Below are 57,642 nucleotides of genomic sequence, written 5' to 3'. Positions count from 1 at the left end.
ACGGGGCTTGGAGCAGCCCGGTCTGTGGCAAGGTGTCCCCGCTGCCCGGGGCACGGAGTGGGATGAGATGAGCGTTAAGGGCCCTTCCAACCCAAACCCGTTCTGTGACAGGGACCGGCACCTTAACCAAGCATTCCACACAGGGGATAGGGAACCTCGCCCAGCATCCCACACTGGGACCTCAGAACTGGCACACCAGAACCTCAGCCCCAGCTATCCAGATCAAGAGGAGCAGAGGCCAAGAGAATGTGGATGCTCAGCTCTGGGGACAGGGACTGAGACGATGGACATAACCCCAGGATAGGCGTCCCAGCACCTCCACCAAGCCCCCGTGGCAGAACCCTGGCTCGGGGGCCAGAACTGGGAGCCCAGACTAGGATGGGACAGACCCAGGACAGGCACCAGGTCGGGTCCCTGCTGCCCAAGGCCCGGCTCTGCCCCATGGCACAGAGTCCAAGGGGATGCAGGCAGTGAGGAGCAGCCTTCCAGCCCTGTTTGCCTGGCACTGGTGCATTTGTGCAGCACAGGCTGTGGTGACAGGGAGCCAAGGCACAGGCGCTCTCTGTTTTTTCCCACCTTGCTAATTAAACCAACCAGAAATAGGTCAGTCTGTTTCCATCCGCAGGCTATAGAGAGTGCTCAACAGATTGAAGACTTTATTGCATGAAGATTTCTTTTTCCTTTGTCCACACTGACTCCCCACGTGCGTTTCATCTACAGAGCACTTCAGCTTCAAATGCTGCAGCCACAAACCCCTCACATTTCACAGGAAAAAAAACTTCCAGTCTCAACAGAAGAAACTTATCAAGTACTACCCACTGACCTCCTGCTTATCATTGTGGTTTCTTCCATTTCCTGCCCACTTCGGCCTTTCCAATTGCCAGTCTTTTCCATTTTAAATTTTATTTATATCATGATGTCATCCATAATGGGCTGGGAAGAAGAAAGTCTTGGTGTAACGGCAGCAACCTCTTGAGCAAGAACCATTGCAAAAGAGGATATCACACCACATTAATACTCTACAGTAATAAGCCAAAGAGAGACATCCATGACAGACTTTTTATGATCACAAGTAACTGTCTCGCTTCTGGGATTGAGCAGGTAATGACACAATCTGCTTATCTAATGAGCTCAATGAAATGTCTTGGAAAAAATGCTTTTGTTTGGGATTTATTGCTCTTGTGATGGTGCAATCCTCATACCGAGGTCAGCACAGATGAACTCGTGATATCAGAGCACAAATAACACAAGGAAAGTGCCACCAGGATTTATGGTATTAAACAACAATAAAATTGAATACAAATAGAAACTAGATAAGGAATACAAATAGTGAACAGGAAGGAAGAGCAGGACGTCTCCTTTTGTTTGCCCATGGACAGAACAGGGATGTATTGAAAGGGATGTGTTTGTGTGAAGAGGAAGAGAAGAACTAAATGGTGAAAGAGAGAGAAAGGAAGAGCAGTCCAAACTGGAATACACACAGGGCAAGTAAAGCCAGGAGGGGCAGGAACACCATTGGCAAAGGCCAGCTGGACTGTCCTTTCCACTGTAATTCCTTTCTAATTCCCAGGGTTTGCAATGCTCCACAATTATTTCTTACTACTGGTGCACTGATCCTTTCCATGAAGTCTGGGGGTATCCTCAGCCCGTGCCACTCTGCACACATGGATCTTTTATTGCACTTAAAAAATGTTCTTCATTAAACTCTGCTTCCCTCCTCTCCCCACAAGCCTGATCATCAGGTCCTGAAATACACAACACCAAGGGACATTCAAGCTACAAAAAGAGCAAGCCCACTCCTTTCCAAGAGAGGCACATGTGGCAAGTCCATGAGCAGGAATGAGATTACTCTGCCTGCTCCAAATCAGCTGTAAAAATCTCCTGATTCAAGGGAAAGCCACTGTGGCCTATGAATTACAGGAAAAGGCAGAGCTAGCGTGGTTAAAAGGCACTAAAAAGGAGAAAGGTTGGGGCTGGGGCTGAGGAGCTGTCAGTTGGCTTCTTCCCACAAAGAAAAGAAGTTAGTCATCAGAGCTGAGAACTCTGTGCCACTTCAGCACACATGGAAATGATGAAGCAGAGCAGCACATTCCCCTGATGGATCTCCTCAGCCCAGAGCTCTCCTGGGCACGTTCCCACCTTGCTGCACCTCCAGAGCAATTGTGGTCCTGGAGCTCACCACGTGCAGGGGTGGCCAGAGGATGCTTGGGAAGGGGCAGGAGAAGGAAGGGGAGCTTTCCTGGTGCCAGATTTGACCTGCAGAGCAGGCACAGATTTCACACCCCAGCTCTAAGGCTGAGATGTCCAGCTGTGATGAGGGGGTGCCACCTGGGAATGCTGCAATGCTCACACAACTCCCACAGCACATCCACATGCCTCCCTTTGTGCCATTTATTGTGCCAAACTCACATTTCAAAGTGCTAGGCAGGCACATGCCCCTTTTACTGCTTCTGCCCCTGTTCTTGCATAGAGCAGCTGCTGGAAAAAAAGGGGGAAAAGCAGATTTAGGGAAAACTTGAAAAGCATGGCTTATTTCTTCCCGTGGAATTATAATACTGTTACCTGCCTAGAGTGTATTTTTAATCTGGATGGCAGCAAAAGGTCATACTGCATAATCACATTTAAGTGCCATTCCCTATTAATACAGCTCTTGGTCTCAATAGCTGTCACTATGTATCATGGTTACTATATATTCAAAGACATGATATTTTTCTGTGGTAACACAGTCTACAAGCATACAGCATTTTTATGCAGCATGTTTCCAGTTCCTTGTGGGATGGCTGGAGGAGGTATTCTGAGGGCTCTCCAAAATCTGCAGAGGATGCACATGGTGTGTGCTCATCCCCATGCTCCCATCCCACTCCCTCCAGCAAGATTAGCACCCAGCCCAGCCACTGAGAGCCCACTTGACAGGCCCACATGGTTTAGATTCATAATCAGATTAACAAAACAGTAATCCTATTTTTAAACAATGAAAAAGCCAAGTCCTTGAGCTGCCTCTGTGTACGTGTGTGCATACAGAATAAATGTCATCCTTTCGGAATAAAGAACCTGAATACCAAATGAAAAAAGTTTCTTCCACATAGGAGACTTTGTCCTGTAGAGGAAAGGAATATCTTGCATTATTACCACTTCTTTTTCCCACTGATTTTGATCTCCAGCAAGCCCACTCCAATACTTGCAGGATTTACCTTCTACAAGACACATTCTTTACCACATTTTAAAATAATAGTTACAGAAGTGAACTACTCCCCAAATGCTCCAGAAACTTTAATTATGAATGTTCCAGTACTCAAACTTATACTTTAAAAACTGCCCAGGCACTGGAAAATGAGCATACTTCATATATTCAATGTAACAGACTCACGGTGGAAAAAATCTCACTGGGCAACCAGTAGCATTTGTCTCTGTCACAATGTTTCCAGCACCACCGCATTTTCCCAAATGATGCGGAAACTCCTTCCTCAGCTCCAGCAGCCACTTTTTTCTTTCTTTTTTCCCCTCCCCATCCTATTCTGGTGCTGGCAGGCCCAGTCCCAAGCTGTGCTCGGGCAGGTGACTCAGAAGTGCCCGTTCTGCAGGGGCTGTGCCCGTCCTGCTGTGCCCGTTCTGCCGAAGCCGTGCCCCTTCTGCCGGAGCTGTGCCCGTTCTGCCGTGCCCGTTCTGCCGTGCCCGTCCTGCCGGAGCCGTGCCCGTTCTCGCTCCCAGCCCGGCCCGACATTGCCATCGCCCGGCCCAGCCCCGCAGTGCAGCGCGCTCGCCTTCCCGGCCGGGAAATGCGGGAATGCCGTGCAGAAGAACCCTCCTGCTCCCCAGGCAGCTCCTCCGGTGCCTGCTGAGCCTCCAGGTGTCACCCGGCTGGTGACAGGAGCGGCGCTGTCAGGGGTGTGACATGGGGACTGATGCATTTTTAACGTGGTGCTGCCTGACCCGAGTCAAGAACGCACTGGAACAGCCCAGTTTTAAATGTGAGCATCAAGATGTCAGAGCCTAAAAAGCAGAACTCCTAAAGAAGTGGCAATTACATTACCTAAGAAATGGAATTCACAGGCAGTGTTGCCCCTTCCCAGTATGTGACAAAGCTGTTCAATCTGATTTTTTTTGTTTTTTTCAAAGTGCATCTTTTAGGCCAAGCTGACAGTAACTCCCCATTTTAATGCAGGGTACTAGAACTAGATTTAAATGCCAGGTATTTCAGGGTATCCATTTCCCCTCCATTCTCTTTAAATAAAATTTTAAGTTTTAAATTTAAAAATTTTAAGGAAGTTCTTTTCCCTGCCTCCCTCCACGACTGCTCCCACAGATCCAGCTCAGAATCTCAGCTCAGTAACCACCACACAGAAAGAATCTACAGTAGAGGGAGGAGTGAAATTGTAAATTTACCAGTGGAGATGTTGCTCTGTGCTGAAAGTGCTTTTTAGCAGGTGTGCACTTCAAAATAAAATCACAGCAATCAATACATGAGAACAGCACCTGCCTCCCTGCCAGTGCCTTGCCACTGAAACCTTCAACACAAAATTTGTATTTTCCCCACCAAAGCTGAGCTGAAGGCACCTATTCCACTGAAGACATTGGTTTCTCATTAAAAAAAAAACAACAGAAGGTTTTGAAGTTGCTGGCTCTGGAGCTGGGAGTATGGGCAGGGTGTGTGTCAGGCTGCCTTGGAAGCTCTCACAAAAATCAGCTTCAGCAGTGCAGCTGGGCCAGGACACCACCCAGCCAGCAGCCTGTGCCTTTCCTTTGTGGTTGCAGAGCTGTTCCCAAAGCCAAGCTTTCATTCCACACAGGAGGGAGAGGAAAAAAAAAAACCCAAAGCTTCAGCCCATCCAAGTCTAGACCAGCTTTTTTTACAGCTGGAAATTGCATAGTTCCAGTGTTCAGCTATAGCACGGACAGAAATACTCTGAGCCCCACTTGTGGCTAAAATGATCCCTGAAAAGGTGCCACTTTTTAGCCTGTATAAGAGCAGAATTCATCCAGAAGGTGGATCTGATGCTGAGATGTGTGCTGATGTGCAGCCAGGCTTGCAAGGACCCAACTGCACAGAAGGGAGCTGCCTGCTCCTTGAGCAGGAGGCAGAAAGAAGAGCATTAGAGGGGTTTAAATGCAGCCAGGAACAACAGGGCTGCTGGTAAAACGTGCAGGAGACTCTCAGGCTGGATGCCATCCCCCTTCACAGAACTCTGGAATGCAAAATCATCTTCTAGGGAGGGGAATAAGACACAACCCCCCCCAAAAAGGCAATCTAAACACCTGAGCTGAGCATCAGCAGTCTGAGCACAGAGCCACTGCAGAACAGCTCCTTGAGTTTTGAGTCTGAATAGTACAGAGCTGCATAAAACAGAGCAGATGAGATTTGTTAGTACTGGCATTTCACACCTGCACTCAGATTTTGCAAGGACAGCAGTTCCTTGCAGATATAGGTGCAATTATAATTTTCATTCACATTGATCTCTGATTGAGGCACAGATAACTCTGGAACACCTGGGAACAGCTCTGCTGACAGATTCCCCCATTGCCCTCACTCCCCCAACTCCCTCTTCTCTTTGTTATTAAAAATTTCCAGCATAAGAAACATATTTTTTAAACACCCAAGTATGCAATATCACTCTTAAAATCTTTCCCTCGTTTCACAATTTTTTTTAAAGGCACAAATAAAGCCAAATAATTTTTATGAGTCTGACATCGTGGGTTGTTTTGTTCAGTTTTAACTCCAGTGCTCAAGAACTCCTGATGAATAGTTAAGAGAACTATGCACAAACCAGATCTCATCTGCAATTTAAAGAAAACAGAAAACTCTGCTCCTCCAGCATATAAATCATCTAAAAGCAACAAAAAATACTTAGCTGCACTTTTCAAGCAAGTAACATCCTCAGAAATTTTTTGTCCCTCTGAACACTTGCTTGATTTTTGGATTTTTTAATACCCAAACCAGATTGTTCTTCAGTGGTTAAATGCCATTATACAGCAGTTAAATAGTTTATTACCCAGCTTCTTCCAGAGAGAGGTATTTCCAGAACATCTGCATGAGTAAAGCAAGAGGCTTCTTGCATAACTGCTCTAGTGGGGGGAAAAAAAAAAATCTCCTGAAGGCTTTTTAATATGAACTTTCATAATTCAAGTTCTTGGGAATTCATACCAAACCAGGAACAATGGATTCATTAAATAGTTCACTTTCACCTAATGCTTTCTGCATGCTTCACTCCTGAGCTATAAAGCAGCAAGCAACCACCTTTCCATAATGCTTGTGGTCAGGGGAGAGCTTTCCATTTGAAGTCAGAGGAAAAACCCTTCCCTCTAGTGCAAGTTGTGAGCCAAAAGAAGTTTTATGAACTGAGGTTTGTCCTCCCACCCTGTTCAATAGCTTAGAAGTGTCTGACTAAGAAAAATTCAGGAACTTGGGGATTAAAATAAAAAAAAATAAATAAAGGAGAAAAAAGGGTTGAAGCTTCCAGAAATACATACTTCATTTCATTTTCACTTGACATGTCTTATTAAACCTTAGAATTGGGCAAAAAGCCATATCCCTAGTCATAGCCAGAAGCAAGTCTTGAGACACAGAGAAAGATTAGCATATGCTCAGTTAAGACCTGCTTATTTATTTTGCAAATGTTTTTACTGAATTAAATAAACCCATCCCTGACCATTTTATCACACAGGGATTTCTGCTTCTTTAAGACAACAGCCTCCCCCATTCATTTTTCTGTTGCCTGTTTCCCCAACTCAAGGGAGAAGATGTTCCCTGAGGCATTACATCTCAGTCCTCTTTCCTGAGGAAGACTCTTCAGATCTCGAAAATATCCCTCCCCACCTCTGTTTCTTTTTGCCTTCTGAAGGATTAAAACCTGAAGCTACACACACACTGGCCTCTGAATTAATTTCCACAGGAACATCAACACCCTCACTTCGCCTTCCACACATGTGACCAAACACTTGTTGTGTCTAAAACAAAAGGCTCTTGGCCTTTCAATTTCATTACCAACTTTAAAACTCTGTACTAACATGATCCTGCTGCATTTCTAATCAAGAGAAATATCAACATGCACATAAACAGTGTACTCAAAGTTGACACTGGTATCTATTGATAAGCACAAATATTCCAAGAGGAAATACTCAGAAACAAGTGCTCAAAAAGCCCTAAGCTCTAAGGAACCACTGCTCCCTACCCCAATGCCCACTGAGCAGCTCAGGAACAGCAACTGGACACAGGGACACTTGTCCTATGCCAACAGAATTATTTCACCCCTCTCCAAAGACAACCTGGATTTTGTCTGTTGCATTTTAGAGAGAAAACCAAGGGGATGGGATGCTTGGAAAGTTTGGTTACGATGATCAGTTGTTCTCTGTCCTCAGGGCTGGACATACACCAAAGGATGAACACCCCACACTCCTTGCACCCCTCACCTGCCATTGTGACACTTTCACTGGCCAGAGCCCTCCTCAGCACACACCAGCCTCAGCTTTGGTGCTGCACAAGCTGCAGCAGGGTCACTTCATCTCCCACCTTGCTTTATACACATTTATTGCACTAGAACAAATGCTTTCTATAAAAAAGACGCTGTAGAAAACCACAAGATTGTAAATACTAGATTTATGACATTTGCAATTATATTTAATAGTGTATTGTTTTTACAAAGCAGTTGAAATAAAAAAAAAAGAAAAAAAAAAAAGGGATAGCAAGAACCCCCTGTCTGCTGTCTATCATCAGTAATCCTCAGTGGTTTGTTTACCATTTATAAGGAAAACATCATTCAAGCTGGCTTGTCACAGAGACTCTTTTGCAGTAACTGACCTTTGGTGCAAATCCGTGGCATTTGTCAGATCACCTGTGCTTTTTCTGAAAGTCCCTCTGCAATTCAAGGTGTCTGCCAATGATAATATCCTTCCTCTCTAAATGACTGTGTTTAGCTGGAAGGTAAATCTGGTAACATGTCTGAGGATGGTAAATATCCTCATCTTACAGAGGTAACGTGAGCACAGATAACTAAATTTGCCAGAAACCCCAGATCTCACAATCCCAGGTGATTCACCTTGGCTGGAGACTACAATCCCTCTCTACAGATGAGTGAAAATTTACTGATTATGCTGAAATTGCTTCTCTCCTTACCCTCTCTAAGAGGATCAGCCATTTTTCTGGTTTAGGATCAGCCAATGTGTTACAATTTGAAAACTGTGTAGATCAAACAAACAAAAACCTGTTTTAAGTTAGCAAGTGCACTAAGGCAGCCCCAGAGGAGTGTGTGTGACAGGCCAGCTGCAGGCAGTGGGACAGGGGGTGGGATCAAGCCTGCTAGTGCCAGGGGTGGACACCAGGGATGTTTTAGCCTCATCCACCTGCGGACGGGCCCCGCCGGCCGGGCCTCCAGGAGCACGTCCCTCCTCCTTCTCCAGACAGGGGGTTATAGCCTGGAACACACAGCAGAAACCCACTCTTAATATCCATCCTCCACAGCCCTTCAACAACACACAAGGAACACCAAAAACCGACCTCCTAATATTTACACCTTGCTCATACTTCACACACGCAGCATTTTAGGGAAAACGAAAGCACAGAAAACACCCAGACTTGAGAGGGTTTCTTTCTTTAAAAGCCATTGCTAAACACTTGTGGTTTAATTTGATCAATTTGGATTAAATGCAATTGAAATGAATTACCATTTAATTTTTCTAAGTCTGCACTAAAGCTGCAGTGCTGCTCTGCAGGATAAACAGAGCAGCAACAGCAGCTCTTGGAGTAAACTCTGCAGAGTGTATCTGTTCTGCAAGAGCCCAACAGCCAGGGACTTAAAACAATCCTTTATTCCAGTCCTGCAAGGAATGCTCTGAAGGTCAAATGTAAATCCACTCATTAACACTGCAAAGTAATTTTTTAGAGCATTTGAAAGGGAAGCATAGGCAGTAAGGCAAATACACTTTAGCTGAACATCCTAATGCTGTAACCATGGGAAACTCCATGTCAGGAGAACATCAAAGTTACAACTTGGCAAACATCTTCAATTTGTTCTGCACAAACCTAAGAACCCAAATCCTAGCAGCACTGCTAACCAGGGAGGTTCCAAAGCAACCTGCTCCACTGAAACTCCCAGCATCACCTTCATCTTTGAAATTTGTTTTTCTCATACCAAAGCCAAGTTTTGCTTTCTAGCTTAATGGAGCAGCTGAGCAGCACAGATGGTTCTTTCACTTCATGCTGATCTACCTCAGGAGAAGATCTGAGACCTCTAATTCTGTAATGGGTTACTTAAGCAAGGACTTTGCTGAGGATTAAACTAGGACAGGTAGCAGCTGGAAGGGTGCCCAGACCCAGCTGCCCTGACCCTGCCTCTCAGCACAGCTGACCCCTGCACTCCTCATCCCCCAGGGAGGTAAATATCCCATGACAGAGACACCAAAGATAGCTGACAGCATCAGACACCACATCCTCCTATTAAATTACCTAAGATGAATCAATCTATTTGATTCCTTCAAATGCCAGGAAAAATACTCAAAGCAGAAATCCCAGCACTGCACTGCAACTGAGGTTTAGTATATTTAATCAAGAATCCACAGGTTTCATACATTTAATCAAGTCACTCAGCACTGCACTTTTCAGCCTGATTGAGGCTGTCTGGATGATCCACTCCACCACAGAAAATTGTCACTAAAATACACCCAAATTAACACCTGCAGGTATGGCAAGGGCTCTTGGGCTGAGAGGAGAGGAAGCAGACTGCCTGCATGGCCAGTGAGCCTGGCATGGGCAATGTGGGGCCACAGAAAGCACTTCATCCATCAAGATGGTTCCAGCAGGTGACTGAATTTAACATGAGACCTTCTGGTGCTTTGTGAGAGTTGGCAAGACATATACATCTACAGGATTTATATATTCAATAGGTCAGCACTGTGGTATATGAAAAATAAGGTCACATTTTACATAATAATTTCTTTCATCATCTGAATCTGCATAATACAAAGTAAAGTACCCTCTTCCTGCATTTAGTCAGTGCTACAGGTGCTTTAAAGGCAGACCATATTGGAATTCATTAACAAGACCAGATACTAAATTACTGAACTTACAGAATAATGGGGGAAGGATTCCAGAACTACTGTAAGAATCTGTAATTCTGAGTAACAAAAATCTCAGTAAATGATACCAAAGCATATTTACAAAAAAAAATTGACACATTCTTTTCCCAAGGAAAAGCACTCCCAAAACTTCCTGCCAGCTTTTGCACAAAGGACAGAGCAGACCAGCTGATCAGAGATAAAGAGCTTGTTTGTAAGGAATGTTTTGTTTCTTCCTTGAAAAAGACAAAAAGTATGTACAGAGTCCATAGATACAGCTGGATAAATGCCCTGTTCCAAGCTCAGAGTGTCTGAAGGATTCCATACTCACCACCTCCTCTCAAAGGCTTTTTGTTTGGTTTAGATTTCGGGACTGCTGAGGCAGAGGCACCAGATTCTACTTCTTGCTGTTCAGAAAAGCAAAAATTTACTCAGTAGGAATTTCAGCTCCCTGAATCACAGGAACACAAGCATGACCTGATTACCAGGGCTGTTACCTGATTCAGTTTCAGGTTTCCTTTGTAGCTCTTTCCCTCTTGCATGCTCTCCCACATCGCGATCTTCTGCCGTCGCCGCTCCTCCTCCAGCTACAGAACAAACCCAGGATACAGTTTTAATCTTAGCTTTAATCTTAAAACTAAGATTTCAGAGCTAACAGAATCCCCCGAAACAGGTACAACAGGCTCATCAAACTGTATTTATCTGATGCAGTATCTCTGAGATTATGGAAGAATTTACTCTTTTTATGCAGCCACATCTCTCCCCCTCCTCAGGATGTACTGACTGAGCCTGCAGCTTCTTCTGGCCACCTGATGCTTTAAAAGATTTTGAAGGTAAAACAGAACCAAGTGGCAAGTTTAAACCCTGAGTCTATGGAAAGTACTAAATAAAGAATATTGCAGTAATTAAATGCACAACATGGGGTTCTACAGAAGAAAGAAAGGGCTTTTCCTTTGTTTTTAATGCCAACATTACTTGAAGCATCAGCTACCAATGGGGGTCTGAGTGTCTGACTGCAAAAGCAAAACCAGAAGAGGTGGGATGATGATCAGAGTTATTACTGTGCTGATCACACCCATTTTCTGCACTGCCCCACTCAGCAATTTGCTGTTCCTCGTGATCTCAAGCTGTAATTCAGACCCTTGAACTGCACCAATGCTAAGCTACATTTCTAGCACTTATATTTGCCTTTAAGAGCAGAAAACACACATGTGCCATGGGACAGTTAATTTAAATGGCAGCAAAACTCCTCCAGCCATTCACTGCACCCACAACAAAGCTCCTGCAGGTACAGATTTACCTGTGAAAAAATGAACACCAGGCCCACAGTGACCCTGCCCACAATCACAATTTGCTGCTGTCTTTTACAGCAGCAAAGTGCTTGATGAGAAATTTATGGGTTAAAGGAAGAAATGCACTCTGGTTACCTGTCTTTGCTTTTCTTTGTATTTTTCTGCTTGTGCATTCAATTCCTCTTGCATCCTGAGGCGAGCTGCTGCTAAAGCTTCCTGCCTTCTTACCACCACATCAGGCTCTAGGAAACCAGGAAAGAGTTTGCAAAGCTACTCAAAATAAATCCTAAATGGTCTCCTCAAGGAATTGTAATAAGGAAAGGCTCACATCTCTCCCTGCAGCTGTTTTGCAGAAAATCACAGCTCAAGTTCAGTTTCCAGCTAATCTTTTCTAATAATTTATAATGCTGAATTAAACTTCATCATGTTTTACTGTTTTAAATTAATTATTTCAACAGGATTTTAATAAAGACACAAGTGTACCTAACCATAAAATCTAAACCTCACACTTCAAGGACACTTCCTTCTATTTCTGAAGGATTTGTTAGATACAAATTAATTCAGAAATATCACTCAGGCTTTGCAGGGACCATTTTTACCCAGAGAACTTCTTTTACGCAGAAGGATGAGGCAACCAGCCCACATTCACTCCTACTCCTTCTGGCAAGGGGTCCTGCTGGTGTCAGTGCAGCAGTGGATTTAACAGCCTCCATCAGCAGAGAAATCACTTACAAACATGACACACATCTCAAGAGACACCTGCAGGTCTCAGAAAATCCACACTGAGTCACCACTGCTCTTCATGAGTGACCTGTGAAGGTCAAAAGGAAAATTACACCCCCCAAAAAAGGCAAATGTTGCTCTGTTTTCTTGCAGCAGCTGAAGCATCTCCACATTTGTTTGCCTCATTTTTTGCTATGATCCACTGATGAATATGAAAAAGAAATGTCAGTACTTTCAAGAATTTCACTTTACAGGCAGTTTGGGCAATTAAATAGCCATTTAATTATCATCACAAAAGAACAGCAGGAGGTTAAGAGCACGCAAATAAGATTTTACTGTGGGGCCAATGTGCCCAGGGGATCAGTGCCAAGCACTCATAGATTTGGCAGGTCCAGGAGCACAGCCTGTGCTTTTCAGCAGGATCCTGACTGTGTGAGATTTACAACCTGTGCCACACTCCCAAGGATAACACAGACTGTCACACCCCAAACGTACACAGTCCTGCCACAGCAGGAACTGGGAAAGAGTAACTGGAAGGAGTGATGAATATCAACAAAAAGTGAATATTTATAGAAGTATTTTCACCAGGATTTAGATTTGGGCGTTTTGGCTTTGTTTGGTAAGTCTAAAAGTTATTTGGTAGCTGGCCACAGGTGCTGCTGTCCCCCATCCACTGAGCTGCTGCCCACCGAGGAGCAGATACCCATCCCAGAGCGATGTCCCACTCCTTTATTCCCAAACACGTTGCTTTAGGACACAGCTTCTCCTTCAGAGCCTTTACAAACACTCCCCCGGCCCAGCCTTTCCCGGTGATCTCCTCACCCAGGATCTGCGGGCTCAAAGGTTACCCGAGCACCGCTCTCCATCCAACCCCTCACACCGGCTCCCTCCGGGCTGTCACCACCTCCCACCCGGCACGGATCCGAGCGGCCTCAGCCCCGGGCCGGGCTCGCAGGCACCGACACCGCTCCGCACTCACCCTCCGCCGCCTCCGCCGCTCCGGGCCGGCCGCCCGGCCGCGCCGCCAGCCCGCGGGACACCTTCTGCACGAGCAGGTACACGGCGACGGCGGCCAGCAGCAGGTACCAGCCATAGCCGGACAGCACCGAGCCCACTGCCGGGGGACAGGCCGGGGCTGAGCGCGGCCCGCGGCACGGGGCCCGCCTCGGCCCCGCCGCGCCCCGCGCTCCCCCCCGGCCCGCGGCCCCTCACCCGTGTGCTGCAGCGCCTCCAGCCCGCCCCGGCCCAGCGCCGGCCCGGGCCCCGCCGCGGCCCCGCCGTCCCCGAGATCCATCGCCCCCCGCCGCCGCCTCACGTCCGGGCCCGCCCCGCTCCGCCAATCACCGCCCCGTCCGCCGCCGCCTCACGTCCGGGCCCGCCCCGCTCCACCAATCACCGCCCCGTCCGCCGCCGCCTCATATCCGGGCCCGCCCCGCTCCGCCAATCACCGCCCCGTCCGCCGCCGCCCGGAAGCGCCGCCAGGAAGCGCCGCGCCGCCACTGGCGGAGTGCCCGGAGCGACGTTTAGCTGCGCCGGCCAATGAGAGAAGGGGGCAGGCGGCAGGCAGCCAATCACAGTGCGCCGAAACGCCTTCCGTCCCGCCCTGTCCCGCCCTGCCCGGGAAGCGGATGCGGCACCCGCGGGAGAAAAAGGGACCGTTCGTTTATTGAACAGCGAAATGCGCGAGGACGGGGGTGGCGGGCCCCGCCGGGGATACCGGCACGGCCCGGCACGGGAAAGGGCTCCTGGGGGGGACCGGAGCGCGGCACAGCCCCAGCTACGATCCGTTTGGCACTGTGTCCTCTTCCATTTCTTCTTCGCCGTCCTCCGATGGGCCTGAAAGGACACGTCAGAGTTTTAGGGCATCTGCTGCAGACGTTGCTGTTCCTTTTCCCACCCCTCTGCAGAAGAGTAGTAACGGGAACGTTTAAAAACTCTACAGAGAGGAAAATCAGGTAGCCCTGATGTACAGGAAACCGGTGCTATGGCCAGCCTGCAGCTGAGATCCATCTCTGCAGAGCTCCCAGACTCATTGCTGACACATTGAGTCTTATCTGCACCTCAGCAGAGGTCCAGAGAGACTCTGTAATTCATCTCATTTTGTTAAATTGATGCCTCAGGTTTTAGATTTTATATTTTTCACATTCTGTGCTGCTTTAGTCTGAGCTTCATACTGGGGGATAGTAATCTTCACAGATTAGGCAGACAAAACAGTTCCTGCTCTAGCTGGGGACCAAGGACAAATGACCAAATCTCAGCCCAAGAGCACAAACACCGTGGGCTGGAGAGAGAAAAACAAGCAGGGTGGGACTGCATGGGCTAAAGCTGGAATGGGACAATGAACTGCAAGATGCAAATGGAGCAGAACTGATCCCAGGGACAGAGCCCGTGCCCAGCCGTGCATTTTGGGGCCATTTTGGTTCATCTTGGGTGCAGCCTTGGCTGGGCTCTTGTGCTGCCCAAGGTGGATCCATGGAGGCCTCCTAATAAATTCCTACATTATTCTTTAACTCTGTCTATTATCTGTTCTAGGTCAGCCTTCACAAGGCATCAAAATAAGTGGGATGAGTTTTGAAGTCATCCAGTGCAGCAAAGCCCCTTGTTGGGCACCTGGCTCTGCAGGGAGTTCAGGGGACAGCCCAGAGCTGCAGCCAAGGCCAGGCTATCACAGAGCCAGGGATGTGCTGCACAGATGACAGACTCACACTGTGCCTACCCAGCTCCCCACAGAGCTCACAAGCAGCATCAGGGAGCGAGGAAGGGGTGGGCTGTGTTGAAGGAGGAGCAGCAGAAGCAGACAGTGACCTGGTTTGCGCTCCCTGCCGGGGATCTGGCCCGCCTGCAGCAGCCCCTTCAGCCGCTCCACCTCCGCCAGGGTCGAGGCGTTGGCGATGGCAGTCTGGAACAGAGAGCTCAGTCAGTGCTCACAGCCAGCACACAAACCAGGCTGCTACCAGATAAGGGACACTGAACACCCAGGAAAGTTCTAAATTCTGCTTCTAGAAAATTCTACAAATGACAAATCATTACCGCCCCCCTCCCTTGGAAGAACTCTAAGCTCAGGTTAGTATTTCATTGAAGTCTTCAAAATACAGACAGCTCAGAAGAAAACTTACAGGAAAAGAACCTAAACCAGAGCCAGGACACGCTGATCTATTTGTCTGAACAGCACAAAGGAAACTTTTGTTCCATTTGGATCCATGACAGCTTTTCTCCTGACATATTTACCTTAATTGCCTCCACGTCCCCTGGGGAGGGCCCAGTTTTCTTTTTGTCTGTTGGCAGACCAGCCCCTGGATTGAAGCTTCAAAAGGAAGAGAAAAGACCTATTACACTTTTTGAAGAGTAGCTGCTTCTCTTGAATTGAAATGCTTCCAAACTAGGTTTGAAAGCATTTCATTCCATCAAGTGTAGTATCTTATCTTTGTTAACAAACTGATACAGTGAAGAATTGCCTCCTTCAGAAACACCAGCATCTTGTCTTCACTGTCCCATCCCCCCCCCTTTCATCTGCTCAGAGGCAGAACTTAACTTTACTCATCAGGCAGTTGGCAAAAGCTCTTCAATTTGGATGCTGTTGAACACTCAGCTGCTCTGCTGCCATGACAAAAGCAGGGTGGATAAATAAAGAGTAACTGAAAATGGGGTTTCTGTTCCCATGTGTCAAATGTGCTATTACAGCAGCCTAAAGTAAAGCCTACATTAAAGTGGAATTAATCTTAACAGCCAAAAGAAAAAAGTTATCTGCTGCTGCTGCTGCTTTAAGGAGATCACCTGACCTGAATCCCTTTCCATTCACAAACTCGAGCTCAAATCCATCTGTTACAGGTTTAAATGCTAAATAAGTTCAAGATATTTTTCTATTTAACCATGAATTTGGAAATGCTGTGATCTGAATTCTTATTACCAAATACGTTGATCAAAATATATGATGCACCACTTAACAATTAAACTAAATAAACATATACTGTAACAGCTTAATTAAAGATTTTCTTTTGTATTTAATCTCCTAACTACAGCAGATTTTGCAGTTTTTTCCCCAAATAAACACATAATTATTTATTTTGGGAAAGAAAAGAATTTAGCAAATCAAAACCAATAATCTAGGAAAAAAACCCCACCAACCACAAATTAAATAATGGCCACCTCTCTGCAGTTAAACAACAAAAATAACGTTAAGTTTTCCTGCTTGTTGACATCAGTGAATCCACCTTGACCAAGTTAACTCTTTCAGAAATACTTCTGAGATGTATTCATCACCATCCAAAACTCGGGGTGCTTGGACAAGACACTTGTGGCTCCCCAAGCTTTTGAGGCATCCTGCCAGCAGCTGATATTTCAGTTTTCTGCCTGATACTGCACACAAAGAAAGTGGTGTTTCTGAAGGAGGACGCCAGTGGAAATTTGTTTGTTTTATCTTACGTTTTTGCTCTCCTGGCAATATCCTTTGCAAGCTGTGCACCCCGTTTGCCCTTGAACATTTTCTCTGCCTCCTGTCGCTCCTACAGCGATACCACACACACACACACAAAGTTAATTTGAGAACATCACAGTTTGCAAAGCTGTCTTGGCCAAGAAAGACACTTTGGCTCATCCTCATCAGTGAAACTGGTACATGGAGACCAGATGTAAGAACAAGCAGATAAACATTGCCCAAATATTCAGAGAATTATCAACTTTGTGCTCTTAAAATTAAGAGCTCTTTCCCACACTCATCCCCCACCCAGTGGTGTTTGCTCATTTCTTTCTCTAGAGCTGTCTCCTACCAACACCAGAGGGACAGGAAAGAATAACACTCAACATAATTAGACACAATTAAACAGATTATATCCTTAACAGAATGAAACCATGAAAGAAAACAATGAGAGTGTTGTAGAGCCACTTACAGAGTTTCAATAAAATTTACAACCATGGCAACAAGGTCACTGTTAGTGGTGAATTTTCAAGAATGCAAAAAAACCCCAAAAAAACCAAAACCGCAAACACAAAACAAAAACAAAACACCCCAAAACAAACAAACAAAAACCAAACAAAACCCAAAACTAACCAAACAAATAAAAAACCTAAACGCCCCCCCCCCCAAAAAAACCCACAAAAAAAGCCCAATTAAAAAAAAAAAAAAAAAACCCAAACCCCAAACAATTAAAAAACCCCAAACACCTAAATCAAAAGCAAGCAGACTTACTTTGAGCTTCACTTTTTGAAAATCCAGCACTCTGACCTGGGGAACTTTATGAATTAGATATAATCTGTAATGTTTCTTATTTGTTACAGGATTTCTTAGAACACTGTGAAGTAAATAAAGGTTACAAAATATTTTAAAATGCACTTGTATTGCAATATATTAATATACTTCAAATGCATCATGTACTTCCTGCTGTAACAGGCAACAAATAATACCATGAAATAAGCCTAGTGACAGTGCTTAGATATTATGGAAACTATAATACAAACTTGCACTTTAGCAATTCAGTAGATTTTACTGAAGGATGACATAAAGCACAACCTCAAAATAATCATAATACTCCCCCAAAAATAACTGAAACATCACTTTTCTCTCTGGACACTGATCAACTGAAAAATCACAGGACAAACTGTGTTTCTTTCTGTCCCTCACATCAAATGTAACATTACTGAAAAGTCCTTGTTTACATGTATTTTAAACTATTTTTTTATCAACAGATTAAACCTTTTGGTTTTAGGTTTTTGAAGGTTAAGTTCACTTCAGCACTTGTGTACTGGCTTATAGAGCTGTTAGATCTCATTATCCCAACAGCCTGTCAGTGATATAAAACCTCAGACATTAATTACCAGATGCTCATGAAGAGTAGAGCAAACACTGTTTATCAATTCAATTTTTAGACATAAAGGATCTGTCACAGCTCATAAAAAGCAGAGCATTCCAGACCAAAGCAAAGGGCCAGGTCAGCAGCAGAGCTCAAACACCAGAGAAAGAGCAGCTTTTCTTTTTGGTGTTACATACCTCAGGTAAGTCAAGGATTTAATAGTTGATAATGGATCCAGTTCACCCTGGGTAAAGGGAGCACAGCAAGAAATTTTAAGCCCCTTTAGCAAAAAAATCAAATATTTGAAAACAAAGTTCCTGAACTCATATCTATTTTAGACATTAATTAAATTACTGCAATTATTTTAATAGGAAAACCACTAAGCTTTGTGACTGCTGTTCCACTGCAAGATGCAAATCATGTTCATTAAAGGATGTACACAGTTAACTACTGCCAAAACTGTAGGATATTACTCTAAAGGGAAAGAACCAACTATTACCAAAAGGATATGGCACTACTCTCAGGAAAATGGTTAATTAGAGGGATGAAAACCACAAATTTTCAGCTTGTTTAGCTTTATCCTGCATGACAGCTTACCAGTTCAGCAATGTTGTTGTTGGTGAGAATGAGCTCTGTGAGGCTGGGCAGTGCCTGCTCCAGGTTCTCACCAATCCGACTGAAGAACAACAAAAACAAAGGTTTCATTTAGGGCAGGAATTAGCAACGCTGGAAATACACAGAGAAACAAAGTAACACAGATGCTTTCCCTGTGAACAACCCAGTGTGACACTGGCAGAATCTGGGTGAGCATCCAAAACACTTTTCTAATAAAGCTGGCAATAAATCACTGCAAATATTAGGTGCCATATGAGATTTAAATCTTATAATCTATTCCCTTGCAGGTATTCATTTTTTCATGTCTTTATGGAGATGATTACTGAAATCCAAAGATGTGGCCAGATCCCAAACTCTGCATCTCACTGTCCTGGCTGAGAAACAAACCCTGCCTTTTGCACTGAATCAGGAAGGAAACTGAAAGAGAGCCCACACACTGCTCAGTGCTGATTTTACTGCCTGAAACAAACACTCCTGCCCCTGCCCAGCACTGAAAGACACACACCCCTCTCTCCCAAGAGCATTTTCCTCTGCCCAGGGTCCACGAGGCCAAGCAGAGCCCCTTACCAAATCCTGTTGTTGTTCATCAGGAGCGTTTTCAGCCTCCGCAGCAGCGGGAACCCGTCCAGCTTGCGGATCTCGTTGTCAGAGAAATCGATGGCATCAAACTGGTCCAGGGTGGCCCCCAGGTTCTCAATAACTGGGATTTTATAGCCTGGAGAGAGAGGGCAGGGCAGGGCAGGGATTAGGTGGTGCCCACAGCAGAGCACAATAGGGTGTGGGAGCAAATCAGGATGGACTGGGGATGCTGATAAGGTTCAGACAAAACACCTCAGGATCCACTCTGCTCCACACAGCTCCCAGACCAAACTCTCCCCCTCACACCCGACAGCCCTCATGGCTTTTGGAATCTTTCTTCCTCCCCCTCAGCAAAACACCAGCTCCCTGCCTGGACGTGTTCTCCAAACCAAACCCACCTTTCTGGCACGTCCCTCGTGCTGAGGCACATCCCACCCCCACGCCACAGCACATTCCTCCCACATTTCCCCCAGTTTCCCCTTCTTGGTGGTTGGGACGAGATGATCTTTAGGTTCCTTCCATCCTAAACTGTTCTACCACTCTGTGATTCACCCCTCACATCTCCCGCAGGTTCCGAAGCCACTGGAGCCTCTTTAATCGCTCTTCATCCCAACCCCCGGCCGCTGCAGCCCCTCCACCAACCTCCCCGTCCTGCTTCGGCACCTTCGGCCAGGGCAGGCGCCAGGCCCCACTGGGAGATCCATCACGGACCCTCCAAACCCCAAGGCAGCCTCTCCTCCGGGACCCAACACAGTCCCACCGCCAGGCTCCATCACTGACCAACCCCCCACACACACTCCCACAGCCCCGGGCCTCAGCCCTCAGCCCCCGCCCGCCCCTTCCCGGCACAGCCCCTCTCGCCCCGCGGGGCCCGCGCACCGCGCAGGTCGAGCTCCCGGTCTCGGACGGCGTTGGTGTACTGTGCCGCCTGCTCGATCAGCTCCGCCGTGAGCTTCACCATCGCGACACACGGCGACAATCGGCGACACAGCGGGACAGCCGGCCCTACACGCCACACACCGCGCCAGGCCGCGCCGCGCCGCCGCAGGCCACCGCGCCGAGCGCCGAGCACGCGCAGGCCGCGCAGCCGAGCGCCGAGACAGCGAGCGGCAGAGACCGCCCCTCCCCGCCCCGTCCTGCGTTCCCCCCTCAGGGTCGATACAGTCCCAACACCCCATCCCTGCGTTCCCCTTCACCTCAGGGACTGATATAGCCCCCAACACCCCATCCCTGCATCCCCTTCTCCTCAGAGACTGATATAGCCCCCAGCACCCCATCCCTGCGTTCCCCCCTCAGGGACTGATACAGCCCCAACACCCCATCCCTGCATTTCCCTCTTCCCGGGCCAGCTCCCAGCCCCAGCCTGAGCCATGGCTCACAAGCCCAGGGGAGAATTGGCCTTGCTGTCAGCACAGGTGCCCCCAGATGTTCCCTCCCACCTTGTGGTGCTTCCAGGCACAGATTTATCTGCAGAAATGCGGGCAGAGCAGGAACAGGCTTCATGCCATGGCTGGTGCTTCCCTTCAGACAGAGCCGTGCTCGAGCATTTGCTGCTCCCCAGGGCACCTTCAGCTCTCGGTGCTTTCTGTCCATCCATCTATCCATCCACCCCAGCAGCAGCTCAGCCTTTGCTCCTGGACACTGTGTTGCCCATAAGCACCTTCCCCCTGCAGCTTTTTTCTCCATCACTTCCGTGTGCATTCCTGAGCTGAGGTGCTGTGATGGGCTGGGAGCACCCCACAGGCTGCAGCACCACACACCCCCTTTATCTGTGAGATAAAACATGCTTGCAAATGTCACAACGTCCGTCCCCCTAACCAGCTTTGGGAATTTGGGGAACAGCAAGGAAGGGCTGGGAGGAGTGATGGGGGAGCTGAGGTGGCTCTGGCTGCTGTGTCTGGCCAGGAGCTCCCTGGTCTGAGGCTGGGGCACTGCCTGGCACCACTGGGAGGGCTCAGCTGGAGGGTGAGCCACACTGCAGGTGACAGGACTGAAAGTGACGTGTAAAGGGACACCCCCAAACCCCTAAAATCTGCTGAATGCCACCATTGCTTCTAGGGAAATCCTTCCCAGGCCTTCAAGGCCCTCAGAGCAGGAGGAGGAAGGATGATTTCTGTCTGCGCTGCTATCGAGGGAAGGATGTTTTTTGTGAGCCATGACATTTCTGTGAACCCAGAGGATGTGATAACAGGCTAAACACTGCTGCCACGCTTGGCACTGCTCAGGGATGGCTCGTGCTTCTCTTTTGGGAGCTTCTCAGGGCATCACCCTGGGCAAAACGCGCGCCTGTACCCACAGCTGCAGCGTCAGAGCTCGCCCTGCCAGGGATCAGCTGGGCTCAGGCAGCTCCTGTGCTCCCTGCTGGGAAAACTCCCTCACCAAAGCCGTATGGGAAGGCACAGTCGGGTTTTTATAACAGCTGCATTTGTTTTATAACATAGGAGGGAGCAAGAACAAGAGGGAGCTGTCACAAGGAAAAACCTGAGAATTAGCAGCGCTGTTGTACATGACTCAGGCATCATGCAGCCTTAAAGACAACAGAGACTTTAGTCATTTCAGGCAGTTCTTACAAGGAGACTCTTCCCAGCCTCCTGGAAAGCAGGTCCTGCCTCTGACAAGGCCAAATAAAGCATGGACCTGTCTCCCTTAGCACAATACATCTGTTTGCCTCAGCTCTGCAGCCACAATAGAATTGTAATTGCGAGCAGATGGATTCTGGGTCTCAGACGCTGCACACAAGCTCTCCACAGTCCTTTCTTTGCAATGGAAACTCAAAGCAATGATTTTTAAGATCTGTGCTCCCCACCTGCCAACTGCACAATGGCAGATGGCCGTGGCTGCAGCCCCACGGCCAAACTGCAAACGAGGAGTCAGGCTGTGCTAAGATTTTCCAGAAAACAGCTATTATAAATTTGGCTTTGGTGCCAAGAGACAACAGAGAAATGAGCTTTAATAAATTGCCTAAATATGCATTTATCTGGAAGACACAGCCACTTTGATCCTCTGAGCATACCAGTCAGACTTTAATAGCTCCAAGCAAGTATTGCAACAGCTTGGAGAAATAATCTGAATTTTATTACTTTACAAGAATGATTTCTGAGGGAAACGCTGGAAGCTGATGTTGTTGCATGAATTCAATGTGCAGAATTTGTTTTTCTTTCCCTGGCAGGCTGGAAGGCAGCAGAAAGCAGGATAGAACTGGGACTGCTGGGGACTGGTCATCTTAAACTGCCTTCCCCAGTGTGTATTTTAAGTTGGGTCAAGATGTAAGAGTAAGCATTTTCCTTTCTTTGTAGCATTTCAGTACATCTAAATATACCAGGGAGCAGTATTTAGGGGCAGGCTGCTGTGGGCCAGAGAACTGGAAGGCTGGCACAGTACTCCTGATCCACAGCTCCTGTTTTCTCACTAACACAGCAGGAGAACTGAAGTTTGGTATTTTCCAAGCAAAGGGGCAGAAGCCAGGAGTGTGTCACCCCAGTTCTGACCTCTGGTTTGGCCTGAGACTGAAAGGGAAATCCTGCAGCCAAAGAAATTGCTATAAGGGATTAATTCACATTTATCATCTGATAAATGTGAAGACCAAGAAAATGCAGGAGCCCAGAGCTGCACATTTCTGAGAAAGCAGCTTCCCTTGTGGGAGGGCTCCATTCTTTTCTTTTTCCCTCCACTTAAAAAAGCTCAGTTCCAGATATCCAGGCACTACCCTAGGCATTTGGCCCATGGTTGTTGCAAAACCAACACAACAAACAAAGGATTCCACAGCTCCCTCCATGCCCAGCCACATCAGCAGCTCCTCTCCTTTCCAGACAGCCAACAGGGAACAGTGGCCCCGTGCTGGGAGCTGCAGTGGGGAACTGCTCAGGATGCTCCTTGTATGAGTGGGAAAGGAGAACAAGCCCTTCTGCCAGCTCATCCAGGATCCCCCATACTGGAGAATTCACCCACCTGTGCCCCAGCACAGCCCCAAGCCCAGTGAGATGGCCCTGGGTGCACCAGCCCAGCCTGGCACAGGGCAGGTATTCGGGATTTGAGCTTCTTCTGAAGGTTAAAGACCTTTACAATAATAATAGTGAGGTTTTTGCAGATGTAGCTCATCTGTTCCTGAGCATTTCTCCCACAGGTGCTCTGAGCCGAGCAGGAGCTCCAGTCACGGGAGCTGCTTTGTCCAGCAAAGTAAGGACGTGCAGTGCCTCCAGTCAGGGCTGCATGAATTTGGAAAAAGCACAGATTCACTTGTCAGGGGAGATCAATAGTTTATTAACTTAAAGATCAGTTTACCAAAGCTCCATCTTTCCTTGGATTTGGTCCAGGCAGGTGAGGGCTGGAGACAGTGTGGCTTTCCCCTCCTCACCTGGCTGAGGTGAGCTCTTGTGGGCAAGCCCAGGCAGGGCAGGTGTCATTGCAGCCGAAACCAAGCAGGGATTATCCCAGCTCCGTGTGGAACTGCTGACAATTCGTACTGGGAATTTCACTGGAGAAAGGTTTATCTCATTAAAACTATTAACAATGAAAATCAGAACATGCAGCGTAGGAAAGAGTGTTTACATTTGTCTGGTGCAAAGAGTGGCTTTGCAGGGTCAGAGAGAAGGAGAAGGAATAAGACACAAAAAGATACCCCACTCCCATATAAAAAATAGTCCACAGAGAAAAAAAACAAGGATTGTATAAGTTATTTTTTAAAAATCTGTAAAACAACATAGCCAAGGATATTTTAAACACAATTATATAAACACCACGACTTACTATTAAGAGAGAGCATGAAAAGGTTTGTTTCAGGGAAGGGTTTTGTAGAATTAAGTTTCCTGGCTGGATCCCTGGAATGTCTCATTTGGGAAATAGATGCCCAAGAAAAATCACTGCCATGAACAGGAGGATTTTGTGAGAGAGAGAGAGGGGTGTACCCAGCAAAACAGGGGGAGGATCATAACACAAAATGCCAAGAAAGATTAACTGGGACAACATCTCGTTTAGAGGAAGGATTTAGCTTGTTCCAGAACTGACTTGATCAGCAATGTACAAGCAGTTCCAGGAGGGAAATACATTTCGTGGTAAGGCTGGTCCGTGTGGACAACCCCCCCCAAAACCCTACGACTCCTTGTAGGCACACACACGGGTTTTGCCTGGCTGCAGTTACCTGCAGGGCAAAGCCCTGCTGGGCTGACACACCTGCAGAGCCACGTGGGGCAGCTCTGGCTTTGGTCCTCAAACATCCAGTTATTGCCACGGCCAGAGGGAAGCGGTGACCGACGGAATCCGAACAGGAGTGCCGGAGTGGGCTGTGGCCTCTCTCCAGAGCCGCCTGGTTCATCGTTTACCTATGTACAGAGCACGGCGCTGGCAGTGCAGGGTTACAGCAGCTGCACCTGGCACAAGAGGGCACCAAAAATGAGCCAGAAGCGGCTCTGTCCTCGCAGGTGTGTGAAGTCCTGCCTCCCTCGTGGCGAGGGCTCCCACCGGCCGCTCGGAGCGGGCGGATCAGTAGGATTCCTGCGAAGAACCAAGTGTGTGTACATGGATCATGCATTGGTCCCTGCTCACCAGGAGTGTTTGAGAGTGTTAATATCACCACTTGTCTGCTGCTTCCAGGCCTTGATCACTCAGGGTATGCTCCAACCTCTGCTTAACATATTGCTATAGAAACGCGCCGACAGTGATATTAAAGCTATCAAACTTATGAGCAAATGCTTGACAGCACCATGTAAACTCTCCCAAAGCTGAAAAAATAAACTTTTGTCCTAAACATTTGGCAAAACTGGGCTGGCAGTCAGTGGAAGTCCTGGATGGATGCAGCCGCTGAACTTTACCCGGCCATAAGACACGTCTGACAGCAGAACTGCACAAACAGCTTCTTTTCACAGAGCTTGTTTGATTTCACCATCTCACAGAAAGTCTTGTCAGCTGGGAGGCCAGGGTGAGGAACAAGAGAAAATGAGAGCAGATTAACATTTTAAATAAACAAACATTGGACGTAACAGTCACAGCAACTGTGCCAGTGTTGGGGGAGACAGAATTGAAAAGAAGTCGCTTTTTAAGGGCATCTTTCACATGGTTTTAATGAAGGAATAAAGGAGCTTTGCAGTGAGTGGGAGAATTAGCCCCAAGACTAAACTATAACGAAACACAAGTGCTTGGATGTGTTTGAGCAACAGGCAGATATCCAGAAGCAATGCCATGTGAGCCACCTGCCCCCCACAGCCGGAGCCCAGCCCGTTGCAGCCATGCCCTAGCAAGCCCAGGAGCTCCAGCACTTTTAGCTTTAAATGGTGAAGGGAATCCCCCAAAACCTCCCATTTTTGCTACCAGGAGAGCACTACAGTGTCAGCAGCTCTGCCACTTACCATTGGTACAGGTTTCATTTGTCACACAGGAGCCACCAAGGAGGCTGTAACCTTCCTTACACCTGAGGCAGTTTCCACTGGAGCCCTCGCAGGCTGAGCAGTGGTCATCACACCTGGGGACAGAGACTTTGCTGTGGCCTGAGCCAGCACCAACACCCTGGTGAGGCCACCATAAGTGGGCTGTCAACCAAAAGGCATCTGCTGGCACTGTGACAGCCAGACCAAACCAGAGGATGTAGAAAATGGCAAATTTGAAGGTTGAGATGTTATTGAAGCCCTGAGTTTGGTGAGGCCAGCTCAATGCCCAGTGACAGCTAGTGACATCCCAAAAGCTCTTGCCTTCTGGGAAGATTCAGTGGGACATGCACCTCATGTCCCAGCCATCCCAGCTAGAAAAAGAGGTGCAAAGGGAACCTGTGCTGCTCCCATCCATTTGCTGAGTAAAGAGCTCAGCACTGTGCTTCCTGCCTGGGGACAGTGGTTTGTGGAGACTGTGCCTGAAATCTCTGGGAAGGGATGCTGGTCCCTTGTTCCTCCTGGATGAAGAAACAGTGCAGGTGAGTGAAACCCCAGGGGGCAGGGATGGCGTTGTGTGTTCCCAAGTCACCTTTAATCCTTGCCTTTCATGTTTGCTTTCATGAGGCTGAATCCACTCCCACTCCCCACTTAAAGCTCAGAGCTCCGGAGAGAGTGGGAGCAAATTGTTGCCTCCCGGCATCTCCCGGTCTCCCGCACACAGCCCCGTGCCGGGCCAAGGAGTGGGGAACACTCCTCCAACCTGGCCACGGGGCGAACGGAGAAGGTTTAATTGAAAGCTGGAATATTTATCTAAACATTGCAGTTCCTCCCACACCTCCTCCAGAGAGCCTGGGGCTGAGGCTGAGCCCCTTCCACCGTAGCCCCAAGACACCTTGGCTGGCTCTGGCAGGGAGCGCGCGGCTCCACCGCTCTGAAATCCACAGGGCAGGGGCGTGTGGGGTCCAGCCCCACAGCTGCCCTGGCTCCCTCATCCCTGTTTTAATTTCCATCAAGCTGTGAGCTGTTTCCAGCATGATCCTGTCATAGCTGGCAGTGCTCCCCATCAGCTCTGGCTTTGCTCTGGTGGTTCTGTACCTCTTGCAGACTTTGTTGGGCAGCCCGTGGCTGTCAGCGGGGTAGAAGCCCTCACGGCAGGTGGGGACACAGCGCCAGTGGGGTGCAGGGCCCTCGGGGGTGCAGGGGGTGCAGTCCTCCTCGCCTGGCCCTGTGGGGACAGGGAAAAGGGAAAAATGGCACCTGGGTGGGTTTGGAGACAGTGCAAGCATAGCCACAGACCCACATGTGATGGGGGCACCAGCTTGGCTTTGTCTTGCTCATGAACGAGACGCTTGTTGTGCCACAGGGTCCCATGCACGTGCTTGGCTCCCACCCCAAACAGCTCAGGTTCCATCCCAAAAAACCAAGACAGGACCCAGTGTCTGTCCCTCTGCAGAGCCAAGAGCTGCCTACCAGGGCTTGGTGGCGAAAAGCACATCAAAATCCCCTCTGGGCCATCCCAAGCATGCACCGATTTGGATTTCCCCAGGGTGGAAAAGAAGATGCTGAACTGGGCCAAGGAGGAGCTGGGGGGGGAAAGTGCTCCAGAGAAGAGCTGGGAAAGCAGAGGGCCCCACTCTGATGCCTGTGTGTTGTGGCTGGACAGCAAAGCTCAGTGATGGAGATGGTATCATTAAAGGGCTTCCACGCACCAAGCTTGAGAAATGGTTATGCAGGAAAAGGAGGAAAGAAAAGGCTGGAAAAATAATTGTGGTGGAGTACCTTCACACTGACTGGAATAAGAATTAGAAGGGAAATAATTTTCTTCAGGGATTAAGAGCCCATTCCCTTCTAGCCTTGCCAACAAGATCAATAAATATTTTGGATTTAGACTAAGGCAATTGCCCATGTATGATAGAAGAGGTTCATGCCACTGAACATGGATTGTCTAGAGATCATATTATCATCAGATCTATGATGATTTCGAGGGCAGACGCAAACATTAACAACGGAAAGTAATTGCACTTGCAGGAAGCAAGAAAGGCAGGATTTAAAGGGAATGCTGAGCAATTTGAGGCAGCTGGGGGAAGCCAGGAGCAGCCAGCCCAGCACTGTGGGGCAGCTGGGATAACATGGGATAACACAGGATAACACACCTCAGCTGCCTGACATTTTTATCTGCTGCAAAGCTACCTTCCATCACTCCAAGAGGGTTTTACAGCCTCCCCCGCAACCTTATTAAACTGAAGCACCTGGCTTCGGGGAGATCGAGAAATAAAAAATGGCTCCAATAAAAATGTAAAAACTCCCCTAAAAACCTTTCCAGCATGAACATATACCTCACAGGACATGCTGGAGACTTGGGATTGCTTTCCCTCAAGCACGCTCTGCCTTGGCTCAGGGTGGTACAGTGGGGATTGGCACCTGATGCAGAGGGGTTTGGGGTTTTGACTGGGATGCTGTGGGGCCAAGGACGTACCTGTGCTGGCAGGGCAGGTCTCGCACCGCCGGGGCTCCCGGCTGAGGTACATGGCAGGCTGGCACTCTGGCACACAGCTCTCCCCTGCCAGGCTGCCAGGAAAGCAGAGAACATTTGCACCCAAAGCTACAGGATATGGGGACTCAACACAGCCCATTCTCATCCCTCATGCCCCAGTGTCCTGAGGCATCCTCAGCCTGCAGCGCAGGAGGTGTTGGAAACCCGGCCAGCATTTTAGGAGAAATTAAAATCCTGCCTGGACCAAAGGGACAGCTGCCGGTTCCTTAATTAAGTATCCAGGAGGAAATAAAATTATTTTTTTCCCATGGGCAGCCAGCCAGGCTCTCCTGAAGGCCTTTTGCACCAGTGAGGCTCCTTGGAATAAAAGGAAATTGGTTCAGCGCCGTGGCTGGGCTGGTGCTGCTTCACCGTGGCAGGGATGATTTGAAGTCCCAGCTTAAAAGGATATTGGACAATAAAAAACAAGCACCATGTGGATTATGTCTGACAAGTGCCTCCACTTGTGCTTTTCTGAGGGAGTAGATAATCTTTTGGCAGCGGGAATTTCTTTGTCTGAGTGAGCCCCACTGCTACACCATAGCTCTGGCTCACAGTGCCTGAACACTGCAGACTACTATGGGATTGTACTTCCATGAGCAATCGGGGATGGAAAACAGCTTCTCCCTAGTGCTGGCACTGGGCTCTGTATCCCACAGATGCCATGGGGCCAGCAGCAGTGGCACCCAGTGGCCCTCTGAGGGTCACAGCTGCCCTGCCTGCAGCGCTGGAAAATCACTGTCCTGTGCTAGCTCCACTCAACAGGTACATCAAATAAAATTTTCAGCATGGATGAATCTGAGGGAAGGGTTTCTTCATTTGCAGGGAACATTCTCAGCCTGCCTGAAGCAGCTCAGGCTGGTAGCAGCTCTACACAGCACTTACCCACCACCCTGGAAAGAGCTGGGGAAAATGAAATTAAATTTAAATCACGGTTTTCGGCAAAGAAAGAGACGCTAATCACCACCTTTAGATTCCCAGACCTCCAGCACACTGCACCACAGCTGCAGCACCATGGAAGCAGGATCTCTGGTCTTGAACTTAATTCACTCTTTAATTTCCCATTGGTTTTCCCAAATTTAAACCACAGGTATGAGTGCTGCAGGTATGAACTCCTCCCGTGCTGGTGTTTTACCTGAATCCCTCTTTGCATGCAGTACATTTATCTGCTTCGCCGACACATTTTTTACAGCTTTGATGACATTTCAGACAGCGTTTCTGACCTTTCAAAAAACAAAGCAAAGGAGAGAGAATAAAATCTGGACGGTGATTTGCAAGCAGCAGTCGGAGCCGCAAAGCCCCAGTGCACCCCAGCAGCAGCTCCCCAGGGTGGAAAGGCACATCCCTCCCCAGCAGATCCAAGCTATTGCAGGTGACCTTATCTGTCACCGCTTGCTGAAAAGAAATATGCTTTGCAAGCAGCCAGGATCATTAATTACAGTCTTCTAATTAAGAGCTTTGAGTTGAGCACCTCTGCTTTGCACCACCCTCTGAACACCCAGAGGTTTCCCTCCTCCCTTCACCATGCAAAGTGTGTCAAGAGGGAAATTCAAAGCCAATACTCAAGAATCAAGGTGTGTTCTCCACCCAGAGCGCTTAAAATAGAAGCAACCCCTGCACATCCTCATGCTGCAACTCGCAATGATAAACATCCTTACGTTCCTCGGCGTAGAACCCGGGAGGACAGAGCAGCACACAGGTGCCCATCTCGGGGTGGTGGTAGAGGTTCCTCTTGCAGGCCGTGCACTGGCTGGGTCCCCTCCCGACGCAGCGCTCGCAGCCCTTGTGGCACCGCCGGCACCTCCGGGCGCCGTTGTCACCAAAGAACCCAGCGGGGCACGAGCTCACACACATCCTGGGGAGGGAACCAGTGGCACTGGGCTTTGGTGCCAGCACCGGTCACCTTCCACCTCAGGCACTGCCCCTGTCCCCTTGCCCGCAGTGTCTGGGGTGTCCCCCAGCCTTGGCAGCAATCGTTTACTCCTTGTTCTTGGGATTTACAGTGTCTTGCTCTAATACAGAGGTGGGGAATCTCTTGTCCCAGCTGTAGGTAAAGTTTCACTGTGCCATCCCAAGAGAATGAGGAGTGAAAGCCCCAGTTCCTGACAGTTCAGCTGGCTGTCCCTTGGGTGTGGGTGATCCCAGCCAGTGAAGCCAAAGCTTCTTCCCCAACATTATTATGTGGTCAAGATCCTCCAGGACTCTCCAGCTCCATGTCCTCTACCCCACTGTACCCTAATTCAGGACAGGGATCCTCACTCCTCCTCCACCCATTTAATTTCTCATACACTTCTTTCTCTGTGCAAACATCTATCGCCCACACTAAGCTGCAAGACCTGGAGACCCCATGGGGACACCCCACTACCTCTCACCTGCCAGTTTTCACACTGCCCAGACTGTAGTGGATGCAGTTCAAGCACTGGTCGGCGTTGGGGCCATCGCAGCCCTGGTCACCACACTCAGGGTGGCATGGACCTGAGGAGGGAGAGACCAGCTCAGTGTGGGAGAAGCTGAGCACCCTCCAGGCACCACTGCCAGGATGCCCTGAGCACACCCTCCCTGGACCAATGGACACCTGGACCCTTCCCCCATATTATTCTACATCCTGTATCTATTATATTTTAAATTTTATCCTATCTACGGACAGGAGCTGCATGGCTTTGGGTGCTTGTCTTTCCTGTAGCTCATCCTTCCCAGAATGAATCCCACCCAGCCATACTCTGGCTGAACACTGGTGCAGGAGCAGCTTTAAAAGAGGGACCTGCTCCTCAGGGAGCAGCAGAGACACCCGCCCCTGCCTGTGCTGGAGGAGGGAAGGTGGGCAGAGGAGCTTTTTTTACCCCTCAGACAGCTGCACCACCAATTTGTGGCTGGGACGGGGCATTTTCCTACCTTCTAATTTCACCATCCTGCTGCCCCGTGCTGGCCACAGGCCCTGCTCCTCCCAGCCCGCCTCAGCCCCAGGCAGGATCAGGCCTCGTGGCTCCCCCAGTTTTTATCAGGGTTTTCATTTTCCTGGGCACTCTGGAGGGAACAATGTGGCAGCTCAGGCAGCGCTTACCCGCGTACTCCTCCTCCTCCTCCGCCACCTCCACCTGGCTCTGCAGGAAGGCGGCTCTGGACGGCTCCATCTCTGACGTTGACACTTCCAGTGACCTGCCCCGGGACGGGGGCCCACTCAGGGCAGTGTAGGGGTGCTCGCCTGTCCCGTAGAAGATGAGGCTCCACTCCTTCAGCTTCCCTGTGGGGCAGATACAACGTCACCCATCCCACTCCCTGTCTCCCCATCTCTGAGGGACCCGGTTTTGGGGGAAGCAGGAGGAGGATGGACTGGACCATCAGGGTGTCACTGCTGGCACAGCAATGCAGAAGCAAACAGTGAATACCCAGAAACATTCATGAGCCCCTGAGCTTCCAGCCCACACAAATGCAGCTGTTTAGGCCACTTACAAGGGATTTTTAATTCCATAACTCATCCAAGGAACTGCAGCATCACCACAGTCTCCAAGTCCAACACTGGAGAGAACCGGTAATTTTAAAAGCTCCACAATAGAGGATTATTTCTGTCTGACAAACACCACCCGGCAGACACTGGATTATTTCTTGCTGCTGTTGCTCCAGCTCTCTCTTTGCCTGACACAACAGAAGTCTGAGCTTGGCATCCCACAAAACACTGTAGTGCACCTGGTGAGACCCCCTCCAAGGCCTTACACCCACACCAAGATCCTCCACAAGCCACATGGCTTGGGGGAGAGAATCCAAAAATGCTGCTGCTTCTTTCCAAGGCTGTTTTTCTTCCAATTCCCCATCAATGCGAGTCACTTCGTGCCCGCAGTGTGCTCGGCTTTAACTCCTAATCCCTGTGTTACCAGGAAGGGCTTAAAATTTGCAATACCCAAATCCCTTGGCTCTCCTAAAGGGAGAGAGGACACACCTGCTGCACCGAGCAGTGCTGGTGTGGAGCCTGCGAAGGAAGAGCCAAGCTCCGGCAGCATCAGCTGGGGAAGTGCCTTTGCCAAAAGAATTGAATTTGTTTTAAATCTAAAATATCCTGCGTGAGGAAAGCCCAGGCTACACGAGGCTGATGTGGGGGTGCAGCAGTACCAGCGACACGACACTCATAGTATTTAATTTATATTAAATTAACCAATTTAGTGGTATTAAATTAACATTTAATACTCATTTCTGCTACGAGCTGGGAGCATCTTTCCTCTTTTTCCTCTTGCTGTGCCGTCTCTGCTTCAAACCCAGTGCAGACTTTTTGAGGGGATGACTTAATGCACTCGTTTTCATTTTGTTTTGCCAAACCCTGATGCCCATGAGGGGCTCAGAAACACCAGCCACAAACTGTAAATACCAGGGCAAAAGCAGCTCTGTGGGCGCTTTGCTGCTGCTCTCCGAGTTCAAAAGATTTGGGGTGAAGGCAGCAAACAGAAACACTTTCAGTGCAATGCACCCCCACGTGCACCTCCCGCCAGAAAGTAGCGTGGGAGAAATTTTTAATATTCTCCTGGCTTCCTATCAATGATTGTGTGGATTTAACACCCCCACAACACACGCCAGCCCCAGGCAGGATGCTTCACGTCCCGCTGCCCCCAGCCAGTGAGGCGGGGCCGGATCCTGCCCACATGGCTCCTGTGCTGGGAAGGGGTCAGGGAGCAAACAGCCAAGCTGGGGAGGGGGGACACAGCAGGGCTGGGGACATGCAGGGGGCCAGGCTGAGCCCAGCCACCCCCCACCAGCACGGTGGCAGTCCAGGGAGGATGTCCATCCGTCTGCAGCCCGAGGGGCATGGTCCCCTTGCGCCGTTGCACAACCAACCCACATGCCAGATGTCCCAGCAGCGAAGCAAAACAAACAAACAACAATTACAGCTCTTGGGTTTCCTCGTTTTGACTCATTACAGTTTAATTTTGGAAACCTGGCTCTCGGGTGCAGCCAGTTTACTGCTACTGCTGCTGCTGCTGCGAGAAAACCAGCTTCCAGCTCAGCCAGACCGGCAGCCTCCTGCGTTCAGACCTAACATTTCATTCCCATTTTTTAAAATCTGGGCAATACAGTTTTGCTGGAGACCATGAAACTCACAGCAAAATTCACAGCCAAGCAAAGCAGCCTGGAAAGGGATTTGGGAGCAGGAGGGCCTGGTGGGCACTGGGGATCCTTACCTTGCACGGCGGGGTTGCGCACTTGGGATGGCGTGTCGTGGATCTCCAGGGTCCACTCCCCCGCCGCCCGCTCCCCCCAGCAGTGGACAGTCATGAACTCCCAGCCCTTGAAGCCTTCATTGGAGTGGTCAAACACCCTGCAACGACAATGCCACGCACCAAGAAATGTGACTTTGAATGTTGTATTTTATCAGAAAAGGGAGATGGGTTGAAATCCTAAATTGAGGATTTTAGGCATCCCCACATGCACACACCCTTGCACAAAGCTCCCCTGCAGCTGAAACCTGCGCATGCTTCCCACTTTTCCCCCCAAGACCCCAAGAAAACTTCCAGCAACCCCCTAAAGGAGGATGCTGCCCAGCCCAGACACGCCCTGGCTCTGGCTGCTCTCACCTCCTGGCGAGGAGCTGTGACCGTGTCCCGGCCGGGGAGATGAGGCTGATCTGGAGGTCCCCGCGGCGCGGGTGGGCAATGCTGAGCCGCACCACGACGTGCTCCAGGTACAGCACGTGCTGGTCCCGCTGCTCGGCGCAGGCGCTGCTCAGGGTGCTGGCCCGCAGCACGTGGTCAGCTCGGATGTACCTGCCAGGGACAGGGAATGGTGTCAGGATGGGGACAGAGTGCCCCTGGCTCCCAGACACGGACGCCCTGTTAGATTAGACCCTGGTTTCCTGCTGCTTCACAGCAAAAATTATCTTATCTGCCACTGCAATTCCCAGTGTCCTAGCAGGGGAATTTGCTGAATTGCTGGATGGTAACCAGATGAGTTTGAAGTGCTTCGAAGATCTATGCCTTATGGGCTGCAAGGGCGCTGCTTTATTATAATTACGAGTGCAGCACTCCACTTTGGGCTGTAATTAGTGTCTGTATCAGATAAATAGCTTCATGAACACACTTGGCTCTGCACTCATTCCTGTTTTGCATATGCAAGTCTCTAAAAGACTTTTCAGATTAACAACTCTCTTGCTGTACAGCTAGGCATTGGTAAATGAGGAGTCACTTGGTCAGATCCCTGATCTCACTCTTCACCTAGGAGGGACTGACCTACCAAGGATGAGATGTGAAACCTGAGCTGGAATGAATCTGAAGCCAAATTCAAAGAGAACCAAGACACTGAAAATCTGGTAATTTTTGCAACAAATCACTAGTTTTTGATGTCTTCCATCAAGACAAAGTGTTCAGAGAAAGGGTGGAGAGACCATCACTGGTCACACCGGACCCACCCAGCAGGCAAGGTGGGTTTGGTCTCTCATTTGTCAGCCCTCAAAAAGTCCCTGCTGATCGCTCGTCTGGGAAGCAAAATCTTGTAAAAGGGCAAAAAAATATCACCCACTGTCAAAGCTGGCCCTGGAGAGCCCTAATGAGACCTGCACTTCACCGCGCCATAGGCACAGACCCACAACACTCACTTGGGCACCCTGTCCAGGCTTCCCACGCAGACGTGCTGGGGAGGAACCATCCTCCACTTCTTGGCTTCCACCACAATAGCGTCAGCATCCACCAGCCCAAAGCCATATAGATGGCTAACTGGAAAGAGAGAAGACTCAGAAACCCTCGGCCTTCCCAGCAGGGATCAGGAGCTCCTCCTCAGTGTATGGTGGAGCATCTTCCAACCATCAGGGAAGGTGTGGAGTTGACCCCATTGGGGTATGAGGTGTTTCAGTACATGGAGCTCATCACCCTGGCCAAGTTACACCCCAAATCCACATTGACACCATGGAAAACCCATTGCTGGGTGCAGCCCAAGGAAAGTAGCAAGAAACTCTGCAGCTCAAGAGAGTATCCATCAAACAAGTTTTCCAAATCTCCACCAAGCAAGAGTTCCAAGCATCTCACCCCATGAATTACTGCCCTCTCCTCCCTCCACTTAGCAGCCTGAAGGTAGGAATGAGCCCAATAGTGGCCACCCACAGTGAACTGTCTCCATAAGTGAAGCTCTGGAGACCTTTATTTTCCCTTGGCTGGCTGTTCTTGCCCTGCCATCCCCAAGGCCTCTCACCTTTATGCCCTGCTCCGTTGGTTTTCCAGTCGGGTGCTCGTAGGTGCCCCGGCCGCGAGGTTTTGACCAGCAGGTGCTGGACATCCCTCCAGGTGAGCAGGGGGCTGCAATGACACGTGGTTCATGGGGTGGCTCTGCTGTTCCCAGTCCTCCCAGCAGCAGCAGGTACCCCACTGAGTTAAAAAAAAAAAGCAAAAACCACACCAGCCACCCCTCTTTCCTCTTTCCTGCTCGAAAAAAAAAGCAAGAATTGATGATTTAAATGCTGACAGCCTGCCACCACTTGAGGAGCCCGAGCAGAGTGGTGTGCCCCAGGAAGGGATGCCACATGCCCATGGGAATTGCAGGATTTCCTCCTGAATAAGGCCATTTAGATCTCAGGCTCTAGGGTAGAAATTAAGCAAATCAGGAAGGTTTTCTCCATTTTTTGAAGGAGACAGGGAGCAAAAGCTGAGGCAGGATAGTGGGCTCAGCAGCTCACTGATACACAATGCTGAGCAAACCTTCCCTTTAGAGAAATAACAGCAAAAAATTGCTGGAAATAAAACCTGGGTTGTTCATTAAACAGAAAAATTAAACCCAAATCGCCTCTACCTCCCCAGGCTGGGTTTGTGTGTTCAGAGTGCTGGCCACTGAGTGCTCTGGGCTTCTGAGCCCCCTCATGACCCCAGCTCAGGGATATTGCTGGAGAATTTTCCTCGCTTTACTTACAGTCAGTTGTTCAGCTTCTCGAGCTGGGATTTATATTGCTCTCGAGCAACATTTAAAGAAAGAAATTCAATTTATTCTCTCTTGTCATAATGGAATGCCTGAGCACCAAGCTCTGGTAGTTAATGTTGCGGTTTATGCCTCAGCTAAACTATTCAAAAATTACATCTAAAGCTTTTAATATATTTGTAATGAAAACTGCATCTCCGGAAATGCTCTCACCCGACCTGGGTGTTGGGATTAAACCAGACGAGGAGGAATGGAGCCACAATCACCATCCCTGGATGAGAGTGCAGCGCTGCCCTGAGGCTTATTCTTATTCCCAGTCTTTACTTTATTTCCACTCCATAAAAATAATAATAAGCTTATGAGAAGACACTCCATGAAGCAACACAGGGATGCCCAAGGGCTCTTCCTGGGCTGGGGGACCATGATGGAACCAGGATGGGACTGGGATGGGGACAAGAGGAAAAGAGCAGCTCATTTGAACCAGGGGTGTGTCACTGAAAATCAAGTTCTGTGAGTTTTTGACATTATGAAAAAGCAGTCCTTTTCCCCCAGAAATGCAACACTTGCTGAAAACCATCACTTCTGCTGACATTTCCCAATGTCTGTGATGTTTTCTGACTTTTTTCCCCCAGGAAGTATTTATAAAACTCCTGTTGGAGCTGGCTGTCAGCAGTTTCCGTGCACCTACTGAAAAGCCTGACTGATGTCACCAACCCCAAACTTTTCAACACATGGCAACATGTGAAGAATTAGATCAATAAAACACCTGTGGGAAGATCAGATTCCAAACAACAACACTGCCAGCAACGAGCAATTTAAAACAACTCTGTGTCATTTTGGTCACTCTAGAGGAAACAAAACCACCTTGTTTCCTTCAGGTTTTTCTCACCAGGTGCTAAATGTGGGAACATTTCTCCTGACCAGGTTACACTTACTTTGCCTCCAAGGCCAAGGCGATGATGCCTGCAACCATCGGGGCGGACACGGAGGTGCCGGTGTGGCCGTCGGTGCAGCGGTGCCGGAGATCCGTGGTCACCTGTGAGAGAGGAGCTGCAGCCCCCAAAATGCTCCCAGTATGGGCACTATCCCAGCAAACCTCCAACCCTTTCACCCATTTACCAGGAGAAACACAACATCCCTGAGCAAAAACCAGAGCAAAACCCACTGCAGGCTAAGGACAAAGCCTAGCTCTTACAACTGAGCCATCACCCAGCCCAGCCACACAGAAAACACCAGGGGATGCTGCCCCACTGGATGTTGGGGTAAAACTCACAATTTTCCGCTCATAAAACGCGCCGCTGCTGTAGGTGGTGGCGAGGGTGGAGGCACATTCCTCCAGGTACCAGGGCTTGTAGCCATTCTCAGTGGTGCTGCTGATGGAGATGGTGTAGATGCTGTTGGTGTAGCCGTCACAGGAGCAGTAATCGCCCTCTCTGCCACCGTTCCCCGACGCCCAGACGAAGATGGACCCCAGTCCCCGGCGACCCTGCAGGCACAGAGAGCATGGAGGGTTAGAGGAGGTGTTTGCCCAGGATGAGAGGTGATCTCAGCATGGGGAGCAGGGGTAAGTCTGGTTTTTGGGTGTTTGGTTAGGGTGGAAGGATGGGTCCCATCCTGCCCAGCACTCAGCCCCCTGTATCAGTCCCCACAATGTGCCTCTCGGCTCACTCAGCCCCAGTTTACAGGCAGTGACTCCCCAAAATCCAGCAACAGGATTTTGGCATTTTCCATGGGGCAAAACATCTTGGGTATTCAAAGTCCCTGGACCACAGCATGGGTGCTTTTAGGGATGGCCCTGCAGGAGGAACTGGCAGGGAACACCCAAATCCCAAATCTCCCATGCCCACAAAGCCACTCATGAACCACCCAAAGTACCAGAATCCTTCTCCCAGCCTATCCTTAAAAGTTTCTTTTGCTTTTCTTCTATTTTTAAACTCCCACTCTTTTCTCTCCCCTCCGTCACTTGGCTGGAACCTCTGATGGAGCCATCCCCACTGGGAACAGCTGTGACCCCATTGGGAATTGGGGGGTGGGAGGGGTGTGCCTGCTGCTCAGACCTCCCCAGAGCCAGAGGAAAATCCCACCTGGCAGCAGCAGCTGTGGTGCCAACAAGGGGCCCCTAAAGAAGCCAACACCACAGGAAGGAGCCCCATTCACTCCTCCATCCAACCACTGCCAGGACACCCAGGAACAACCCAGCCCTGCGGGAGTTCACAGCAAGGTGAACATCCTAAAAAGGAGGATTTTTGGTGAGCCAAAAGGGTTAGGGGCAGGAAATGAAGTGGCTGGTTCTCTTCCGTGCCCCGTGAGGCAGAGCTCTCCAGGGAGGATGGAGCTGCCAGGCTTGGCAGGCGCGGGAGCAGCGGAGCAGCCCCGTCCTCCCCGCGGCTGCTCCTGCCACGGAGGAGAGATTTCAGTGCTCGCCTGGGCAGATCTGGTGTTTACCTCCCTCCCACTGCTCTGTGGCAGCTTCCTCCACAAAAAATAATAATAACAACAATAATAATAATAATAATAAAGCAGCTTTGCACTGGAGGAATTCACCGGGATTTATTGTGGGCTTTAGGCGCCAGGGGGAGCGGGAAGGTTTATTACCTGTCTCGCCCCCCTCCTGGGGCAGAGGCTTTCTGAGCTGACCCTGCCTCTGGATAGACAGTCTAAGTCAGGCTCTTTCCTTACTTTATGAAAGTTTTCATTATCTGGGCTGCCTCCCAGCAAAACTGGGTGGGTATTTCCCTAGCAAAGATTAATAGAGCTGTCTGGAGCTCTGCAAGAAAAACTGCAATTGCCAAGGGAATTACTGCCCTGCTCTGCATCATAGAGAGCTCAACCCAGCTTGCCAGCCCACCAAGCCTGCTGCTGGCATCTCCCATCCCACTTTCCAGGGTTTCCTGGATCTCCAAGGAGGCAGCATCCCAGCCCACACGCTTGGCACAGACCGTCCAGCTCACCCACACCAAAGTTAAAACACCTCCAAGGATGGGTCCCACTGCATGCAACTCAAGCATTCCCAAATCACTAATCAGAGGAATAAAACCTGACACAATTGGCCAAGCATCTGGAGATGGAGCAATGATTTTGATTGGGATCAGGAGACTGGGAGCCCAGACCTCCCTTTCATCCCTCACCCCGAGTGTTGCACCCACGGGATCCAAGAAAGGCTCAGACCTGCTCCAAACCCATGTCCCCTGATGCCCAGGCAGGGCTGCACAGGGGTAAAGTGGGTATGGAAACAGCACAGTTACCTGAGGACATGAACAGGCACATGAATGACACTACAACAATGCACAGCTAACACCTGACAGCATTTCCTGGTGAGCAAGAGCTCACCACAATTGCAGCTCCTTCGGATTGGAAAAATCCATTCTTTCCCTTTGCTCTCAAACAAGGAACAAGCAAGATTTCTGTAAGCAGACCCCAAACATCCAGCTTCTTAATTTGCCATCCTTCTAAGACAATGCAATGCCAGTGGGGGTCTCCTGGCTGCTATAAAACCTGAATCTGGGCATCATTTAAACCAGGGAATCCCTCCCTGGCCAAGCTGGGGCTGATCCAGCTCACCCCAGCAGCTCATGGGTTGGCTGTGGGATGCACAGCATCTCCTGCTTCCACAGCTCTGCAGGGCCTGGGTGTTTGCCCAATAGCACTCCATGAATGACCAGGATAAATATCCCCTCGTTAGCTTGGGAACTAATAAAGTGTGGCTGGAGGAACAAGAAACAAGATGATAAATTACCCCAGTGCAGTCCTATCGCTAATAGATAAAGGTTATTTTAATGTTTCCATTAAAAACTCAATTTTAAGGATTTATAACTTGGTTACAGCTGTTTGCTTGGGCTAAAGGTGGCAGTTAACTATCTGCTTGCAGCTTTCCTTGTTATTTAAGGAGATGGAGTTGGCAATTACGAGTTGTGCATGTGGGATAGTGGGTGCTGCAAACACGGGGTGGCAGTGGAGGGACTGGGGTGTCCCCTGGGAGGCAAAAACAAGCATCCTGAGACAGTGGGGCTGTGCTAGGCAAGTACCCTGCTGCTGCCCGTTTGCTCCTGCATGGAAAAATAAGGTCTAAAAAGCAGCTTGTTCCCCGTATTTACACGGCGTGAACTGCCCGGCACTTCAATGGATTCCTCGGCAGGCTCACCGCCCCAGCAGGAAATCAAGTAAACAGTGGGAAAGGCACTCCACCCTATTTTTAGATAAGAGGCCGCCCCAACTCCCAGCACACTGCAGGAAGAGGCAGCAGAGGAAGGAGTGGTGGCAGAGGTTGAAGTGGGGGCTTCACAGCCTGGCCTGGGGCTTCTGGCAGTAGAATCCAACCCCCAGATTCTCTGGAGCACCCAGGGAACAGCCACTGTGAAGCCCCGAGCCACTGCGACACTTACCCACAGCGCTCCCGAGCTGCCAAAAAGGCCTTTTTCCCAATGCTTTAGCCAATACTGGGCATTTTTTAAAAGTACCCAAAAAGGGAAGGGGCACAGGAAGGGGCCAGTGCATCCCCAGCAGGGACTGGCAGCTATCAATCATATGTGACGTTGGCCAAACAAGGACAACAATCCATTGTCAGAACCTGTGGCAGCATCCATGTCCCTCCCCAGCCATGACACAGCCACTTGTTCTGGGTGGAAAACCAGGGGAATGCTTAACGTGACAGAGGCCCCTGGGAAAGGATACCAGGAGCCCAAAGAGCATGGAAGAGAGGGTTGGACATACTGGGGATTGGGATACTGCTCTTTCCATCCACACCAGCATCCAGGGGGACATTTTGGGGTGCAAAGTTACCCCCCCAAGAACCACTTTGGGTTTCTCATCCTGGCAGAGCTTTGCACAACTTGGGGCCTCCCTGCTCTGCTGGGGCCGTGCCAAGGGGTCCCACCAGCACCAGGCACCTCCCGCCGTCACCACCCTCGGCTGCCAAATCCACCAGAGCTCTTAGGAACACCAGGGACAACCAGGAAAAATTAGAGATGATTGGCTCCCCCCCGCCCCAGCCCTAGTGCTGGCATTGCCTCGGGGGCCGAGCTGCCCATCCCCGCACCAGACCCCGGGACAGGAGGAGGAGGGCGAGCGCATCTGGGCGCTGTGGGATCCACACCTTTTTAATGCCTTGCTCAAAAGCCTGTTTGGCCAATAGACCAGGTCCATCAACTGTCTTCCCATCATCATCTGGCCCCCAGCTCGCGCTGTAAATGTCAATGTAATCGGGTCTGATGCCAAGCGACTTCGCTTCAACAACATCTGTTACATCTCCATCTAACATACGAATGCCTAAAAGCACAAAAACATCAGATATTAGGGCTTCACGGCGTGGATGACAGTGTGAGGATTGCAATCAAAGGGCTTTGTTAACGGCGGCGGAAACCGCACGGCTCAGGCGTGCCTGGAATAGCTTCAGCCCGTGGCCCCGCATGCCAACAAGCCTGGCAGCAGGATGCTGGGGAGCTATGGGGAAACTTCTCTGTGTTGCTGGCTTCATGACAAGTGATGGACAAGGGGGTCTTAAAATTCACTTCCCTTCCTTTGGTGGGGAATGGGTGGTGGTAGTGGTACTGCACTCCCCAGGGACAAAATCCCCCCACTAAAATCCTTTTTTCTCCCCTTTTGATTCCTTAGCTAGCACATTTCTCCACCTGGAAGATTTTCGTGTTGCCTGAACACTCATGCCCCTCAGCTTCAGGCACATTGGTAGGATGAAGCCTCTCCCCTTGACTGGGGATGACTGTGACTGTTCCCAAACCCCATCACTGCCCAACTGATGCCAGCGGTTCCCTGGAGAGGGAAAAGCCCCGGGAAAAAAACCCAGGCTGTGGTTTGTATGGCCAAAATCAGAGCCAGGACCCCAAGACATGGGACAACAATGCCACCTGGGATAACTCTCACTTTCAGCTGGGAATGCCAGCAGGTACCAGCCAGGATGCTCACAGGCAGAGCCCACCAGCCATGGTGGGCTGGGCTGGGGGATTGCTGCACACTCTCAGCCTCTGACTGCTGCAATATGAGAGCACAAACCCCTCTGCTCTCCATCACCCTTTCCCTGCTGGGTTTCCTCTCAATACAGTGGGTAGAGGGTGCCAGGCACCCCAGCAGGCTGCCCAGAAACAGCCCTTGCAGGAAAAGCAATGCTGGAAATTTCAGCATCGTATTTTGTCAGCCAGGGAGAGTCTGGTTTATGAAAACGCATTTCCCCTTCCACATGTATTTTGTCTTAAAGCAAACAAATGCAGGCAGATGTCATTCCAGCTGCAGCTGCACTCTGGACACCAGTCAACTCAAATATCTCCTTCTGACGCTGTCCCCAACCAGCCAAAACCAAGCTTAGAAATGTAAAATCAGGGAGCAGAGCTGTTCCCAAAAAATTCCTCTTTGTCAACAAGAAAACACAAGGAGAAGGGGCGAAGAGCCAAGCCCAGCATCTGAGCTGCACACGGCAAGGAAAGCCAGCTGAGGGATGAGGTTTGTGCTTGCTGTATCTGGCTGTTCTCATCAGCAAGCCCAAAATCAGCCTAAAGTCAACCCAAAGCCAACCCAAAGTCTGCCCAGGGACAGCCACCCGCAGTGAGGGGCTCCCTGGTCAAATAATGGGGAGCAGGAGGGAGCAGGGGTGGGTGCTGCGAAATAAATGAGGTTTGTGTCACACAGGGAGCAACACCCACCTCCAAAGCAAGCATTGGAGGAGAGGGAAGAGGAGGAGGAATGGCAGGAGCCTTTTCCTTGAGCAGTGATGTGTTTTGCCCAGGGCATATGAAAAGCAATGCAAGAGCACTGAAGAGCAGCCAGTAAAATTAGATGGGAGCTCTCCGAGTGTGACAAATAGGCTTCCCCAACAAGTTGTGCTCATTAATCGCTGCTTTATTTGTGTAATCCATCTAAAATCACTCTCGCTGCAGCTATAGCGTATTTTCCTCCATGATCCCAAACTTGATACGGCTCAGACTCTATTTTTCCCCTTTGCCTGCTCACATTGTGGGAAGCCCCCGGCCCCCAGCCCTCTGCCAGGTGTCTTGTCTCACTCAACACCTCCCCAGCACACCCCTGAGGCAAGGCACTCGTTAAAGGGAGCAAATTAAAATGAGACCCAGAGGTCGTCATAAAGTCAACAAGGAACTCTCGTCTCCACAGCTGCTGTAGAGAAAGGAGCATGAAGGGAATGGCCTGATCCTGCAGGATCCAATAAATCCCACCACGAGCTTTGCCTTGCTCTACTGCTGCTTGCTGTGTGCTTGGATATGGGTTTTTAGAGGCAAGAAACCTCTAAGAAGCAAAAAGCCATCACACGTGTAGGGGGCACAGGAGATGGGATGGGATGATGTGCCATAGGCCTTACAGCCCTACCAGTCCACTCTTCACCCTCCCTGGGTTATTTCTTCCCTCTGGAGATTTTCCCAGCACAGACAACCCTGGGAGGTACTTGGCCAAGAGCACGATCCCTGTGGACACTGCTCCCATGCAGACACAACTCTAACAAAAGCTGTTTCCTGCACAGCCAGGATGAATAAGCCAAAAGAAGGAATTAAACCCCAAATCCACTTGTGGGCATTTGGATCCCTGCTGCTGACAGTCACTTCTCCCAGCACTGGGGTGGTAGGAGGGGCTGCAGGAAAAACCCCTCTCCTGTTCCAACCATGCCAGGGATGGGTCTGAAGGCTGAAAGAACTCAGCTCCAGGGATTTGTCCCCTACACTGTTCCACCAGCCATGTAAGGTGGGACACCACACTCCCACCCCTGCTAAGACCCTCATGTCCCCAGGGTTGCCCCAGCTTAAACCAGTTCAGCTAATGCAAATGAACTCAGCAATGCTAATTAGCACTAGGATCCAATTTGGTGATGGAGATTTGTTTGCTTTCCACACATGTTATTTGAGGGGCTGTGCAGAAAATCCTCCCTATATGCATCTCTGACCCCCCACCTTCTTGGTGTTTTTTGCCCCTGAGGGTATTTTGGGGTTCTCCCCAGGCCCCCTGCTCTGAGCAGCTCCTCAGCATCCCTTGACCCCGCAAATGAGTGACATCAGCTCTGAACCTCAGCCAGCACCACTGACCACAGCAAACACAGCCACCCCAAGGACAAGGGGTGAAAACACCACATCCTCAATCCACATGCACCCTTCACAGCAAGGATGCAGCCCAAGCAGGAAGTTTCCACCCTAAATCCATGGAGCCAGAGTCCCCTGTATGCCATAGCACCCATCCTCCTCCCCCAACACCCCTGGGGCTCCCTGCAGCCAAGGCACCACGGAGGAGACTTTCTCCCGGGGGAGCAGCATCCCACCTCTCCCCCAGGAGCCCGTTGGTGTGGCCAGGGTGGCCGTGGTCCCTCAGGGGGACGGTGAAGGGCAGGGGAGCCATGGAGGTGCAGCCTCACCTCCGATGCGGGCGTTGTAGGCGATGCCCACGATGCAGTAGGAGTTGTTGGCCGCCGCCGCCACCTCCCCCGCGCAGCGAGTGCCGTGCCTGCAAGGAGAAACCCCCATCAGCTCTGGCCATGGCAAAGGATCCCCCCAGCCACACCCCACCCAGCACCCAACACCAGCCCCGAGGCTGGAGCAGAGGAAGAAACTGCCCTTACCCAAAACCCACACCAAGCGGGTGGAGGAAACTAATGCTGAAAGCAATTTGCTGTTTGCATTTTGCGCCTAAATCCAATTTGCTGTTTGCATTTTACACCTTGATGCAACTTCCTCTTTGCATTTTGCACCTAAATGCAACTTCCTCTTAGCATCTTGCACCTCTATGCAGGCTGCTCTTTGCATTCCTGTTTCCTTTCCACCTGTAACCATCCCACTTTAACTGAAGCCCAAAAAATGCATCCAGGCTTTGCCATCTCAGCCACCCATCCTGACTCACGTGGCTCAATCCCCAGCCAGGGCAAGGAACCCCCTGGTGCTGTATTGGGTGGCTGGAGGATTCATTATCAATTAGTGTAGTTGGCACCAGCTGAATTTGCATTAAACACAAGGACTCTGTGCAAAGTCCTTAACACAGCCTACTCTAGAGCACTGGGAATGGGGAAAGGGATCTGGAAGTCACTCCAGAGGGGACACCCAGCCTCAGGAACACCCCCATTACAATTATTATTAATTGCTCCATTACAATTATCATCACATACTTGTTCTCATTGCTGGCATCGTAGCGTGGAGTTGGGTCGTGGTCATTCCCATTAACATCGTAGCTTGCAAGAGGGTCCTGAAAATATTAGATTCACCATTAAATTCAGCTTACTAGTTGCTTGTGTTGGCCAGTAGCTGCACTGATGGCCAGTGCAGGCAATCAGAGCAGAAAATTACATTTTCCCTTTAGTTTCTGCCTGTTTGCTTGGAATAAATAGTTTTAGGCTGCAGTCCTGCGTGTTTCCCAGGGGAAATATCCTGCTACCTCAGGAACTGCTCCTCTGAACCCCAAATCCTGCTGGGTTCAGCGCCCCCATCCCTCCCACTCTGGCCATGTGGGGTTTGAGCTGGGGCTGAATGGGTTCATGCAGGTTTTTGGCTCTGCCCTGGTGAGCAGAGGGAGGAGGCTACTTTCCAGGCAGCTGCAAAGGGAGTTCCCCCAATCCTCTTTATCTAAAAACCTCATTTCCTTCTTAAAAACATCTCAAGCTTTCTTTTTTTTTTTTTTTAAACCAAAACAACAAACCTTTTCCTCTAAATATGCCAATGCACAGACTTCAGCTGTGTTTACACACTGAAATTCTCCATGAACCAATTCATGGTGAGGATCAGCCCCAGTCCATCCCGTCCATCCCCCAGCTCACATAGTTCTGCAGGAGGTCAGGGTGGTTCCTCTCTATGCCGTCATCCAGGATGGTGACCACCACGTTCTTGCCCGTGTAGCCCCTCTGCCAGGCTGCCAGGATGTTCATCTCCGACCTGCACCGACTGTTTTTATCACCACAGTGCTGCGGGGACAAACACAGCTGCAAAAGGGCTGCAACCCCATTCCAGCCCATCTAAGCAAACAGCCAGGCTGGGAGCCCATTTAATCAACCAGAAAATATATTTACAACCCACCCCCTGCCATATAACTTGCAGATTTGTTATAACTTTACTCCACAGATCAAGCCCATCCTGCAGCAGTTAATCCAGGCAATGCTATCTCCCCATTATTCTTTTCCTCTTCCATTTCAAGTACTATGGGCTCCTGGGTTTTGAAGTGCTCACTTCCTTTCCACCCTTAATTTTCAATGAATTTCCCTGTCAAATACAGATCGATGAAGCAGGCAGGAGAAAAATTATATTACAAATAGATGGCTGCAGCTCTGGGATGGGTAAAATACAGCAGTGCTGCTCCCAAGCCTTTGCTGTGCAGACCATGAAGAGGGGCTGCTAACAAGGGTGAAACACTTCGAACCAGACTCTCAGGTGTATTAATTCACTATTTTTAAATCCTGCTGCCAAGCACATTTGATGCTATTATTTCATTACTGGCTGGGCTGAGCAAAGATTGATGATGCATTTGCTTAGAAATAAAGCAGTGACAGGGAGACACCCACCAGGTACCACATGTTGGGCCACACCGGGTCGTTGAAGGGCAGGGCATGTGGCTCCCCTCGGACCTGCCTCTTCACCCTCCTCTTCACCTCCTGCTGCTGCAGCCAGTCCACCTGCAAGCAGAGACCTGGGTCAACACCACCCATGGGCACTGAGCCTGGCATTGCCCACTGAAATGGGATGTGGGATGTGGGATGCAGAAGCAATGCCAGCCTCAGCCTGAACCCCATGCTCTGGCAAACCCCCATCTCCGTGGCCAGAGCTGCTGTGGAGACAGCAGCTCCATTTGGAAGGAGACGGGATGGATGGACAGACAGACAGGGTGAGCTCAGCTCGTTGTGCTGTCTAAGCCAGAGCAGATTCCTCTGCTGGAGCAGCAGAGCCCTGGAGCACAAATAACGGCGCCTCGGAGCGCGTGCCTGAGCCCCCCTGGCTCAGCGCAGCACAGAAGCACGCGCTGGAGTCCCGCTGGAGACAGACCACATATTTCAGTGTTTAGTCAAAGTTTTGGAGAAGACTCAGGTGCTTGGCTTAGATTTTGGGCTGATCCTTCCTGCCGGCTGGGAGGCAGCAGCTCAGCCCTGAGGCTGTTCCACCTGGCTCCGCGCTGCTCATCCTTCGAGCTCCTTCCTCCTGACAAAATAACAAAAACTGGGGGCTTTACCCAAGCACAACACGCATTTCCCAAAAATATGTGACGGCCACACACGGCTGTGACAGAGCTCAGGGGACGTGGCCAGCTCCACACAAGTATTTTTGGCAGAGGCTGCGTGTGAGGTGGCCTTGGAGCCGGCCACTCTGACATTTGTTTGCGTTCCAGCGGGGCATGACACGCAGGGAGATCAAACGGGAAATGATCTGGAAAAGGCCATGATTGGGAAATGCTGGTGTTTGCCCACGGCGCTGTGGCGGGAGCTGCCTAAGGTGCTGCTTTGGAAGCAGCCACATCCCATCCCTATCAAACATTAACTGTCCCCCAGACCCTTTATTGCCACACAAAGGGCTTTCCTGCCTTCAGCATGGAGGTGAAGCACAAGTTTAGTGAAAAAAGGTTATAAAAGTAATTTATAGACCAAATCTTTACAGATGTTCATGCTGGGGGAGAAAGGAGGCACCAGCCAATGAACTGTGAGGACTGTGTGGCACATCCCTCCTTGCTGGACACTTTCTTCCTGATGGCTCCGGGTCTTTTGGGAGCTACTCATGGAGATGTCTCTACTGTTGTGACTAAGGTTTTGTAACAAAAGGAATAAAAATACAAAGTGCAACTTTTGTTGAGCTCATTTATGTAAAACTGTCAGCTGAACTGAGTTCCTGCACAGTTTATTGCTTTGTGCCTCAGATGGAGGTGGATGTCAGAAACCCGACAGCTTCCAGCCTAGAGCTTGGGTTTTAAACACATATATATTATAAAGAAAAAAAAAAAAACCCACTGTTGAAAGGAAAAAAAAATGTATTTCATAGAAAAATGATTTTCCACACTGCCTTGGCTGCTGAGAGTGCACCACTTTGCTTACACAGTGATGGATTTAAACACTGGAAGCAAAAATATAACTTCATGGTCTAGTTAAAAAAAAAATAAAAGTACATTAAATAGGGGTTATGGCCCAAATAACAGGCTTTTTTCCTTAAAGCACCACTCCCTGGCAGCATTTCCATGAGTCTGGCTGCCCGAGCCACAGCTACCACATTTCCCTGCTGCTTTGCAGGACGCAGGAATGATGGTAAGGTGTGGGATTTTGGGGGGTTTTGCCAGGAGCTGCCTCACAGGGATGTCTTCATCTCAAACAGGCTCCTGATCGACCCCAGCGCTGCCAGCCAGGAGTCGATGGAGCCATCGTGTGTGGACACAGAGAAATCAGCAGTTTAAGGACATTGATTTCAAGGAAGAGTTGATAAATCAATGTGGCTGGCATGGGAAAATAGGCAAGCAAGAGGAGTCTGGGGCATCCCTGCAACAGCTCCTGCAGCTCATGAAACTCAGATCAACTTCCATTGCTGATCCAGGCTGGGGAAAAGCTTCTTGAATATGTAAAATAAAGGGGGAAAAGGCTTTTTAGTACTAGAAATGGCCCAAACTGTTATAGCCCTGAGGCGCAGGGTCCCAGCTCTACCTTGCAAACCCTAATTATTGCAGAATCACAGAATGGTTTGGGTTGGGGGGGACCTTAAAGCTCATCTCACTCCAAATCTTCTGCCATGGGCAGGGACACCTTCCACCAAACCAGGTTGCTTCAAGCCCCATCCAACCTGGCCTTCAACACTTCCAGGGATCCCAGTGGCTGTGCAGGAGTTAAAGTGGAGATCCAGGATAAACAAGATGGTTCCAGCACATGTTTGCCATAAAGCACAGCAAATAATTCAGATGGGGTTGATTTTGCTGTGGTGTGTGGCCAGAGGCACAGGGACCAAGGCCATGGCAAACCCTGATGAGGATTAGGAGACTGGAGCAGTGAGGATGGAGGCTCAAGCACTGTATGGACCAACAGGAGCATTCCAGCAAGCAAGGGAAGTTTATGGCAGTAAGAGCTGCAAGTGGAGCCCTAAGAGGGGTGGCACAGCGTGGTGTGACCCCACTCTGCACCCCACTCTCCCTCCCCAGCTCCCATCACCATGACCTATCCCCAAAATTACTGGATTGCCACATCCTTCCTCCCTTTCCATCACATGCCACATCTCTTGGCTCATACCAGCCCCAGCAGGAGCAGCCAGCTGCCCCAGGGTCTCTTGGGGCAACGGGGCAGCTCAGCAGCAGCGTGGTCACACAAGGATCAGGACCCTGGCTGCTTCCCTGTGTGTCCTGGAGTCTCCCCTTCCCCAGACTTCTCCTGGGGCTGGAGAGCTTGGTGTGGTCCTCCTGCCCAGCTCATGCCACCGAACCCCACAGCAAACAAATAACAGCACAGGAAACAATAGCCCCCAGAAGGCATGAACCACCCAACATCTGCAAACAACCGGATTGGCTGGTTCCTCAGGATTTCTGCAAGATTTGTTTCCATCCTCCCTATTCCAGCTCCTGTCCTCGTGCCTCGAGGTGATGTTTTCCTGCATGCATGCTAAGCTGGTGCCATCTGAATGCATCATTTAAACGATTTGTAAATGTAGATGGGAGAGGGGGAGAGACAAGACATGCCAACAGGTTTTGAACTGATAAGGAAGGATTGAGAGAACAGGAGTTAATTGCTGCAGCTTGGAGCCCACAGAGCAAGGTAAGGTAAAGGTTAATATGACTAAAAGCCAATTGATTTAGTTTGCATTATAACCAGACTCATTTAAATAGGGGTATTTCAAATGCAGAGAATTCGTTGTTTGCTGGGATGCCTGTGCACCCCCTGAGGGCAAACAGCTTTAATTAAAGCCCAGCACACTTCCAGGGCACCAGGCTCCCCTCGCCGAGGTTTCCCGAGGTTTCCCCCGCTGGCAAAGCAGCCACTCCAACGCCTCCTCCTCAAAAATGTGCTACAGACCTTGTCCAAATATTTAACAGCAAATCTCTCCGGAAAGTCTGGGGAGGGCAGGGCTGCTGTGTGTGTTTGGGGAGATGTGGATGGGGCCGGGTGTGGAAATGTCTTGGGAAGGAGCATCCCAAGGGTGTCTGAGCACCCCTAGGATGGCCAGAGGATGGCCAGACATCGCTGGAGGCAGCAGCAGCTTGCTACCTAAGGCTACTACATTCAGCAAAATGGCTTTTTCTGCTTTTATGTCCCCCTCTCCCAAAAAAACCTTCCCACCATTAACCCTTCCCCTGCTCTGCACAAGTCACATCTCACAGTGCTCAGGGGGAGCTGGGGGAGGAGGACAGCCAAAGGGGAGCCCCAGCCCTTCTCCACCACCCCAAACCCAGCTCGCCCAGGTCCCTCCTTGCCTTCTTCCCCCCGACCCCATTACTTTTGTCAATTCAGCTGTGCTGAAAATCCCTTTGGATGCTTGCTCTAGGAAAGAAGCAATGCAGAGCTATTGCCAAGGATTTCACACATAGCAACCATTGAGGCAGCAAGTGTTGTGGCAACTGGATCAACACCCTGAGCATGCAACAGCCTTTCTGTCCTGGAAAGCTTTTCCCCCTTTTCTTCCTCCCGGCTTTCAGGCAGATGTTAGTGTTTAGTCACTTTTACGTATTTTTCACCAGCGCTCTCCGTGCCCATGCCCAGTGAGTCACTCGTGTGTGCGCAGGGCTGTGGCTCAAGGGTAACATGTCATCCCGGGATGCTACAGCTCACTCTTGACCCACATCAAGCCAACAGCCTCCTCCAGGGACAGGTGGGGACCCCCATCCCACCACCCCACAGGGGCTGGGGGACACCAGGGTGCCCAGCCCCGTACCTTGGGGTCCATGCGGAGGAAGTTGTGCGGTCCCCGGCTGCTCAGCGTGGAGCGCTTAAACGTCTTGCTGTGGTGAAAGTGGTAGTAGTTTTCCAAGCTTCCAATCTGCAAAAAAAAAAGAGGTTGTTTGGGTTGTTTTTTTTTTTTAAAAGTCTGTTTTCCCGTGGCTGCCCCCCCATTTTGTACTGGCAGCACCAGTGCAGCCGTGCCCTGCACCCCAAATCCCTCAGTCCCACAGAGCTCCCGGGGCTGGGGAGGATGCAGGATGCTGGCACCAGCCCCGATGCCACCGCTGTGACAAACAGCGTTGGTGGTCGGACGCTGCACTGGCACAACAGAGCCCGGAAAACATTTTTATGAATTTTCACCCATTAAATGCATCTTTGAAAACTGCCTTTCATCGGCTCCCAAGCAGAAATAATGAGCTAAAAATGAGCTCAGCAGCTGCGGCGCAGCCAGGGGAGCTGTGCCTCATCCTCCTGCCTTCTCCGCCCGGCGCTGCTCCGGCTTTGCCCCGGCTGCACATCAGGAGAGGTGATGCGATCCCCGCCCGCCCTGGGATGCTCCTGGGAAGCATGGGATATAAATGTGCATCGCCTGGAGTGAGGGATGGCAGCATTTGCAGGAGAACACGGTGCCAGCCACGCCACCCTGCCAAGCCCCGGGGTGGCTGCGCTGCCTCCGGCCCTCTCAGCCTGGCATCTGGAGACACCACAACTCCTCTTTTTTCATCCCAAATGCACGGATAAAGTCCCGGGGCTATGCAATGAATCGAGGGATCTCAGCCAGACACCGCATGTGAAACATCCCACGGGGATTCACAGCCAGAGGGACGGGAATGACCCAAAAGCTGCACTCGCTGGTATGTGGCTCCCAGATCACATAATTTGGGTACAAATTAGGACTTTGCTATAAATTCACTTTTGCCTAAATTGGTTTCCTTTTTTTTTTCCACTCCACATTCCATGTCAGGAGCTGGACGTTGGGAGCCAGTGACATTCCCTGTGTCTTGCTCACAGGACCAGAAAGGGCCATCCTACAAGCACCCATTTGCAACCCACAAGGCAACATCTTAAGACCATGTGTGACCCAGGGGCCAGGGTGACATTCCTGAGGCCAGACCAGGGCTGGCTGCAATGGAACAGCAGGGAACAAACAGGTTTGTCTGGATCAGATACTAAAGCAGATGACAACTACTTACATCTTTATCACACTTGATACTTTGAGAACTGCCAGTGTCTCTTACAAGCATTAAATATTTAATTAGTCTTACTCTGCCTTTTATGCCAGGATGTCATTTCACCAACTTTACTGCTGTTAGTGTGATTTTTAGAATTTATCTCCACTCAAATTCATTTAAACCCTCCCCCTTCACATTACAGCATAGCTGGGCATTTTCTTTAACATCCACATAAAGAGGTTGCTCATTGCAATCTGTATTTGCCTTTTAAACCCATTCTTCAAATCCATTTTAAAAAGAGAAGGAGGGTGCTTCAACCTCTCCATATTTTAGGGAAGCCTTGACAAGGCCACCCTGCCTCTCACTCACTCTGCCTGGAAATCAGAGTACAGGGCTTACCACAAAATCCTGCAATGGGTTTAGGGTTGGAAGGGATCTTAAAGACATCCAGTTCCAACCCCCTGCCATGTGGGTCACCTTCCACCAGACCAGCTTGCTCCAAGCTTCATCCAGCCTGGCCTGAAAGAGGGATGGGGCATCCACAACTACTCTGGGCAACCTGTGCCAGTGCCCCACCATGCCCACAGTAAACAATTCCTTCCTAAGTAAAGAATTTCTTCCTTCTTTTTCACAAATAAATGCAAAATTATCATGTGATGCAAAGCAGCAAGAGCACAGGGAAGGTAATGATCTCATCACAGGCTCTGGGGATACATAGCCAGAGCAGCAGGAAAAGAACTCTGTGCCCCACTTCTTTATCCTCCTGGGATTTATGGGAAAAATAAGAAAAACCTTCCCATGATGGGAATACTTTGAAAGTCTGAGCAGAGGTTGGTCCCAGTGGACCAACCTGGTAGACCTCCAGATGTCCTGTTCCACCTAAGATATTCTAAGGAGAAAAACTTGTAAACGTCATTTTTCTTTTAAATGAAAAAGGATTTGTTGGTCCTCCTTGTGATCAGTCAGCTCAGTAAGTGCTTTGTAATGCAATCCCATCTCACCCAAACCATTTCATCTGTGCAAAGTACAGCTACACCAGCACTGGTGCCTTCCCAAAGGGTGGATCCAACCGGGAAGGCAGCGAGCCCTCCCCTCCCGGGGACACCACCCATTCCCAACAGGGACAAGAGGTACAGTCGCTGAGCTCCTGCCTTCAGGAATGTAATTCTCAAATGATCACGGATGTGTTCAGCTCAGTAAGGATCAAGCCAAGAGCTGCGGGATGACAGGAATCCAGGAAAGCTCCAAACACAGCCCAAAATTAATCCCATCCCTCTCCTGCACTGCAGGTGAGACCACTGAGAATGTGCCAGTCCTTCCAAAACTTAAGTGTTGGATACCACACAAGGAAAAACTCATATAAACCCTGGAACCAGGATGGGAAGGGGGTCACCATCACCCCCGAGCCAGCGGCGCTGCCCGGGGCTCCGGCGCCGTCCCCACAGCGCCCTCGGCCAGGGCCTGTCCCGGCTCGCCCCGGCACGGCCGGGGAACAAAGCCCGGCGGGAGGAATGAGCCGCCGAGGAATGAGCAGGCGTTCGAGGGTGTAAAAGCCGTTTCTTTTGTTTAGTTGTTTGCTTCACTTAAATAGAAGTTGACGCAAGTGATTCCCCAAGGGAAATGTCACTCTGCCATGACCCAGAAGGGTTTAGAGTGTCCTGGCTCGTGGTTTGGGCACGGGAAAATGCTCGGAGCTGTGTGTGCCAACCCCAGCAGTGCCTTTCCCGAGCAGTACCGTGTCAGGAGCCTCCAGGATTGCATCGCAGAGGAAAAGATGCCACCAGCCACCAAGGCAGGGCTGAGCCTCCTTGCACCCAGCTGGGTCTTCATCCAGCGTCCATCACCTCTCCTCCTCCCTCACTGCTTTGGACTCCACTCAAACATCTTCCCAGGGTGATAACATCCTTGGCAGAGTTTCCCAGCAGGTCTTGTCCAGAATCAGGCCCCCCAGGAAGGCACATCTCACTGGGGACAATGCCATCACCAGCAGCTCAACAAGCTGATGATGCAAGAGAAGAGGGGGACACCCAGGTCCTCACGAGGTTCAACACACCACGAACCTTGAGCACAACATTGCAAATGTCACACGTGAGCACACGTGCAGGGAAAGCAGTCCCTCAAGCTTTAACCCTGGACAGGACCCAGTGGAAAAAGCCCAAAAGCCAAAGGGAAAAGCTTGGAGAGATGGAGGGCTGAAGGCAGGGCGTTGAGAGCAGCTGGGGAAGCCCCAGAGGTGCACGAGCTCCCAGTATCCACGGGAAAGCTGGGAGCCAGGAACACCCTGATGCAACCACAGAAATATTTCCCTTGCTCTCCAGCCTGCACGGGGCTGCCCCGGGGAAAAGGCTCGGGGGAAAGGAGGGATGCTCCAGTGGAGCCACATTGCACCCATGGGCCAAATGCCTCCAGCATCATAGGGATGAGCTCACATAAACGGGATGCTGGGGCAGGAGGGAGGGGTAACAGATGCTCCAGCAGGGAAGGGACACAGCAAAAACCCAAACCAGGAGCTGACGTTAGGCTGATGCAACTTGGGAGAGTGGGAAGTTCAATCAAGATATTCTCTCCCTGAAGAGGGATAAACACTGAAAAGCCCTTTGGGTTGCACAACCACCTTTGCCCAGCCCTGTGATAGACGCGATTGAACAATACATGTGATTTTCCCCTTGGTGGGACGGGAGCTGAGCACGCAGGTAGGAGGCTGAGGGTGCGATGTGAGGGGTTGTCCCCCACGGGAGGTCACAGACACGGGTGCAGGAGACAATGTGCCCAATTCAGCCTCCCCCCAAAAAATTGTTTATGCAGCACCCCGTGACTTTAATTATAGTTAAAAACAGGGTTGCGATATAAAGCAAGGTTATAATTTGTAGTCCGGGAGACACCTTGGGCAGGAGGACGACCTGAAGTCTCACCCAGCCAAAAAAGCGCCGGGCAATAAACTCTGGAACAAACTCCGAGGACACCAGCCTGCATCTGGGATTGCAGAGGATGAAGAAATTGAAAGGAAAATGAGCTGCTGTGCGGAAAATCTCTTTTAAGACACCAGTGTTCTGCGGGGCTTTGAAAGCAAAAGTTCTCTGTGTTCCCAAGATCTCCGATAAAAACCCGGGCCAGAGAGTCCAAAGTTTGTTAAACCCACAAATACAACTTTCCGAGGTGGGAGGAACTTGTGCAAGCCCCCAGGAGGGCACCCCGAGGAGGGGCATCCAGTCGGGGGGAGCCCGCCCCCGGGCCAAAGCGCTCCGACAGCATCCCCGCATCGGCCCCGTTCTCATCCCGACCGCTCCAGGGGGCTCATCCCCCGCTCCCGGGACCCCCGGCATCGCCTCGGAGACCGGGCAGCTCGGCGAGACCTCCGCCAGCGGGGAGATCTCGGGGTCCATCTCCCGCTCCTGGGATCCTGCGCCGATCCCGGGAGTGCCGGCAGTTCCGCGGGGCCCCCGCCGCCTCCCCGGCCCCGGGACCATCGTCGGCTTCCCGGTACCGGGAGTCCCAGTGCGACACCCCGTGCGGCTCTCCGGCGCCGAGCTCCCCACGCCGGGGATCTGCCGCAGGCTCCCAGTGCCGGAATCCCCGGCAGTTTCCCGAGACCGCTCCGCCTTTCCGATCCCGGGACCCTCGGTATCCTCCCGGAACCTTTGGCTCCTCTCCGGTTGCGGGACCCCCGGCGTGAGACCCCCGGCAGCTCCCCGATCCCCCGCAGGCTCTCGGTGCCGGAACCCCCGGCAGCTCCCCGGTGCGACCCCCCAGCCCCGCATCCCCCGCTCCCGGTGCCCCAGCACCTGCCCGCTCGCGGAGCCCCCCGGACCCGCCGCCCCTTACCTGCCCCAGGCTGATGTACCCGTAGGCGGCGGCGAGGCGGGCGGCCTCGGCGGGGCCCCCCCCGCACCCGCACGGCCCAGTGGTTGGTGTAGACGGTGCGGGCGGGCTCGGCGGCGGCCCCGCGCCCGGGCAGCGCCAGCGGCAGCGCCAGGGCCAGCAGGCAGAGGCGGGCGGGCGGCGGGGCGGCCGCGCTCCCCGCGCCGGGGCCGGCGGCGGGCATGGTGCGGGGCCGGGCCGGGCTGGGCGGAGCGGGGCGCTGCGCCTTTTAACCGGCCCCGCAGCCCGCGGGGGCGGGGGGATGCTCGGGGGGGGCGGGGAGGGCCCGGGAGAGCGGGCGGACGGGGCGGCCCCCGGCACTGCCCCCCCGCGTCCCCCCGCCTGCCGCCGGGCAGCCCCGCTGCGTGCCCGGCGCTGCTCCCCGGAACCCCCACGCACACCTCTGCAGCCCCCTGCCCGACCCCGGGCAGCTCCCCGGACCTCTCCGTGCGCGGCTCTGTGTCCCTTCCCCGCGTACCTCCGGGCAACTCCCTGTGCCCCTCGGCATTGCCCCTACGCGTTCCGGCGCTGGTCCCCGAGCAGAACCCCTGCGTCCCCCCGGGTGCCGCGGTGCTGTTCCGCGGAACCCCCCCTGCCTCCCCCTGCATGTGACCGGGCAATCCCCTGTCCCCGCTGCATCATCCCCTGCGCGCCCCGGTGCTGCTCCGTGAACAACCACCTGCATCCCCCCGCATCCCTCTGCATGCCCCAGCACTGCCGTCCGGGTTTCCCCCTGCGCCCCACTTCATTGTCCTTTGTGCTCCCGATTCCCCGGGGCACCTCCCCTCCTTCCCCCGCAGACAGCCCCCATGCATCCTCCCAGCTCTGCTCCTCAGGTAACCCATGGCACCCTTCAGAGAGAGCCCCCGCATCGCCCCCGCATCCCCCTGCATGCCCTGGCACTGCATCTTCTTTTGTGCATCTGCATTCCCCCCGGGCAGCCCTCCGTGCATCCTCCCAGATCTGCTCTGCAGGTACCCCCTGAACCCCGCAGAGAGACTCCCCACATTGCCCCTGCATTCCCTCAGCCAGCCCATCGTGCATTCCCTGGCTCCACTCCCCACGGAGCCCCTGCATCCCCCCTGGGCATCCAGTCTGAGCCCCCCTCCCCCTCTGTCTCCCTGGAATGCGTTGGCACTGCCCACATCTCCCCCACCCCGTTCTCCCTGCATCCCCCCAGGCATCTCCCTCACCCTCACCCCTCTGTACAACCCCCACTGCACCTCCCCCCTGCATCCCTCCAGCACTGCCCCCACACCCCTGGCATCCCCCTGCACCCCCAGGTGAACCCCAGACAGGTGGGGAGGGTTTTGGGACAGGACTCGGGATAAACCTGGACACCCGTAGGGCACCACGATAAGCCACAGGCTGGGGCAGACAGGCTGGAGTGCTGACTCTGCCTCCCACGGATGCCATTCAGGGAACAGCAGGGACCTCGCGGGATATCAGAAACTGGGCTTTGTTGGGGGAAGGTGGTGGCACACACAAAGGCCGGCTCAGGAGCGGCCCGGGGATGCTCTGTTCCACAGCCCTCCCTGCCAGTGCGGGCCCAGGCCGGCAGGGAGCTGCCCAAAATGAAAGGATGATTTCAGTGGCATTGCATTCACTCACAATCACACCAGAATTTCACCTGAACCATATCCGAGCTTCAGAAACGTGCCAGGGGCTCCCAGAGTCCTGACAATGAGCAGCTGCATCCACAGGCTCTAGCCGGGATGGTCTCAGGGTGGCTGTGATTCCTGGAGTGGGTGTTGTCTGTTTTGCAGACCCTGACCAGATTTGGGGCCCCACACCCCATCTCTCTGAATGCAAACACCTTCCTGAGCCCCAAACAGATTTGCAAAACCTACCTGGGTGTGCAGGGGTGAGGGGGCATCCAAGGAGCAGTAAGTACAACCCATCACTGGAGCTGGAGAGGAGAATCACAGTCTGGTGCCACCCACTTGTACCAGCCCTGCCACTGAGCAGGTGAGCTAGTGAGAGTC

General features: G+C 50.9%; 3 protein-coding genes across 3 annotated transcripts; all 3 read right to left on the bottom strand.

The window, feature by feature from the left end:
* Nucleotides 1-7,576: 7,576 nt before the first annotated feature.
* SELENOS (selenoprotein S) lies at nt 7,577-13,419 on the bottom strand. Its single transcript, XM_071441228.1, has 6 exons — nt 13,272-13,419; nt 13,039-13,173; nt 11,472-11,578; nt 10,542-10,631; nt 10,376-10,451; nt 7,577-8,406 (listed from the first exon to the last, which is right to left on the bottom strand). Exons 1-6 carry the CDS (start codon nt 13,351-13,353, stop codon nt 8,327-8,329), a joined length of 570 nt encoding a protein of 189 aa, XP_071297329.1. The 5' UTR covers nt 13,354-13,419; the 3' UTR covers nt 7,577-8,326.
* A 285-nt stretch (nt 13,420-13,704) lies between these two features.
* Nucleotides 13,705-20,108, bottom strand: SNRPA1 (small nuclear ribonucleoprotein polypeptide A'). Its single transcript, XM_071441227.1, has 9 exons — nt 19,919-20,108; nt 19,028-19,175; nt 18,443-18,521; nt 18,043-18,089; nt 17,245-17,347; nt 16,482-16,561; nt 15,288-15,363; nt 14,865-14,958; nt 13,705-13,895 (listed from the first exon to the last, which is right to left on the bottom strand). Exons 1-9 carry the CDS (start codon nt 19,998-20,000, stop codon nt 13,837-13,839), a joined length of 768 nt encoding a protein of 255 aa, XP_071297328.1. The 5' UTR covers nt 20,001-20,108; the 3' UTR covers nt 13,705-13,836.
* Nucleotides 20,109-23,275: 3,167 nt separating this feature from the next.
* On the bottom strand, nt 23,276-55,894 carry PCSK6 (proprotein convertase subtilisin/kexin type 6). The gene is given in 22 exon segments (XM_071441224.1): nt 23,276-24,940; nt 25,381-25,493; nt 26,494-26,623; nt 27,875-27,966; nt 29,067-29,154; nt 29,590-29,786; nt 30,304-30,406; nt 30,993-31,172; nt 33,097-33,233; nt 33,490-33,678; nt 34,506-34,623; nt 35,096-35,199; nt 36,748-36,848; nt 37,086-37,298; nt 40,905-41,077; nt 44,172-44,260; nt 44,916-44,992; nt 45,561-45,704; nt 46,299-46,409; nt 50,620-50,724; nt 55,622-55,681; nt 55,683-55,894. Coding segments are annotated over 22 exon segments (2,781 nt in total). The 5' UTR covers nt 55,842-55,894; the 3' UTR covers nt 23,276-24,842.
* Between the last annotated feature and the right edge of the window lie 1,748 nt (nt 55,895-57,642).

This window comes from Agelaius tricolor, unplaced genomic scaffold (genome assembly GCF_023055355.1).
Source record: "Agelaius tricolor isolate 1412-34295 unplaced genomic scaffold, bAgeTri1.0.p SCAF_16, whole genome shotgun sequence".
NCBI classification, from domain to species: domain Eukaryota; kingdom Metazoa; phylum Chordata; class Aves; order Passeriformes; family Icteridae; genus Agelaius; species Agelaius tricolor.
Note: the sequence above shows the minus strand (reverse complement) of the source record. Positions and strands in the feature narration are given on the sequence as shown.

Bases quoted from the DNA above. Each gene is read 5' to 3' on its own strand.
- SNRPA1 (XM_071441227.1), bottom strand. From the start codon at position 20,000: ATGGTGAAGCTCACGGCGGAGCTGATCGAGCAGGCGGCACAGTACACC. The intron at 19,176-19,918 runs GTGCGCGGGCCC...CTCTCTCTCCAG, and splicing joins CCGGGAGCTCGACCTGCGCG to GCTATAAAATCCCAGTTATT. The intron at 18,090-18,442 runs GTAAGCTGTCAT...CCCTTTACCCAG, and splicing joins ACAACAACATTGCTGAACTG to GGTGAACTGGATCCATTATC.
- SELENOS (XM_071441228.1), bottom strand. From the start codon at position 13,353: ATGGATCTCGGGGACGGCGGGGCCGCGGCGGGGCCCGGGCCGGCGCTG. The intron at 13,174-13,271 runs GTGAGGGGCCGC...GTCCCCCGGCAG, and splicing joins GGAGGCGCTGCAGCACACGG to TGGGCTCGGTGCTGTCCGGC. The intron at 10,452-10,541 runs GTAACAGCCCTG...TTTTCTGAACAG, and splicing joins GAAACCTGAAACTGAATCAG to CAAGAAGTAGAATCTGGTGC.